The sequence below is a fragment of the Arachis stenosperma genome, chromosome 6 (assembly GCF_014773155.1).
Source record: "Arachis stenosperma cultivar V10309 chromosome 6, arast.V10309.gnm1.PFL2, whole genome shotgun sequence".
Lineage (NCBI taxonomy): Eukaryota > Viridiplantae > Streptophyta > Magnoliopsida > Fabales > Fabaceae > Arachis > Arachis stenosperma.
This window is the reverse complement of record NC_080382.1, coordinates 66,597,573-66,669,661: the sequence shown is the minus strand read 5'-3', so window position 1 is coordinate 66,669,661 and position 72,089 is coordinate 66,597,573. Positions and strand designations below refer to the sequence as shown.

The 72,089-nt window shown below is 37.1% G+C and overlaps 1 protein-coding gene, 1 long non-coding RNA gene and 1 other non-coding gene across 3 annotated transcripts; 1 reads left to right on the top strand and 2 right to left on the bottom strand.

Moving 5' to 3' along the window:
- Window positions 1-27,521: 27,521 nt before the first annotated feature.
- On the bottom strand, window positions 27,522-32,592 carry LOC130936031 (uncharacterized). Its single transcript, XR_009068029.1, has 3 exons — window positions 31,954-32,592; window positions 29,477-31,870; window positions 27,522-28,345 (listed from the first exon to the last, which is right to left on the bottom strand). It is a non-coding gene; the product is annotated as an uncharacterized LOC130936031 (long non-coding RNA).
- A 5,461-nt stretch (window positions 32,593-38,053) lies between these two features.
- On the bottom strand, window positions 38,054-52,027 carry LOC130935327 (suppressor of RPS4-RLD 1-like). The gene is made up of 23 exons (XM_057865025.1): window positions 51,610-52,027; window positions 51,356-51,465; window positions 49,832-50,475; window positions 49,529-49,573; window positions 49,293-49,394; window positions 49,143-49,223; window positions 47,879-47,945; window positions 47,086-47,186; window positions 46,863-46,970; window positions 46,432-46,502; window positions 46,258-46,314; window positions 45,567-45,675; window positions 45,398-45,478; window positions 45,090-45,176; window positions 44,555-44,761; window positions 43,020-43,348; window positions 41,022-41,108; window positions 40,821-40,920; window positions 39,661-39,752; window positions 39,541-39,579; window positions 39,341-39,431; window positions 38,767-38,864; window positions 38,054-38,581 (listed from the first exon to the last, which is right to left on the bottom strand). The coding sequence occupies exons 1-23, from the start codon at window positions 51,729-51,731 to the stop codon at window positions 38,293-38,295; spliced, it is 3,117 nt and encodes a 1,038-aa protein (XP_057721008.1). The 5' UTR covers window positions 51,732-52,027; the 3' UTR covers window positions 38,054-38,292.
- Window positions 52,028-64,266: 12,239 nt separating this feature from the next.
- Window positions 64,267-64,370, top strand: LOC130938635 (small nucleolar RNA R71). The gene has a single exon (XR_009069794.1). It is a non-coding gene; the product is annotated as a small nucleolar RNA R71 (small nucleolar RNA).
- The last annotated feature ends 7,719 nt before the right edge of the window (window positions 64,371-72,089 follow it).

Here is a 72,089-nt window from a genome sequence, read left to right as displayed (position 1 = left end):
GTGGGTCATGTTAATGGCCTTGCATTCTCCTTTTGGATTCTCTTCTGTATTGCTTGGAAGAGTACTAGGAGGGAGTTCAGTAATTTTCTTGCTCAGTTGACCCACTTGTGCCTCCAAATTTCTAATGGAGGACCTTGTTTCATTCATAAAACTTTGAGTGGTTTTGATTAAATCAGAGACCATGGTTGCTAAGTCAGAGTGGTTCTGCTTAGAATTCTCTGTCTGTTGCTGAGAAGATGATGGAAAAGGCTTGCCATTGCTAAACCTGTTTCTTCCACCATTATTGTTGTTGAAACCTTGTTGAGGTCTCTGTTGATCCTTCCATGAGAGATTTGGATGATTTCTCCATGAAGAATTATAGTTGTTTCCATAGGATTCTCCCATGTAATTCACCTCTTCCATTGAAGGGTTCTCAGGATCATAAGCTTCTTCTTCAGATGAAGCATCCTTAGTACTGCCTGGTACAACTTGCATTCCAGACAGACTTTGAGAAATCAAATTGACTTGTTGAGTCAATATTTTATTCTGAGCCAGTATGGCATTCAGAGTATCAATCTCAAGAACTCCTTTCTTCTGATTCGTCCCATTGTTCACAGGATTCCTTTCAGAAGTGTACATGAATTGGTTATTTGCAACCATTTCAATGAGTTCTTGAGCTTCTGTAGGCGTCTTCTTCAGATGAAGAGATCCTCCAGCAGAGCTATCCAATGACATCTTGGACAGTTCAGACAGACCATCATAGAAGATACCTATGACGCTCCATTCAGAAAGCATGTCAGAAGGACACTTTCTGATTAATTGTTTGTATCTTTTCCAAGCTTCATAGAGGGATTCACCTTCCTTCTGTCTGAAGGTTTGGACTTCCACTCTAAGCTTACTCAATTTTTGAGGTGGAAAGAACTTTGCCAAGAAGGCATTAACTAGCTTTTCCCAAGAGTTCAGGCTTTCTTTAGGTTGTGAGTCCAACCAAATCCTAGCTCTGTCTCTTACAGCAAAAGGGAATAGCATAAGTCTGTAGACCTCAGGGTCAACCCCATTAGTCTTGTCAGTGTCACAGATTTGCAAGAATTCAGCTAAAAACTGATGAGGATCTTCCAATGGAAGTCCATGGAACTTGCAATTCTGTTGCATTAGAGAAACTAATTGAGGCTTAAGCTCAAAGTTGTTTGCTCCAATGGCAGGGATAGAGATGCTTCTCTCATAGAAGTCGGGAGTAGGTGCAGTAAAGTCACCCAGCACCTTCCTTGCATTGTTGGCATTGTTGTTATTTTCGGCTGCCATGGGTTCTTCTTCTTTGAAGATTTCTGTTAGGTCCTCTACAGAGAGTTGTGCTTTAGCTTCTCTTAGCTTTCGCTTCAAGGTCCTTTCAGGTTCAGGGTCAGCCTCAACAAGAATGCCTTTGTCTTTGCTCCTGCTCATATGAAAGAGAAGAGAACAAGAAAATATGGAATCCTCTATGTCACAGTATAGAGATCCCTTGAGGTGTCAGAGGAATAGAAAAATAGAAGGAAGAGGTAGAAGAATTCGAACTTATCACGAAAGATGGAGTTCGAATTGTGCATTGAGGATGAGTGTTAGTCCATAAATAGAAGGATGTGAGAAGAGGGGAAGAAATTTTCGAAAATAAATTAAAAATATTTTAAAAACATTTTGAAAAAATACTAATTGATTTTCGAAAACTAAGAGTGGAAAAGAAATCAAGTGATTTTTGAAAAAGATTTTGAAATTAGAAATTTAAAAAGATACGATTGAAAACTATTTTGAAAAAAGAGATGTGATTAAAAAGATATGATTTGAAAAATTATGGTTTTTAAAAAGATGTGATTGAGAAGATATGATTTGAAAAATAATTTAAAAAATATTTGATTTTAAAAATTAATGACCTGCCTAACAAGAAAGATATGATTCACACATTAAACCTTTCTCAACAGAAAAGGCAACATACTTGAAATGTTGAATCAAATCATTAATTGTTAGCAAGTATCTTTGAAAATGGAAAGAAATTGATTTTGAAAACATATGATTGAAAATATATGATTTGAAAAAGATTTGATTTTGAAAAGATTTTGAAAACTTGAAAAAAATTTGAGTTAAAAACAAAATCTTCCCTCTTGTGCCATCCTGGCGTTAAACGCCCAGAATGGTATACATTCTGGCGTTTAACGCCCAAAACACTACCCTTTTGGGCGTTAAACGCCCAGCCAGGCACCTTGGCTGGCGTTTAAATGCCAGTTTTCCTTTCTCACTGGGCGTTTTGAACGCCCAGCTTTTTTTGTGTAATTCCTCTGCTGAATGTTCTGAATCTTCAATTCTCTGTATTATTGACTTGAAAAGACACAAATAAAAATTTTTTTTTGGATTTTTAATAATGCGGAATAATTAAAATGAAACTAAGATCAAATAAACAATGCATGCAAGACACCAAACTTAGAAGTTTGTATACTAATGACACTAACAAAATGAGAATGCATATGAGAAACAACAAAACACTCAAGACAAGAGAGTTTAAAGATCAGAACAAGGAAATCATCAAGAACAACTTGAAGATCAATTAAGACATATGAATGAATTCGAAAAATGCAAGAAGAACAGAAACATGCAATTGACACCAAACTTAAAATGAGACACTAGACTCAACAAGAAACATAAAATTAATTTTTTTTTGGTTTTTAAGATTTTGTAATTTTTTTGGTTTTTTCGAAAATTATGTGGAAAAGAAAATAAGGATATCAAAGTTCTTAATGAGAATTCCAGGAATCATGCAATGTTAGTCTAAAGCTTTAGTCTAAAGGAATTAGACATGGCTAGCCAAGCTTCAACAGGACATTGCACTCAAAAGCTAAATTGATGAGAATCAATCAGCTTTGGTGATGATAAGAACATCACCTTGAAACACTAGAATTCATTCTTAAGAACTCTGAAGAAAAATACCTAATCTAAGCAACAAGATGAACCGTCAGTTGTCCAAACTCAACAATCCCCGGCAACGGCGCCAAAAACTTGGTGCACGAAATTGTGATCATCAATGGCGCCATCAACATGGTACGCTCAATTGCAATCTCAACTCTTTATCACAACTTCGCACAACTAACCAGCAAGTGCACTGGGTCGTCCAAGTAATAAACCTTACGCGAGTAAGGGTCGATTCCACGGAGATTGTTGGTATGAAGCAAGCTATGGTCACCTTGTAAATCTCAGTCAGGCAGATTCAAATGGTTATGGATGATATATGAATAAAGCATAAAATAAAGATAGAGATACTTATGTAATTCATTGGTGAGAATTTCAGATAAGCGTATGGAGATGCTTTGTCCCTTCCGTCTCTCTGGTTTCCTACTATCTTCATCCAATCCTTCTTACTCCTTTCCATGGCAAGCTGTATGATGAGCGGATATTTTATACGCTTTTTGGGGGTAATTTCATGTAGATTTTAGCATGTTTTAATTAGTTTTTAGTAGAATATTATTAGTTTTTAGGAAAAAATCATATTTCTGGACTTTACTATGAGTTTGTGTGTTTTTCTGTGATTTCAGGTATTTTCTGGCTGAAATTGAGGGAGCTGAGCAAAAATCTGAGTTAGGCTGAAAAAGGACTGCTGATGCTGCTGGATTCTGACCTTCCTACACTCGAATTGGATTTTCTGGAGTTACAGAAGTCCAATTGGCGCGCTCTCAACGGTTTTGGAAAGTAGACATCCAGAGCTTTCCAGCAATATATAATAGTCTATACTTTGCGCGAAGATAGACGATGTAAACTGGCGTTCAACGCCAGTATTATGCTGCTGTCTGGCGTCCAGCGCCAGAAACAGGTTACAAGCTGGAGTTCAACGCCAGAAACAGGTTACAACCTGGCGTTGAACGCCCAAAATAGCCCCAGGCACGTGAGAAGCTTAAGTCTCAGCCCCAGCACACACCAAGTGGGCCCCAGAAGTGGATTTCTGCACTATCTATCATAGTTTACTCATTTTCTGTAAACCTAGGTTACTAGTTTACTATTTAAACAACTTTTAGAGATTTACTTTGCATCTCATGACATTTTCAGATCTGAATTTTATACACTTTGACGGCATGAGTCTCTAAACTCCATTGTTGGGGGTGAGGAGCTCTGCAGCGTCTCAATGAATTAATGCAATTGTTTCTATTTCTCCATTCAAACATGTGTGTGTTCCTATCTAAGATGTTCATTCGCGCTTAATTGTGAAGGAGGTGATGATCCGTGACACTCATCACCTTCCTCAATCCATGAACGTGTGCCTGACAAACACCTCCGTTCTACATCAGATTGAATGATCATCTCTTAGCTTCCTTAATCAGAATCTTCGTGGTATAAGCTAGAACTGATGGCGGCCACTCTTGAGGATCCGGAAAGTCTAAACCTTGTCTGTGGTATTCCGAGTAGGATTCAAGGATTGAATGACTGTGACGAGCTTCAAACTCGCGATTGCTGGGCGTGATGACAAACGCAAAAGGATCAATGGATCCTATTCCAACATGATCGAGAACCAACAGCTGATTAGCCGTGCTGTGACAGAGCATCTGGACCGTTTTCACTGAGAGGATAGGAAGTAGCCACTGACAATGGTGACACCCTACATACAGCTTGCCATGGATGGAACTTTACAAACAATTGAGTTGAATATTACATTGCAAGAATTCAGAAGACAAAGCATCTCCAAAACCCCAACATATTCTTCATTAATAAAGTAACAATTACTTATTCCAAACACTTTTACTTCTTACAATTAAATCCAAATAACCTTATTAACATCCTGACTAAGATTAATAAAATAAATGTAGATTGCTTCAAACCAATAATCTCCGTGGGATCGACCCTTACTCACGTAAGGTATTACTTGGACGACCCAGTGCACTTGCTGGTCAGTTGTACGGATTGCAAATTCGTGCACCAAGTTTTTGGCGCCGTTGCCGGGGATTATTTGAGTTTGAACAACTAAAGGTTTATTTTATTTCTTAGATTAGGAATAATTTATTTTTGTTACTATAGAGTCATTAAATTCTGATAGGATAATTTCTTTTCAAAAAAATTTTTTTCAAAAATATTATTTTTCTTTATCAATTTTTAATTTCTTTTCGTGAGTTTAGTGTCTTGTTCAAAGTTTGGTGTTAATTGCATATTTTATATTTTTCTTTAAATTTTCGAACTTGTGTTCTTTGTTCTTCGTTGATCTTCAAGTTGTTCTTGTTTATTTTTCTTGTTTGATCTTGAGTTTTTCTTGTTTTGTGTCTTTTCTTGTTTTTCTTGTGCTTTTTCAAAACATTAACTTTCAAAAATTATACTTTTATCCATAAAAATAATACATCTTTAAAATACGTTACATTTTTAGCTCAGTTGGTTATAACGTTGGCTTATGTTCTTGGCAATTGGGCATCTTCTTTTTAAAATCTTTTTTTTTAAAAATAATTTTTCTTAATTTAATCTTGTGCCAAACTTTAAGTTTGGTGTTTTCTTGTTGATCTTTCTTTAATTTTCGAAAATTTATCTTGGTTTTCTAAAAATTTTAAGTTTGGTGTTCTTTCTTTTGTTCTTGGTGTTCTTGTGAATCTTCAAGGTGTTCTTGAGTCTTTCTTGTGTTTTGATCTTAAAATTTTTAAGTTTGGTGTTCCTTGGTGTTTTCCCTCCAAAATTTTCGAAAATAAGGAGCATTAGATCTAAAAATTTTAAGTCTTGTGTCTTTTGTGTGTTTTTTCTCTTTCATCATAAAATTCAAAATTCAAAAAAAAAATATCTTTTCTAACTAATTTTAAACTATATTTTCAAAATTTTTATATAAAAATTCAGATTTCAATTTCAAAATTTTTCAATTCTTATTTTTTTAATAATATATATTTTATTATCTTTTTCAAAAATTTTATCCTAACCACTTTCTCCTTTTCCTCAAATTTTTTGAAAATCTTCAAAAAATATTTTCATTTTTTATTTATTTTATTTCGTTTTTATTTGTTTTATTTTTGCTTTATTTTATAAAATAAATTTTTATAAAATAAATAATATCAACATCCATACCATCTCCTTTATTCCATCATGGAACTAAGTGGAAATGAACAGTCCAGGAGGACTCTGGGGTCATATGCTAACCCCACTACTGCTTCATATGGGAGTAGTATCTGTATACCCTCCATTGGAGTTAGTAGCTTTGAGTTGAATCCTCAGCTCATTATCATGGTGCAGCAAAGCTGCCAGTATTCCGGTCTTCCACACGAAGAACCTACAGAGTTTCTGGCATAATTTTTACAAATTGCTGACACAGTACATGATAAGGAAGTAGATCAGGATGTCTACAGATTATTACTGTTTCCATTTGCTGTAAAAGATCAAGCTAAGAGGTGGTTAAATAACCAACCTAAGAACAGCATAAAGACATAAAAACAGCTGTCAGAAAAATTCCTGAATCACTATTTTCCTCCAAAATGGATGACACAGCTAAGGCTAAGCATCCAAGGCTTCAAACAAGGAGATAATGAATCCCTTTATGATGCCTGGGAGAGATACAGAGAGATGCTAAGAAAATGCCCCTCTGAGATGTTTTCAGAGTGGGTGCAATTAGACATCTTCTACTATGGGCTTACAGAAAAAGCTCAGATTTCTCTAGATCACTCAGCTGGTGGATCTATACATATGAGAAAAACAATTGAAGAAGCTCAAGAGCTTATTGATACAGTTGCCAGAAATCAGCATCTGTACCTAAGCAGTGAATCTTCCATGAAAGAAGAAGCTAAAACAGTAACTGTTGAACTCAGTCCTGTAGATCAAGCTAATGAATTCAATCAGCAATTAGACTTTCTAACTCAGCAGCTAGCCGAATTCAAGGAAATACTACAGGAAACAAGAATGGCTAACAGGAATATGGAAGTACAGTTAAAGCAAACAGAATAGCAACTGTCAAAACAAATAACAGAAGAATGCCAAGCAGTTCAATTAAGAAGTGGGAAAACATTAAATACCTCACTTCAAAGCAGCAGGAAGCAAAGAAATAAACAAATGGCTACTCAAAATCCCTCTGAAGACAATCAGAGCCCAGAGAGGAATAATGCTGGTGCTGAACGCCCAGACCATGCTCATTCCTGGCGTTCAACGCCAGAAACAAGCATGAATCCGGCGTTGAACGCCCAAAGGGAGCACAGTTCTGGCATTCAGACGCCAGTAACAGATAAGGAGTTGGCGTTTAACGCCACTCCAGCTTCCACCCCTGGCATTCAAACGCCAGTGGGGGATCAGTCACATACAAGTGCTGATAACAACCCTTCTAAAAAGGCTTCCCAACCCACTTCTACAGGTAATAAACCTGCAGCAACTAAGGTTAAGGAATACAAAGCCAAAATACCTTATCCTCAAAAACTCCGCCAAGCGGAACAGGATAAGCAATTTGCTCGCTTTGTAGACTATCTCAGGACTCTTGAAATAAAGATTCCGTTTCCAGAAGCACTTGAGCAAATACCCTCTTATGCCAAGTTCATGAAAGAGATCTTAAGTCATAAGAAGGATTGGAGGGAAACTGAAAAAGTTTACCTCACTGAAGAATGCAGTGCAGTTATCCTGGAAAGCTTACCTGAGAAGCTTAAGGATCCCGGAAGCTTTATGATACCATGCACATTAGAGGGTACTTGTACCAAGCAGGCTCTATGTGATCTTGGGGCAAGTATCAACTTAATACCTGCATCTATTATTACAAAACTTGGTTTGACTGAAGAAGTCAAACCAACCCGGATATGTCTTCAACTTGCTGTTGGCTCCATTAAATACCCATCAGGCATGATTGAAGACATGATTGTCAAGGTTGGGCCATTTGCCTTTCCTACTGACTTTGTGGTGCTAGAAATGGAGGAGCACAAGAGTGCAACTCTCATTCTAGGAAGACCTTTTCTAGCAACTGGCCGAACCCTCATTGACGTCCAAAAAGGGGAAGTAACCCTGAGAGTCAATGAGGAGGAGTTCAAGCTGAATGTTGCCAAAGACATGCAACATCCAGACACCCCAGATGACTGCATGAGTGTTGATATCATCGACTCTCTGGTAAGAGAGGTCAATATGGCTGAGAGTCTCGAATCAGAGCTAGAGGACATCTTTAAAGATGTTCAGCCTGATTTGGAGGAATCAGAGAGAATAATAGAACCTCTGAAAATCCCTCAAGAAGAGGAGAAACCTCCTAAACCTGAGCTCAAACCATTACCACCATCCCTGAAATATGCATTTCTGGGAGAAGGTGATACCTTTCCTGTAATCATAAGCTCTACCTTAGAGCCACAGGAAGAGGAAGCACTAATTCAAGTGCTAAGGACACACAAGACAGCTCTTGGGTGGTCCATCAGTGATCTTAAGGGCATTAGCCCAGCCAGATGCATGCACAAGATCCTATTGGAGGGTGACGCCAAGCCAGTGGTCCAACCACAAAGGCGGCTGAATCCAGCCATGAAGGAAGTTGTGCAGAAAGAGGTCACTAAATTACTAGAGGCTTGGATTATTTATCCTATTTCTGACAGCCCCTGGGTAAGCCCTGTCCAAGTCGTCCCTAAGAAGGGAGGCATGACAGTGGTTCATAATGAAAAAAATGAAATGGTTCCTATAAGAACAGTTACAGGGTGGCGTATGTGTATTGATTATAGAAGGGCTCAATACAGCCACCAGAAAGGATCATTTTTCTTTACCATTCATAGACCAGCTGCTAGAAAGACTAGCAGGTCATGAATACTACTGCTTCCTGGATGGATATTCAGGTTATAATCAAATTGCAGTAGATCCCCAAGATCAAGAGAAAACGGCATTCACATGCCCATCTGGAGTATTTGCATACAGAAGGATGCCATTTGGCTTGTGCAATGCACCTACAACCTTTCAAAGGTGCATGCTCTCTATCTTATCTGATATGGTAGAGAAGTTTCTGGAAGTCTTCATGGATGACTTTTCAGTATTTGGAGACTCATTCAGCTCCTGCCTTAACCATTTAGCACTTGTTCTGAAAAGATGCCAAGAGACCAACCTAGTTTTAAACTGGGAAAAATGTCACTTTATGGTGACTGAAGGGATTGTCCTTGGGCATAAAATTTCAAACAAGGGAATAGAGGTGGATCAAGCTAAAGTTGAAGTAATTGAAAAATTACCACCACCTGCCAATGTTAAGGCAATCAGAAGCTTTCTGGGGCATGCAGGATTCTATAGGAGGTTTATAAAGGATTTTTCAAAAATTGCAAAACCTCTGAGCAATCTGCTAGCTGCTGACACACCATTTGTGTTTGACACAAAGTGTCTGCAGGCGTTTGAGACCCTGAAAGCTAAGCTGGTCACAGCACCAGTTATTTCTGCACCAAACAGGACATTACCCTTTGAACTAATGTGTGATGCCAGTGACCATACCATTGGTGCAGTATTAGGACATAGGCATAACAAGCTTCTGCATGTCATTTATTATGCTAGCAGTGTTTTAAATGATGCCCAAAAAAATTACACAACCACAGAAAAAGAATTACTTGCAGTGGTTTATGCCATTGACAAGTTTAGATCCTACTTAGTAGGATCAAAAGTGATTGTGTACACTGACCATGCTGCTCTTAAATATCTACTCACAAAGCAGGATTCAAAGCCCAGGCTCATAAGATGGGTGTTGCTTCTGCAAGAGTTTGATATAGAAATAAGAGACAGAAAAGGAACAGAGAATCAAGTAGCTGATCACCTGTCCCGGATAGAACCAGTAGCAGGAGCATCCCTCCCTCCTACTGAGATCTCTGAAACCTTTCTGGATGAGCAATTGTTTGCTGTTCAGGAAGCTCTGTGGTTTGCAGACATTGCAAACTATAAGACACAAGGTTCTCCTTTTGTAACCATGGAGAGGAAGCATGAAAAGCTTCTCTCACTGCAGAGTCAACCAAAGCCCCCACAGTCCAACTCTAAGTTTGGTGTTGGGAGGCCACAACCAAACTCTAAGTTTGATGTTGAACCCCCACATTCAAACTCTAAGTTTGATGTTGGGAGGTCCCAACCTTGCTCTGATTATCTGTGAGACTCCATGAGAGCTCACTGTCCAGCTAAGGACAATAAAGAAGCGCTTGCTGGGAGGCAACCCAGCCATTCACAAAATTTAATTTTATTTGTTTTTGCTAATTTTTACAGGTATATGTCAAAGTATCTTCAAAAGGTAAAATAGCAATTGATTGGATTCACAGAGTTACAAGGGAATTTGGAAGCTCACTGGCGTGAAAAAGCCAGTAAGAAACATTTTGGGCGTTGAACGCCCAAAAGAAGCACCCACTGGGCGTTCAACGCCAGTAAGGGTAGCCATCTGGGCGTTAAACGCCAGAAAGGAGCATCTTCTGGGCGTTGAACGCCAGAAAGAAGCACCTTCTGGGCGTTTAACGCCAGATTGACAGCGTCCTGGGCGTTCAGAAAAATGCCCAGTGACAAAGGACTTCCTGGCGTTCAACGCCAGAAAGAAGCAACAGCTGGGCGTTGAACGCCCAGGAGAAGCAGCAATTGGGCGTTAAACGCCCAAAACAAGCAGCATTTGGGCGTTTAACGCCAGAATGGTGGGGAGGAGGTAAAATTCGTTTTTCTTCACAAATTTTCTAATTTTTATGTTTCAATTCATAATTTCTTGCATAAACATGTTTTAAAATATCATCCTTCAATTCCAAAAAAATTTTAATCCTAATTTCTAAAAACACTAATTTCTAAAATCCCTTTTTCAAAAATATCATATGTATCTTAATTCATAAACACAAATCTTTTTCCAATCCAAATCTTTTTCAAATCTTTTTTCAACTCATCATATCTTTTGGATTTCGAAATTGCCTCTCCCTCTATTCCTCTCCTTTCCTTTCTTTTGCTTGAGGACAAGCAAACCTCTAAGTTTGGTGTGATTTTCCATGATCACTGAGCTAAAACTCATCAAGATCATGGCACCTAAGGGAACAGGAAGAGCAAGGATGTGAACTGAAGGAACTAAAGCGTCAGAAGCTATTCCTTGAAGGACCAAGCACCCCACAGACTAGAGGAACATCCACTTCCCAAAATATAGGTTGTTAAGTTCTAATTTTAAGCTTTAACTCTGTGATAGTATTATTATAGAAATTTACCTTAGAAGTTATATAGGAGTAGTAGTAATTAGCATGTCTATTTTGGTTTTATTTCCAATTAAGTTATAATTTATTTTTCTCATCATCATCAAACATGAATAAAATAGTAGATTTGTAGAATAAAGAGGCAATTTAATTTTTTCGAGTTCTTAATAAGGAAAATTATAATTATTTATATGTGGTGGCAATACTTTTTGTCTTCTGAATGAATGCTTGGACAATGCATATTTTTGATATTGAATTTTATGAATGTTAAAATTGTTGGCTCTTGAAAGAATGATGAACAAGAGAAATGTTATTGATGATCTGAAAAATCATGAAATTGATTCTTGAAGCAAGAAAAAGTAGTAAAAAAAAAGAGAAAAAAAGAGAGAAAGAAAAAGTAAGCAGAAAAAGCCAATAGCCCTTAAAACCAAAAGGCAAGGGTAAAAAGGATCCAAGGCTTTGAGCATTAATGGATAGGAGGGCCCAAGGAAGTAAATCCAGGCCTAAGCGGCTAAATCAAGCTGTCCCTAACCATGTGCTTGTGGCATGCAGGTCCAAGTAAAAAGCTTGAGACTGAGTGGTTAAAGTCGTGATCCAAAGCAAAAAGAGTGTGCTTAAGAGCTCTGGACACCTCTAACTGGGGACTTTAGCAAAGTTGAGTCACAATCTGAAAAGGTTCACCCGGTCATGTGTCTTTGGCATTTATGTATCCGGTGGTAATACTGGAAAACAAAGTGCTTAGGGCCACGGCCAAGACTCATAAAGTAACTGTGTTCAAGAATCAACATACTACAATAGGAGAATCAATAATACTATCTGAATTCTGAGTTCCTATGGATGCCAATCATTCTGAATTTCAAAGGATAAAGGGAGATGCCAAAACTATTCAGAAACAAAAAGCTACCAGCCCCGCTCATTTAAATTAGAATCTGAGCTTCACTTAAAACTCGGAGATTTTATTACTCCTTAAATTCTTTTTATCCTATTTTATTCATCTAGTTGCTTGGGGACAAGCAATAGTTTAAGTTTGGTATTGTGATGAGCGGATATTTTATACGTTTTTTGGGGGTAATTTCATGTAGATTTTAGCATGTTTTAATTAGTTTTTAGTAGAATATTATTAGTTTTTAGGCAAAAATCATATTTCTGGACTTTACTATGAGTTTGTGTGTTTTTCTGTGATTTCAGGTATTTTCTGGCTGAAATTGAGGGAGCTGAGCAAAAATCTGAGTTAGGCTGAAAAAGGACTGCTGATGTTGCTGGATTCTGATCTCCCTGCACTCGAAATGGATTTTCTGGAGCTACAGAAGTCTAATTGCCGCGCTTTCAACGGCGTTGGAAAGTAGACATCCAGGGCTTTCCAGCAATATATAATAGTCTATACTTTGCGCGAAGATAGACAACGTAAACTGGCGTTCAACGCCAGTATCATGCTGCTGTCTGGCGTCCAGCGCCAGAAACAGGTTACAAGCTGGAGTTCAACGCCAGAAACAGGTTACAACCTGGCGTTGAACGCCCAAAACAGCCCCAGGCACGTGAGAAGCTTAAGTCTCAGCCCCAGCACACACCAAGTGGGCCCCAGAAGTGGATTTCTGCACTATCTATCATAGTTTACTCATTTTCTGTAAACCTAGGTTACTAGTTTACTATTTAAACAACTTTTAGAGATTTACTTTGCATCTCATGACATTTTCAGATCTGAATTTTATACACTTTGACGGCATGAGTCTCTAAACTCCATTGTTGGGGGTGAGGAGCTCTGCAGCGTCTCAATGAATTAATGCAATTGTTTCTATTTCTCCATTCAAATGTGTGTGTATTCCTATCTAAGATGTTCATTTGCGCTTAATTGTGAAGGAGGTGATGATCCGTGACACTCATCACCTTCCTCAATCCATGAACGTGTGCCTGACAAACACCTCTGTTCTACATCAGATTGAATGATCATCTCTTAGCTTCCTTAATCAGAATCTTCGTGGTATAAGCTAGAACTGATGGCGGCCACTCTTGAGGATCCGAAAAGTCTAAACCTTTTCTGTGGTATTTCAAGTAGGATTCAAGGATTGAATGGCTGTGGCGAGCTTCAAACTCGCGATTGCTGTGACAAACGCAAAAGGATCAATGGATCATATTCCAACATGATCGAGAACCAACAGCTGATTAGCCGTGCTGTGACAGAGCATCTGGACTGTTTTCACTGAGAGGATGGAAAGTAGCCACTGACAATGGTGACACCCTACATACAACTTGCCATGGATGGAACTTTACAAACAATTGAGTTGAATATTACATTACAGGAATTCAGAGGACAAAGCATCTCCAAAACCCCAACATATTCTTCATTAATAAAGTAACAATTACTTATTCCAAACACTTTTACTTCTTACAATTAAATCCAAATAACCTTATTAACATCCTGACTAAGATTAATAAAATAAACGTAGATTGCTTCAAACCAATAATCTCCGTGGGATCGACCCTTACTCACGTAAGGTATTACTTGGACGACCCAGTGCACTTGCTGGTAAGTTGTACGGATTGCAAATTCGTGCACCACTGTACGTTGGGCATCACCGTTGTCAGTGGCTACAGTCTCGTCCTCTCAGTGAAAATGTTCAACGCACTCTATCACAGCACGGCTAATCATCTGTCGGTTCTCAATCAGGTTGGAATAGAATCCATTGATTCTTTTGCGTCTGTCACTAACGCCCAGCCTTCAGGAGTTTGAAGCTCGTCACAGTCATTCAATCATTGAATCCTACTCAGAATACCACAGACAAGGTTTAGACCTTTCGGATTCTCTTGAATGCCGCCATCAATTCTAGCTTATACCACGAAGATTCTGATTAAAGAATCCAAGGGATAAACATTCAAGCCTTGTTTGCTTGTAGAACGGGAGTGGTTGTCAGGCACGCGTTCATAAGTGAGAATGATGATGAGCATCACATAATCATCACATTCATCATGTTCTTGGGTGCGAATGAATATCTTAGAACAAGAATAAGGTGAATTGAATAGAAGAACAATAGTAATGGCATTAATACTCGAGGTACAGCAGAGCTCCACACCTTAATCTATGGTGTGTAGAAACTCCACCGTTGAAAATATATAAGAACAAGGTCTAGGCATGGCCGTGAGGCCAGCCCCCAAAATGTGATCAAAAGATTCAAAGATCTCAAGATGATCAAAGATCCAAAGATGAAAATACAATAGTGAAAGGTCCTATTTGTAGAAAACTAGTAGCCTAGGGTTTACAAAGATGAGTAAATGACATAAAAATCCACTTCCGGGCCCACTTGGTGTGTGCTTGGGCTGAGCATTGAAGCATTTTCGTGCAGAGACTTTTCTTGGAGTTAAACGCCAGCTTTTGTGCCAGTTTGGGCGTTTAACTCCCATTCTTGTGCCAGTTCCGGCGTTTAACGTCGGGCAATTTTGAGCTGATTTGGAACGCCGGTTTGGGCCATCAAATCTCGGACAAGTATGGACTATTATACATTGCTGGAAAGCCCAGGATGTCTAATTTCCAACGCAATTGAGAGCGCGCCAATTGGGCTTCTGTAGCTCTAGAAAATCCACTTCGAGTGCAGGGAGGTCAGAATCCAACAGCATCTGCAGTCCATTTTAGCCTCTGAATCAGATTTTTGCTCAGATCCCTCAATTTCAGCCAGAAAATACCTGAAATCACAGAAAAATACACAAACTCATAGTAAAGTCCAGAAAAGTAAATTTTAACTAAAAACTAATAAAAATATAATAAAAACTAACTAAAACATACTAAAAACATACTAAAAACAATGCCAAAAAGCGTATAAATTATCCGCTCATCACTGGCACTTCAGTCTCATGAGTGCTCGACATTACATAGTTACTCAGAATCTGTTGCCAAAGTCGAGCCTCATCATTCAGATACATCAGCCTGATTTCCTTAGGTACTAGTATGCTTTTTCCCATGACCCATGGAATAGTAGGATCAAGAGCGATAGTCTTTTTCATGGCATCCCAGTCAAATCTCATGAATCTCATATCCTCCTCAGCCCTTTGGTAACAATCTGGTTGATCTGATTTACGTGGGAGCTGGAGGATGTCTTCTATTACATCCTCAGTGATCAGAATCTGTTTGTCTTTGAGCTGTACTGCATCCAGGGATGTTTTAAAGTAGTTACAATAGAATTCTCAGACCCAGAATGAGTTGATCTCAGTCAAGTTTCTCTCCAGGAAGAACCAGCCTCGCTGTTTAATCTGGCCTGAAGTGTATTGCTTGAGTTCTTCTGGAATTTTGAGTGTCCTTTCCAGGTATAGGTTCCTGGATGTGGCAAAAACTGGGTATCGCAGCTCACAGTATTTGTTTGCAAATTTTACTGGGTCAGCTGCAGGTACCAATTGATCAGCCTTTTCCTGCGGGGTAAAGTTCTTCTCCCACCAGAAATCATCATGCAGAATGTCAAGGATGGCCATAGAGGATTCGCCTCTTTTTCTTTTGCCAGTGGTTGCTTAGCCTTTTCCTTTGCTTTGAGTGTCAGCCATCCTGAAAGCAAAAATTCCAAGATATAATTGAAGAATAAAAGCAGAAAAATAAGTAGGCAAATAGAATATTCGCAATATAAGCACAGAGTGGCAAAAGAGCAAGAAAAGCATAAAATGAGTCAAATATATGTGCATTTTGGATTGTATTCAAGTGGAAAAGTCTGAAAATAGAAATCACAATCCAAAATATACGATAAGTGGAATTCAAGTTAATTAGGAAAAACAATGATCATGCCCTAAGTTAGAAAGTTAAAGTAGTCAGGTAAAAAGAGAAGTTGGAAAGTTAAAATGGTTAGTAGGTAAAAAAGAAGGTAGAAAGTGAAAATAGTGAGTTAGTAAAAAGACAGTTAAAGTGAGTGGCATGATGATGGGTTTCCTAGTTAACAATAAATCCACAAAGTTAAAGAACAATGAACTCATATTCAAGCAAAGATATCTGTTTATTGATGACAATTCAGATAGATACAAGAGTTGCAAAATTAAAATGAAATCATCAAAAAAGCAATTTATTAACTAGGGAATCAAAAGGAATAAGAATGCTAACCCGTGCAGTCATGAATCGGTTTGGTTGAAATCAAGTAATGCAAAATATTAAGTGTCCAAACTCAATACATGAAAACAAGTTGCAGAAAATTGGGCAGTATTCCGGATAAAATTGGATGTTCCCAAGTAATAAATAGCAAGAAAAACAGTTCATATGAGATGAAAAAGGTGCTGCAAAGAGTCACAAATAGCCGGAACATTAAAGATCAGTGTAATAGCAGCATGAAACATGAAAAAACGGTATATGAACAGAATTATTATCACAGCCAGATCAAAATTGCAAAATAGATAAAACAGGTAATCAAGAACGGCGCAATTATCATGCCTAAATCCACTAACCACATCCTAGCTACCTAGCCACCTAGAGTCCACTATGATCATGCATCTCTAACTATCCTAATTTGAACAGAATCTGAAAAATATGCAACTATCTAACTAATGATAAAGGAATCGGTGTTCGGCGGAACCTGGTGTGGGTAGGACCAGAATTTGAGATAGAGAGGGGAGTAGTGGTGCTGGTGGCTGTACGGCGGTGGCACGGTGGTGGCACGGCGGTGGTTCGGATAGGGGCAGTGACGGAGGGTTGTGTTTGTGGGGCTGGTGTATGGTGAAGAAGGGGAAGGGGAGGAAGGGGTGAGGGGATGGGGCTGTGGTGGTGGTCGGAGGTGGGAGGCGGTGCTGTGGAGGTGGTTTGGTGGTTGGGGCTCGGGTAGGGTATAATGGTGGAGGGGGTGGGTGAGAAGGAAGGGAGGTGAGGGAAGAGAAGAAGGGAAGAAGGAAGAGAGGGGGGTGTCGCAGGATGGTCTGGGTGGTTGGGGGTGGTAGGCGCGGCGGTGGTGGTGGCTGGTCGGTGGAGGTTGGTAGTGGAGGGGGGTTGCAGAGAAGGAAGGAGATGGGGGGAGTGGGGGGCTCAACGGGTAGGGTTTCGCGTGATTTGGGTTTAGTGGATTCAAATCCACGCGAACGCGTGAAGCACGCGATTGCGTGATTAGGGCAAAAGGGGTATGACGTGGTCGCGTGATTGACGCGATCGCGTAAGTTAGGTAAAAGATGAGTGACGCGGACGCGTGAGGCACGCGAACGCATCGCTGTAAATTGTGCTAGACACACAGTTCCAGCGTTGTTTTGGCACAACTCTCTGTTTCCATGTAGGGGGCCAAAATATCCACGTGACGCAGACGCGTCGCTCACGCTTTTGCGTGGGATGAGTGTTGTGCACGTGACGCGTTCGCGTCAGGGATGCGAACGCGTGGGCCGTTTTGTGCTAAACGCACACCAGCCGCATGATTCCAGCCCAACTTTCTGGGCGTTGGATCTTTACGCCGATTTCCATTTCACGCCCACGCGTGGCCTGCGCGCTCGCGTGGGGTGATTTTTTTTATGCAGTATGCAGAATGCAGAATGCAGAATGCAATGAATGTTATGCACAATTCCAGGTTCAATTAAAATTCAAAAACAGACTAAAATGGAAGAGGAATGATCATACCATGGTGGGTTGTCTCCCACCTAGCACTTTTAGTTAAAGTCCTTAAGTTGGACATTTGATGAGCCTCCTGTTATGGTGGATTGTGCTTGAATTCATCCAGAAATCTCCACCAATGTTTGGAATGCCAACATCCTCCGGGGTCCCAAACAAGGGACGTAAAGCCCTTAGGTGAGTTCAAACAGGCTTCAAGGCTCCCGGGGTGTTGAATGGCAGAATAGATTCCAGGATCCCAAACTTTACTTTTACACCCGTTTTTGTCTTGATCTGCATTTTTCAGCCGGGTGGTGAGCAATATGAATTCTCACTGCAGCGACCAAACAGCTTCGGAGACCCATACAATTGAGCTTGACACCAACCTTTGCACCTCAAATTGAAGTGCGAAACCTCATTGAATCTTGCATACCAGCTCTGAGTGCGAGTCATTTCCCTTTTGCTCTTAAAGTCGCAAAGAGCTCTAAGCTGACCATCTGTTTCAAGTAAACCATATTCAAGTGAAAAAGTAAAGATAAAAGCTAAGGATTTTACCCACTTGAAGTTTGTATTGGGCGGTAATGGCCTTGTGATAGGTGTTTCCAGTGGTTTTGCAAGCTCTACTCCCTTGTGGTCTTCTGTGAATTTCTCCACTTCTTTGCAAACTTCTTCTATTTCAACCATGTCTTGATCAAAGTCTTCGATATCTTTCCCATCACTTGAGTCATAATTGAGAGGTTGAGAGAAGTCTACCTCTGTATCATCTTCGTATTCACTTGGGGAAGATTCTTCTATCTCAAAGAATTCACTTGCGGATGCAAGTTCATTACTAAGAGAACTTGACTTGTGATTATCATCATCAAGGAAACTTGCATCTTGGGTTATTCCATCCAGTTCTCCATAAGATACATGCTTCGGAGGTTGTGCACTATCCTCCTTAGCATCAATTGTAACGTCCTTGACGGAATTCTCCGCAACTTTGGATTCCCATGGAGGTTTAGCGTCTCCTAAGTCTTCAACCAATTCTTATTCTTCTATAATGACAGCTTCCTCTACTTGTTCCAGTACGAAGTCATGCTCTGTACTGTCTACTGGAGTTTCTAGTATCTCCTTTATGCTACGTTCTTCATTAGATTGTCCACATGGAGCTATGGGAGTTCCTTGAGTGTCCGAACATTTGGAAGATAATTGATTTATTGCTTGCTCCAGTTGATGAAGGGTTGCATGAAATTGATCTACTGATTCTTCGAAGCGAGCCTGTGATTCTTGATGTGATGGATATGGACATGGTACATTGGAAAGTGGTGGTTCTTGGGAGTAATTGGATTGGAATTGGGATAGATAAGGATCATACGGTGGTGACTGGTGAAAAGAAGCTTGTGAGTGTGATGGTTCGAAGCTGTGTTGAGAGGATGGTCTATGAGCACAGTGTGGGGCTTGTTGGAAACTACCAGGGGGTCCACCATATCTATCAGCTCGGTATGCATCGTAGAATGGTCCTTGTCCATGATATCTAGGAAGGTGTTATTGCCTAAAGGGTTGATCAAATCCTCTGGGCTCCATCCATCTTTGATTGCTTTGACCATAATGCATAGTCCTATTATAGCTTCCATTCCTTTCAACAAAAGTAGAACCAAACTCAAAGCGAGAGGGGTGAGAACTCATAGTAGTTGAGAGAAATAAAAAGGGGAAACAAAAACAAATAAAAAAGTAAAAGAAAAATATTTACAATAACCAATAATAAGGCACACGTTTGCAATTCCCCGGCAATGGCGCCATTTTGACGATCTGATTTCCTATCGGTAAAGAAATTCACAAATATAATCGCGTTGTAAGTATAGCTTCTAAACTAACAGAAAATCCTTTCGTACAAACGTTTGGTTGTCACAAGTAACAAACCCAATAAAATTTATAAATCGAAGCATTCAAACCTCGAGTCGTCTTCTCAAGGAATTACAGGGAAGTATGATTTATTATTGGTTATGGAAAACATTATTTTTGGGTTTTAAAAAAGGTTTTGAACAAGAAAAATAAATTGCAGAAATTAATAAATTAATAACTAATGAAACTCTTGGCAAGATATGAAAACTGGAAGTCCTATCCTAGTTATCCTTATCAATGGTGATGAGAATTATATTTTTGCTCCCACTCAGTCAACCTCTAATTATGAAGGTAAGTCAAGTGGACAAATCAATTTAACACCTAAAGTCCTAGTAAACTCCTGAGGAAAGAATAGAGTTATGGGAATCTAAATCAATAAGCAAAGATAACAATTATCAATCACAATGAGTTTGATAACTCAAGAGTTACCAATTAATCAACCAGAACCAAGAATATAAAAAGCTAAATAAAAATCATATGTCTGAAATACCTCAAATATTAATAAAGGAAATCAAATCCAACATGGAAAAGTTCATAAGTTAAATTGGAAAAATAAAATGAACATTGAACCTGTAATGAAGATAGTAGTCTGAACATAATAGAGATCCTAAATCCTAATCCTAATTCCTAAGAGAGATGAGAGAACCTCTCTCTCTAAAAACTACATCTAAATCCTAAAACTATGTATGAATGTATGTTGTATCATCCATATTGATGACTGGATAGATTCCCCAATTTATAGCCTTTAATCTGTGTTTTCTGGGTTTGGATCTGGACCAAAAAGGGTCCAGAAGTTGTTGGGGCCGATTTCTGCAATTTCTGCAGATCACGCACGTCACGCATCCGCGTGGGTCACGCGGTCGCGTCATCTGGAGTGTTGCTCTTCCACGCGGTCGTGTCAGTCACTCGTCCGCGTCATCTGTGTTTTGCATGAGCCACGCGTTCGCGCAGATGCCACTTTTCGCAAAGCACGTATTCGCGTCGTCCACGCGGACGCGTCGTTGCCAGTTTCTTCAATAACTCCATTTTGTGCTTTCCTTCCATTTTTGTATGTTTCCTTTCCATCCTTTAAGTCATTCCTACCCTATAAAACCTGAAAGTACTCAACACACAAATCACGGCATCGAATAGTAATAAAGGATAATTAAATTTAATATTTTTAAACCATAGGAAACATGTTTTCTTATATGTCATATCATAAGGAAGGGATTGTAAAACCATGCAAATTCATATGAATAAGTGGGTGAAGAGTTGATAAAATCATTCAATTGAGCACAAGATAAATCATAAAATAGTGGTTTATCAGTCAGGTCACAATTATCTGTGGAGATCGGGCATCCGCTATTAAATGCAACAAAGCTAGCCTAACGCTCAGGTATAAAGCTAAGGTTTCCACTGGGGTGTTCCTTGTTGATTTGGATTTTCGAGTTTAGGAGAAACTAAGGCAAGAACTCAATGGGCACTTGGAGAAATTCCGGATCAGTGACGTTGCAGAAAAGTATACTATGGTCAATAAAGAACTGACTTATCCCTTGAAGTCAGAACTTCAAAATTTTTTAAGAGATAACATAGATTTATTTGCTTGGGAATCCTCCGATATGCTTCGAATTGATCCAACGTTCATGTCCCATTAGCTGGCTATTAATTCCGAATTTAAACTGGTTGCACAACGACGTCAACAGATGTCACCTGACCGAGCTGTCGAGGTGAAAAGGCAAGTTCAGAAATTATTGGGTGCTGGGTTTATTCGGGAATTGTCTAATTCAACATGGTTGTCCAATGTGGTCATGGTGAAAAATTCTAATGGAAAATAGCGAATGTGTGTAGATTACACAAATTTAAACAAAGCCTACCCAAAGGACTGTTTCTCTTTACCTAACATCGCCAACATGATTGATTCATCCTTGAGATATCAGATATTAAGTTTTTTGGATGCCATTAGATGGGTATAACCAAATTTTGATGCATAAAGCTGTTGAAGATAAGATAGCCTTTATCACCCTTAAAGGGATTTATTGCTACATTGTAATGCCTTTTGATTTTAAAAATGTAGGAGCAACATATCAGAGGTTGATGGCTAAAGTCTTCAAGCAGCAGATTGAGAAGAATCTGGAAGTTTATATCGACGATATGTGGATAAAGGCTAAAGATGATTTCGACATGATTGCTGACTTGCAGGAGGTTTTTAGTTGCCTCCAACTTCATTGGATGAGGTTGAACCCAGCAAAATGTGCATTTGGAGTTTGTGGAGATAAATTCTTGGGTTTTATGATGATTCAAAGGGGTATAGATGTAACACCTTAACTTTTAGCACGTCATGATCGTACCAAAAGTAAGATGTTACTAACTCGTTTTCCTTACTAACTATTTAATATTGAGCCTTTATTTCGATGTCGCGTTTCAATTTTTAAGAAAATGCCTGAAAATTTTGTTTTATTATTAATCAATATCATTCATCAAAGAACACCAAGTAAAAATAATCACATAATTATTAATAATAATAAATATTATACAAAAGAATTCAAATGAAACTCAGATACAATACCTATCTTTCTGGATAAAATAAAATCATAATCGATAAAGGCGAGGAACTCTAGGAAAACAACTTAACTTATAAACAATTCCGACGATTTGTTCGCGGCTTCATACGGAGTCTTCGAACCTGTGTCATTGAAAAGGTGAAATATTTTGAGTTGAGAACAAACCACACGTTCTCAGTAGGGGTGAGAATGCCGTAAAAATAATGGATATAATATAAATAGTTAACCTACTCAATAAAACTATTTTGTTAAACCTTTGAAAATACTTTTGAATGTTTACTTTATTAATTAATTACCTTCTTTAAATTTTCGAACTTAAAGCAAATCTCAATCACAACCTCAGTTCTCAGTCATCTCAATACACAAACTAATAGCACAAGAAACAAATTAACACACGAACAACTCGCAATACGACAAACAGCACAGTCACAGAGAAACAAAATAAGCAAACACAATCAAATGCAAATGCACAAATAAGGATGATGCATGCCTTGTTCTAGTGCAGGCCATAAACTCATGTGTCGGTTGCCTACCCGCTCCCGACATTATCCGGGAACAAGTCCCATATATGGCTTTCCAGATGCATACAGTGTGCTTACGGCTAGGCCGCATACAGTGTGACTTTCAAATCAATGAGCTTACATCTAGAAAACAGTTCTCAGTGTGTGGGCGTCCCCACTATACATTTGACACTAAGACCCAAACAAAGTCACATCTACTCTCCTGTGGCAGACATTTCTTTAATTAATATATTCTTTTAATCTTTGTTCTCTGCTCTCCTGTGGCAGAGATTTCTTTAATTATCTCTCTTTCCTTTACTTTTCATTCTTCTTCTTTTCTTTCTTATCAAACCGAACTCAAAACATAACTTAAAGAAAAATTCCTTCTTAAAAGATTGAGTTTAAAACATTATACTTTTCTTAATAAATTGAATTCAAAATAGAATAAATCTTTTCTCAACTAAATAAGTCACAAATAATCTAACGTTCCAAAATCAAATATTTTAAAATAGCATTTCAAATAAAGTCCCAAAATTTTATAAAAATTTCGGCAGCACTTACTCGAACTTAGCCACCTTTACGGGTTCCCTCTTTCTCAACAAATCACTAGCCCTTTTTATTAGCAGTTATCATAATAATAGATTCTCAATAAACAACTTATCATAAACCAGTTTGACGACTATCGTTCTTTTAAAAGTAAACCCGTCCAACTTCAAGAATTTCATAACTACTATTCAAAAATCAGCCTCACATAATTTCAACTATTTTAGAGTTAGTTACTCATTAGCAAAGTTACAATTTTATTTTAATAAAAATCAAAGTTCAAGAAAATCAACCAAACTTCAATTTTTTAACAATCCTCGAAATCAATTCTCGAAATCAATTCTAATTAATCATAAATCAACATTAACAATAATCACAACTTCGTCAAATAAACAATTCAATCACAAGCATTATCTTAACTCAAATCAATCTTAAAACCCAAAATCAGCATTACCAAGCATCCTTAAGCTATCATTCAAACAGATTCCAACAAGAGATACAACCAGTCACACATTTAATCCACATCCAAAATCCATCACATATCAAGCATTCCTATATTTGCAATAATCAAGTAAACTCCTTAGGCATTTAAATTTGAAATATTTAATTTAATAAAATATCCCTTACCTCAAAAAGTCGAACCAACGTGTTAAAGAAAACCTTTTACCCTCGGCCCGGAAACAACGGCGTCAACTGCAACTATGTTCCACAGCGATAACAACAAGAGCACCAACTAACAACGGTAACTCAACCCTGACATAAAATCGTCGTGCAAAACTCAATAATTATAATAGAGCAGCGACAAGGAGAGATTTTCTGAGTAAAAGAGGCTTACTAGACCACTAGGAAGGAAGGACAGGGACAGCAACACCTCTGACGTGCTTCTGGGTGACCACGGCACTGTTCTCTGGCAGCTAGGCGCGGCGGTGCAGCGGCGGGTTTTCCTCCGCACTATTCGCGTTCTACTCGTCCATGACAGCAACGCTCCTCGCGGCTCCCTCTCCTTTGGCGATAACAAAGCAAGGTAACGGCGATTGGGCTTGAACGGCGACGGCTGGAAGCGGCGGCCACATGCAGTGGCATGGAGCGCGGCGACATAGCACGAATGACGATGACGACGGGAGGCACGGCGGCGCTTTCTTCCTCTCGCTCTTGGCTCGCGCTCGTCTCCCTCCTCTAGTTCCTTCCGCGAACGCCGTCCCTCAAGATTCGACAATGACGCGGCACGGCTTCTCTTCCCCTCCTCTCTTTCTTTCTGCTATCGACACGATAGTGACGGCGCAGGAACGGCAGCGGTGCCTTCCTTTGCCGGCTTGCTCATCTTCCCCTCTGCTTCTCTCTCTCTCTCTCTCTCGCCATTTTGTGTGTGTGCTACGTGATGGAAAAAAGAGAATCTGGGGGGTTTGGTGGCTGCTGATACAAGGTTAAAAAAGGAAAGTGTGGCGGTGAATGGCGGTGGCTAGATTAGATTAGGGTTAGTGGGTTCAATTTGGAGAATTTTGGGTAGTTTAGGTAATTTCAATAGAATTAAGGATAATAGAGTAATTAAAAATCAATCTTAATTCAATAATAATAATATCTATAAAAATACTTATTTAATTGTCAACTTAATTTATTTTCAAATAAATACTCTAATTCAATAAATAATTAGAGATAATAAAATTAATTTTTTGTAAAATCATAAAATAAAGTTCAAAATTTAATTATTGAAAGGGGAATTATAGCGTACAGATGATTATTTACAGATATTCCTCACGCGTTCGTAGATGACTGACACGTGGTAATATAAGAAATAACGCTTCAGCTGGCTGTGCGTGTGTCTGGAATACGTAGCTGAAGCCATGTTTTTAAAACGGAATTGTGATTGGTGGGATCCGTTTTACTTAATATAATAGAGTTACGAATGAAATTGTAGAAAATAGTTTTGGGCTTTGCAATGGTGTATGCCTTTGATGCACAAAATTAAAAAGACAAGAGTAAGAAGTCCAAAAAAAAAGGAGACAAGAGTAAAAAATGAATTATGAATGGGTTAAGTTACATGTATGAAAAGCATCTTATTTCTGAAAAAAAAATATACACTTTTGTAAAAAAAAGGTCAACTCCAAGCTTATCAAATTTGTGTTGAAATAAATTGCTTTAATAATGAATAAAATTTTGGAAGTGAATAGAGAATAATAAATAATTAAAACTTATTTAAAAATACATAGAGAATTAAAATATTTAGTTATGCTGAAAATAAAAAGAGAACAATTATAAATTATTTTTTGTTATTTAAGATTAATGTACCTATTTTCTAGATAATTAATTATTAGAAATTTAAATTTAATTTATAAAAAGAGATATTTGTGTGGGTTTAAATTAATAAATTATTTCAAAACTCAAAAACATGCCTATTATAAAGAGAATTGTGTGGGTTGTAAATGTATCTAGCCATTCTAACATATTTGGTGTTTATTTCAGCTGGTTATCTTGTTTTTTAAAAAAAAAATAAAAAACTTAAAGTATTTTTATTGAATTTTAAGGAGTAATATTCAAATTCATCTTTGAAAGATCACTTATTTTTTAAATTGATTCTCAAATAATTTTTTTTAGTCATATTAGTCTCTGAAAGGTAAAACGTAAGTCAACTTAGTACTTCCGTCAGTTAGATGATAATGTGTCACATTAACTTTCGCATATCATAAGATGGTTGGTTGACGTGTTAGATCAGTGACACGTGGCATGCCACATGTTATTTGTTTATGATGGTTATAGTGGCTAAAAGAAGAGGGGTTGAATCTTAGTTATCTTTTTCCAGAAATACCTTTTTGCTTTTTCAAAGAACTTAGGAGATATTTTTGTTTTTGTCTCGTGACGAGTTGAGAGACACTTTATTTTTGTCACCTGAGTAACAGAACCAAAATCGAAGTAGAGAAGAAGAAGTAACACACAGATGTATCCTGATTCAGCTATCTAGTGCAATGTAGCCTACATCCAGTCTCCATCACAATTATGATGAAATTTCACTATATCTTTTACAAGATTACAAACATCAATACTTCCTTAGGATCTACCCAATTCTATTTGGGACGAATCCAGATTCTAATCTAATTTGAATTTGACTATGACTCAACCTAGCTTTCAACAGTCAAGTGCTAACCCAACTTGTAAGGGAATCTCCATAGGATCATGAAAGAAAACAGAAAGATGTATAAAGAAAATCATGAACATATGAGAAAATTTTCTTCAAGTGTAAGTCACTGTCCTTTTTTATTGTCCGGATTTGACTTTGATTTCCCCCTCATTGCTTGATTTGTGCTTGAGACTTGGTAGATTTCTTATTGGATCGTTGGAGCAGTACGAAATGAGGGAAAATAGTTGTTAATGAGCTATGACGCTAGTCTGACTAGGGTCTTTGTATTCGGCCTTTCTTGTTGGATGGACGCGGGAACACGCCTTTTGTGCTACAACCCACGGTAGCTTCTACACTTTCCGTTTCCTTCTTTCTTTGTTGTTGGATGATGTGATCGAAGAGTATGAGTGCTGGGAGAAAAGAGACGGTGTGGCTTTTGGTGGAAGACAAGAAAGGTTAAATGAATCGGCATAGATGTAAGAATCAGTCCGGACTGGAGTATTTGGCTGGGAAGACAGGTGGACCAGACTCGCAAACGGTATGGTGCAATCGTGGAACAGCTTAAGGAATAGAATCGGTCAAAGTCGGTTAGAACCGGTCAAAGTTGGTCAAAGCACGCAAAAACCTGTTAGATTTGGTTCAAATTGGTTCAACCGAACCCTTTGGGAGAAAAGTCCAAAATTAGTGAATTTGCGATGTCTGATTGGTGACTATAACTGTATCTCAGGTTTGGTCATTGAAGAAGATGGATACTAGTTGTAAGGGTGTAATCAGGCCGGTTTGTTATTGTTTTGGACCGTAAAACCATTGAACCGGCATGTACGGTCCTGTAGTTGTGGCAACAGGTTGTGTTGTTGCGATATGGGCAACGAACCGAACAAAACCGACAGGGGATTGGTTCGGTTGGTTACTTCTAGTTTATAATGCCTGATAATCATAACTTAAGTCATTGTAAAATGAAGTTTAAAACCCTAAGTGACTTAAAATAACAATACTATATGTCGTTCGATGAAATGTACAACTTCAAGTTGACCCGACAGTAAAACATACGAAGAAATACAGTTTAAGATTGCTAACCGAAAAAGAACAGTAAGACTATTTGAACCATACTTTCGATTCGGTTCGGTTCAGTTCGGTCTTCAAAGAACCAACCGTAAACCGAACCAAACCAATCGGTCCAAGTCAAATAAATCGATAAAGAGCGATCTTTTCCAGTTTATGCATCACCTGCCACAAAATTCGGTATGATTTATGCATCAACTGCCACAAAATTCTTTTTTATGCTTATTGGTTATTTTGCAAAGATATTATTTTCGATAATTATTTACATAAACCGCTGAATTTATTTTTAACTTATTTTTAATTTTGAAAAGTAATCTGCTATAACTAATTTTTTTTGGTTTTTTTCCCCATAATGTTACTGTTTCTTTGTTTTACAATTTTAAAATAATCAATTAACTATCCATGTTTAGTTTTGTAAAATATAAATAACTATCCATAATACGCGACTTAACTCTCTACTTGTACATCTCCTAATTGCAGTACCTGTTCCTTCTTTTCTTTGCCTCGTCGAACATATATTTTTTTAATTTTACAAATGGATTGCAGATTCAATTACCACAACATCAACAAATTACTTATCTTGTCCACTATATCTTCACACACATACAACCACAGAACAATGAACAAGACAACATTAATGTTCCAGATAATCTTAAACATGAGCCCATTATTTAATTAAAACAATGGAGGATGAATGAGGAAAGGGCCAGGCAACTCCTTACTTACCAGATGACGAATCAGTGGTCCCCCACTCCACAACTCGACGGCGAAATTGGGGCTCCGCGCAGTGGCCCAGCACCTTCACCGCCTCCTACGACTTCGATCACAGGCTTCTCCTGCGCACCACCAACACGACCGGCAGGAATAACACCGGCGATGGGGGTCCTCCGCACTGAACTTAAGGATTTCCTTCCCTGTTTAGCACATTTGGTTCGAAGTGAACAACCAAGTGATAGGTTCCATCTTTTTTTTTCCTGGCCCAAACAAGGTCCATCATGAGAGCCCCAAGCCAACGGAAGGCGTAACTTTTGTAACCCCGTTCAACTTCACCCCACCAAACCGGCTCCGTCTCACCTACCATCACCTCCCATCAGCCCCTCTGAGCCAGCTGCAAACTGTGACATGGGCCCAACACGTGTCGTTACGTGAAACAAATCTTTATATCTGTATGAACTTTGATCTTTACACTAGTGCGACCCTTATTCAAATTAAACCATATATCTAAAACCCTCATTATTTTTCAATTACTCAAATTTTCAAATCAATAATAAGAAAATATCCAATTAATATAAAAATTTCTGAAATTAATATCCTAAATAAATAAAATAAATCATAATTTATTATTTAATTTCTAAAAATTTGGGATCTTACATCCTACCCCACTTATAAAAATTTTTGTTTTAAAAAATTGCTTAGATATAAAAAGTCTCATGGTCTTAATTACTTATAAAATAGGGAAAGAGGGTATAACAGGGTACAAAAATCTCAAAACAAGTTTGATGGGTTCGCTTTATTATAATATGGATGCGCTCACTCGCTCTTATTCTCTTGGCAAATCAAAAACTTTTACTCCAACTCGCTTATCACTTCGTCTCAAATTCTCTTGAACATCCAACGTCATTCTCAACACTTATCTTATATTAAGAATTCTTCAACTTCCATTTCTTTCGAATTCTCATCTCTATCCTCGCTTAACTGTTAACTTTAACTTCCAGCAAACTTAATCAAAGTTTTAAACTCGCTCGTCATCAAGCAACAGTATAATCAATCGATCTTATTATTTAAAAAATCCTAATATTCTGACACATTCATACACGTCAAGGAATTACACAGATCACGAAGAAAAATTCAAGGTTAGGGACTATAATGTCGAGAATGTAAGAGATAATAAAAAATATGGTCAGATCAAGATATACACTAGACATGAAGTAAAAGAATCAAATTATAGTTAGCTTAATTCAAATCGAAACTTTCAAGGTTCAAACTGCTCGAAATTTAAGGATCATGCATTACACCAAAATAAGTTCAAGATCAAATCAACGAGCACAGGATTCATGAAGAAAAGTATAATCAATGATAAAGACGAATATTTTTGAAAGACTTGAGCAAACTCCCAAGAATACAATCAAACAAGATTATGAACGAAAAATAAAATACGATCAGAGAATGGTCAAATTAGGATTTAAGGAAGGAATCTGAGTTAAAGAATTTTAATGAGGGTAATAAAGAAGAAACGATATACCAACCTAAGCGACATAAACGAAAATCATAAGTCGAGATCAAGCACGAAAAGCAAATACTAGCATCTCCGAACCACGTGACTCGCATTATCCATACCTATCAATTCCAATTTGTCTATGATAACCTATTTACTTTCCTGTACACATAAACCATCAACATTAAGTTGGCCAAACTTAATATCAACAGATATGTAACGATAAGCTAACAGCGTTAATCAATAGACAGTCATGTACATAAAGCTCTAATTCTCGTCATTCGGACAAGACTTATAACATGACAGATACTCAGAGTATGCAATAAAGCACGGTCAGTATATTCCCAAGGCTCTACTCAGGATGAACTGCTCTAATACCATAATGTAACACTCTAACTTTTAGCACGTCATGATCGTACCAAAAGTAAGGCGTTACTAAATCGTTTTCCTTAATAACAATTTAATATTGAGCCTTTAGTTCGATGTCGTGTTTCAATTTTTAAGAAAATGCCTAAAAATTTTGTTTTTTTATTAATCAAAATCATTCATCAAAGAACACCAAATAAAATTAATCACATAATTATTAATAATAATAAATATTATACAAAAGAATTCAAATAAAATTCAGATACAATACCTATTCCACTGGATAAAATAAAATCCTAATCGATAAAGACAAGGGAACTCTATGAAAACAACTTAACTTATAAACAATTCCAACTATTCGTTTGCAGCTTCATAATGAGTCTTTGAACCTGTGTCACTTTAAAGATTTTGGGGTGAAAACAAACCACACGTTCTCAGTAGAAAATGAAAATGCCATAAAAGTAATGGAAATAAAACAAATAGTTAACTTGCTCAATAAAACTATTTTGTTAAACCTTTGAAAATACTTTTGAATTTTTACTTTATTAATTAATTACCTTCTTTAAATTTCGGAACTTAAAGCAAATCTCAATCACAACCTCAGTTCTCAGTCATTTCAATACACAAACTAATAGCACAAGAGACAGATTAACACACAAACAAATCGCAATAAGACAAACAACACAGTCACAGAGAAACAAGATAAGTAAACACAATCAAATACAAATGCACAAATAAGGATGATACATGCCTAGTCCTAGTGCAGATCATGAGCTCATGTGCCGGTTGTCTACCCGCTCCCGACATTACCCGAGCACAAGTGCCAGATATGGCGTTCCAGATGCATACAGTGTGCTTATAAGTCTTACGGCTAGGCCGCATACAGTGACTTTCAAATCAATGAGCTTACATCTGGAAAACAGTTCTCAGTGTGTGGGCATACTTACTATACATTTGGCACTAAGGCCTAAATAAAGTCGCATCTGCTCTCCAGTGGCAGACATTCCTTTAATTAATATATTCCTTTAGTCTTTGTTCTCTGCTCTCCTGTGGCAGACATTCTTTTAATTATCTCTCTTCCTTTACTTTTCATTCTTCTTTTTTTCTTTTTTATTAAACCAAACTCAAAACATAACTTAAAGCAAAATCCCTTCTTAAAAGATTGAGTTTAAAACATTATACTTTTCTTAATAAATCGAATTCAAAATAGAATAAATCTTTTTCCAACTAAATAAGTCTCAAATAATCTAACTTTCCAAAACCAAATCTAAATATCATTTCAAATAAAGTCCCAAATTTTATAAAAATTTTCGCAGCACTTTGCCTAAAACTCGGGCTTAGCCACCCTTATGGGTTCCCTCTTTCTCAACAAATCACCAGCCCGTTTCATCAGTTATCATAACAATAGATTCTCAATAAATAACTTATCATAAACCAGTTTAACGACTATCATTCTTTTAAAAGTAAATCCATCCAACTTCAAGAATTTCATAACTACTATTCAAAAATCAGCTTCACATAATTTCAACTATTCTAGAGTTACTTGCTCATTAGCAAAGTTACAATCTTATTTTAATAAAAATCAAAGTTCAAGAAAACCCTTCAATAACCAAACTTCAATCTTTTAACAATCCTCGAAATCAATTCTAATTAATCATAAATCAACATTAACAATAATCACAACCTCGTCAAATAAACAATTCAATCACAAGCATGATCTTAACTCAAAATCAATCTTAAAAACCAAAATCAGCATTGCCAAGCATCCTTAAGCTATCATTCAAACATATTCCAACAAGAGATACAACCAGTCACATTTAATCCACATCCAAAATCCATCACATATCAAGCATTCCTATATTTGCAATAATCCAGTCAACTCCTTAGGCATTCAAATTTAAAATATTTAATTTAATAAAATATTCCCTACCTCAAAAAGTCGAACCAACGTATTAAAGAAAACCTTTTACCCTCGGCCGATAAACAACGGCGTCAACTCCAACTATGTTCTGCAGCGATAACAACCACAAGAGCACCAGCTAACAACAGTAACTCAACCCTGACATAAAATCGTCGCGCAAAACTCAATAATTTATAACAGAACAGAGACTAGGAGAGGTTTTCTGAGCAAAAGAGACTTACTGGACCACTAGGAAGGAAGGAAGGACACGGACAGCAACACCTCTAGCGTGCTTCCCCGTGACCACGGCGCCGTTCTCCGGCAGCTAGGCGTGGCGGTGCAGCGGCAGGTTTCCCTCCTCATTATTCGCATTCTGCTCGTCCATGACAGCAACGCTCCTCGCGGCTCCCTCTCCTTTGGCGACAACGAAGCAAGGTAATGGCGACTGGGCTTGAACAGCAACGGCTGGAAGCAGCGGTGGCGACGACATGCAGTGGCGTGGAGCGTGGCGACGGAGCACGAATGACGATGACGACGGGAGGCACGGCGGTGCCTTTTTCCTCCCGCTCTTGGTTCGCGCTCGTCTCCCTCCTCTGGTTCCTTCCACGAACGCCGTCCCTCAATATTCGACGATGACGCGGTGCGGCTTCTCTTCCTCTACTATCGGATCTCTCTTTCTTTCTGCTCGCGACACGACGGTGACGGCGCAGGAACGGCGGCGGTGCCTTCCTTTGCTGGCGTGCTCATCTTCCCCTCTGCTTCTCTCTCTCTCCGTTTTGTGTGTGTGCTACGTGAAGGGAAAAAGGGGAATGTGAGGGGTTTTGGTGGCTACTGAGACAAGGTTTAAAAAGGGAAGTGTGGCGGTGAAAGGCGGTGCCAGATTAGGTTAGGTTAGTGGGTTGAATTTGGAAATTTTTGGGTAGTTTAAATAATTTCAATAGAATTAAGAATAATAGAGTAATTAAAAATCAATCTTAATTTAATAATAATAATAATATCTATAAAAATATTTATTTAATGATCAACTTAATTTATTTTTAAATAAATACTCTAATTCAATAATTAGAGATATTAAATTAATTTTTTGTAAAATTATAAAATAAAGTTTAAAATCTAATTATTCAAATTAACTTATACATCTAAAATTTTCATTATTTTTCAATTACTCAAGTTTTTAAATCAATAATAAAAAAAATCCAATCAATATAAAAATTTTTGAAATTAATAAATAAAATAAATCATAATTAATTTATTATTTAATTTCTAAAAATCTAGATTCTTATAATAGAAGCTAATTTAGAGAAATGCTAAGTTGTCCTAGACATGTCGAGTCTTCGGAATCTCAAAGAGGTTCAAAGACTCACAAGTCGGTTGGCAGCATTATCAAGGTTCCTATGAACTTCTGCGGTAAAAGCCAAACTATTTTTTAAATTAATGAGAAAAGATATGAAATTTGCATGGACAAAAAAGTGTAAAGCAGCTTTCCAATATTTCAAAAATTTGCTCTCATTTTCTCCTATCTTAACAAAACCGAAACATGGGCAACCCTTATACCTATACTTATCTGTAACCGAAGAACCTTTGGCTTCAGCTTTAGTTTTAGAGGATAGGACTAAAGATAAACATCAATACTCTGTGTATTTTGTTAGTAAGATTCTTTAAGAACCTAAAGTCCGGTATTCAAAAATTGAAAAATTAGCGTTAGCCTTACTTACATCGCCTTGTCAGTTACGCCAATATTTTCAAAGTTATTCAGTTATAGTGCGAACTGACCAACCAATTAAAAAAGTGTTACAGAAACCTGACCTAGCAGGGCGGATGATAAGTTGTTCCATAGAACTATCTCAATTTGATATACGATATGAACCACGCTCCGCCATTAAGGCTTAGGTGATGATAGATTTTTTGGCCGAGATGACTCACCCGACCACCGATATACCGACGTGGGAGTTTCATGTAGATGAAGCTTCCAACGTTAGGTATGGAGGTGTTGGTCGCATCCTCACGAGGAAAAAGGACATGGTGACTGAGGCCTCCATCAAGTTCGATTTTTCCATATCAAATAATCAAGTTGAGTATGAAGCTTTACTTGCATGTTTAACATTATCTCGGGATGTCGAAGCTATAGAGGTAATTGCATTTAGTGATTCGCAGATCATGATATCCTAAGTTAATGAGAAATATCAGGCATGGGACTCGTTGCTGTAGTAGTACTTGAAAAAAGTATAACAAGAAGTACAATCTTTCGATTCCTTTTTAATTAAACACGTACCTAGTGAACAAAATACATGAGCTGATGTGTTATCCAAATTAGCAAGAACTAAGCCCCAATTTGAAAATCGTAGTCTAATACATGAGGTATTCACAGAGCTTATTGTAGTAAAATCCATATCACAATTTCACATTCTTTCGGTATTAGTACTTGGATGGACCCAATACGTTTGTACTTAGAACATGGGACTTTGCCTAGTAATGGCAAAGAGGCAAGGAAGTTCCGACTCAAAGCAGTTAAATATACCATGATAAATAGGCAGTTATACAAGAGAGGAATATCCCAACCATTGTTAAAGTGTTTAGGTCCTCAACAAAATAATATACGTATTGTAGGAAGTTCATGAGAGGAGTTGTGGACATTACGTGGAAGTAAATCACTAGCTCAGAAGGTCATCCGAGTAGGATATTACTGGTCCACCCTTACCAAGGATGCCATGGAGTATGTGAAAAAATGTGACAAATTTCAGGTACACAAAAACCTCCATCAGGCACCACCTCAGGAACTTGTGTCCATTATTCTGACGAGGCCATTTGCCAAGTGGGGTTTGGATTTGTTAGGACTCTTCCTACAAGGATCAAGTCAAATAAAATATATCATAGTGAGTATAGATTATTTCATAAAATGAATTGAACTTATGTCACTGTCAACTTAGTGTCGGAAGTTTGTTTGGCGGAGGTTATAACAAGATTTGGGATCTCAAAAATCATAATCATGGATAATGGTGAACTCAATTCATGAACTCTAAATTTTGGGAATTGTTAAATGGGTTAGAAATTTGATAGGTATTCGTCTCAATTGAACATTTACGGACAAAAAGACAAATTAAAACTGCTAACAAAATAAAATTTTTAATTTAGATAATTTATAAAATATTTTTTATTTTTTATATATATTAAACTAAATTTATAACTTATTTTGTTCACATTATTTAAATTTTTCATTGTGTTTCTAGCAAAATTAATCAATTAATTGGTGGATATATATATTACGTTTATTAGATATAATAGAACCTAGTCCGATGTCAAGCGGCCACTCAAGATACAACTAAATATATAAATATAAATTCAGGGTAGAATAGGGCTGTAAAATATTACACTGGAAATGATTTCAGATATTTTTGAAAGATCATTGAGAAGAAAATTTTAATCAACATGAAAGGGAAAGGATACTTTCATATTCATCTAAGGATTAATGATGCCAAAATTCTATGATGTATTCTCAAACATAAAAAATGCTTCGTTCTCATATTCATTAATTCAAAAATTGTATATATAATTACAATATAATTAGATGATAATGTAAAATAATTTTGTCCTAGTAGCTTGCGAAAATCTTTTTTTCTAATTAGTATTATTCAATCATATTTTTCTTTTTGGTGACTTTCTTATTTTTTGCTGACTATTATTCAATCATATTTGTAACTTCATTTTGGATTTTATATTAGAGATGCAAACAGTCACTGAACGAGAGACAATTACGAGTTAGCCAAATGAGAATTGAACTATAAACATCATTACTACATCTAATAAACAATTTACAACTTCATTTTCATACTAATTAATTAGTTTTAGATTACACCTTTTAATTGACTGATTTTACTTTTAAGTGTACAGGTATAAATAAACTTAATCAAAGGAATATAGATGTAAATCAACTAAATCAAAATGAAGTTATGAAAGAAAAAAAAATCCTGATTGGTTCAAATGGTTTTCGGCTTAGATTGATATTACATAGAATTATGCTCATGGTATCTTAAACTTTTATACTGCTTACCTATTTTTCCTCTTTTAAGTGAACTTTTACCGCAATCCATAAATGCTACTTTAAGAAATTTAACATATTTTAGATTAAAACACAAAAATTGTCTAAAAAATTTAGTTGCTCATAAAAATATTGTCAAGATTTAAAAAATAAAAGTACTCTCAAAATAATTAGAGAAAATTCTACTCCTCATTTTTGAGAGACGTTAAAATGAGACTTTCTTCCTCTCTATTTGTAAAATGTACATTCCCCTTCCTTATGACTTTTAAAAAATTTCTTCTTTAATCCATTTTAAATTTTTTATGTTAACTAATGTTAAATTTATCCATGTTTTAAAAAAAATAAATTATTTTTTACAAAATATCCTTTAACAAAAATTTTATTTTTTTATCATTAAATTTTGCTTATCAAAATACTCTTTAATAAGTTATTTTTTATTGATTAAATTATATTTTTATCAAAATATTTTTAAAAAAATTAATAATTAATTTTTTTAAGATAACCTTCAATAATTTTTTAATTATTAAATTGTGATTTTACCAAAATTTTTGTTAACAATTATTTTAAGATACAAATATTTTCTTGACAATTATTGGCTAGATTATTTTTTTTCATGTATAACATAACTGTATGCTAATTCTAACTTATTCATATTAATTATATTGTTAAATAAAATGGTTACACATACATAAATATTACAATGATTAATCACTTAATAATCTCTTAACTTTCTATAAAGATTGTCCAGAAAATCATTAAACGGCATTTAACTGAATTATTTAATAATGTTTTTTTTTTATAAAGCACGGGCCAAAGGCCCAAAGAAACAAACAAATTAACTAAAATATCTTGGGAACTTTATCCCTCTGCAATGCAATCAGCCTCCAGCGAAAGAAATAGGAAAGGATGGGCTTCTTCAAAGCAACTCAAATCATGGGGGAAGCGATGTGCATGTTTTGCAAGGACATCAGCTGCAAAATTTGCTTTCCGAAATATGTGGTTCACCTGTAAAATTCCAGGCTTCGCTAGAAGGCGTTTGATTTCCCTTACCAAAGAGGTACTTGAATGTTAGAAGGTAGAAGCACTGTAGATAAGGTTGAAAGCACACAGGAATCTGTCTCTATAACAAGCTTTCTTAGCCCCAGATCAATTGCGAGCTTTAATATAATATACATTTACATTTTAACTATTATTTTAACATAAAAAAACTTTTATGACTATTCACATGACATATTGTTTTAATATAAAAATAATATATAATTTATTCTTTATGAAATATTATTAATTTTATGACTTTTATGACTTTATAATATAAATTAATAGTAAAATATAAAATTATATAATTGTATTGTATAATTTGGTAAAAGTCATAATTTAATTAATTTATTAATCAATTGTAATATATTAATTTATTCTTTATTGAAAATTAATAATAAAATATAAAAATAATTATTAACGAAAATTTTGGTAAAATCAAAATTTAATAATTAAAAAATTAATGAAAAGTATCTTAAAAGGAAATTAATTATTAATTTTTTTTTAAAATTAATTTAGTAAAAATATAATTTAATCAATAAAAAATAATTTATTAAAGAGTATTTTGGTAAGCAAAATTTAATAACAAATTGTTAAAAGATAATTTATTTTTTCTTGAAAAATGAATAAAGTTAACACAAAATTTAAAATGAATTAAAGATGAGATTTCTTAAAAATTAGAAAAGAGAGAAATGTTATTTTAACATCTCTCAGACGAATAGAGTAAAATTATCTCAAATAATTAAAAACGGCACAAAAATACTACAAAATAAACTCGTCTCTGTATTTATTTCTAGTTAAGACACTTTTGTCTCGATTTTAAATCTTTCAAAAATGTCATTTTTATTTTTTGAAAGCATTTTGTCGGCAATCAAATTTCAAAGGGCATTTTTAGTAGTTTAATCTATTTAACAAATATTATTTAGAGCACGATACAAATTTTGGAAAAGAACAGCAGGACGATGGTGCGTTTTGGCGCAAATACTTCACTCAAAATTATTTTATGACCTCTAGAATAATCGGCATAGATCTTTCGCTACAAAGTTGAATTTATGCTACCTTCCATACCAAACTATTTTGGTGTTTTCTGCGCACCGAACTATACAATAATCATAAAATTCATAAAACAAATGCTGAACATCTCAATCGTGGATGTCGACCGATTCTGAACCATTTAGGAAACCATTAACAGTTAAAAAGGAAATAAAAGGAAGGAGAAAAGTAAAGAATTACGAAGGAACTTCCCTCTTTCAGGAATTTAACAAATAAAATACAAACAGAAAGCAATAATATATTAACTCCTATTGCATTATTGTACAACAGCTAAACACGGGTATGATGTGACCAGTCTTCACTTATTGATAAATCGGAAAAATAAAAATTCTAACTTTATAATCCGATGCCATGAAGTTACATTATTATACAACAGCTAACATAGTTATAATGTGACGGATTATTTATTTCACAATAATACAGGCAGTTAACTCACTTGGGCATTTCTTAAAGGAGCTCAATCATCAGAAAAGCTTAAAGCAGCAACAACGGACCCTGTTGATGGAAAAGTTGATGAAACATCAGGGTAGTCTTTCCACGAGGTTGTCACCTCCAAAGATGGGTATAGCCATGATTTAACCGAATCCACAAACGAGTTTGGATCTAAGTTCAAAATGGCCTCCCAATCAACTTGTAAGCCCTGAGGGATGCTTCCTGTGAACTCCATATTGGCAGCGAGGAACAAACCAAGCATACCTATGAACCCCACTGCAGCTGATCCTCTGGACAATGGCATAAAGTTATACCTGAAAAACGCTTCCGTTAGGTTTTACAGAAATGACACGGTGTGATCAGTACAAGGTTTGGGTGGTCTACATGAGGTCCGAAATTCATACTTTGGTGTCGTCAATGTACCAAAGAAAAAACTTTATAGAACATTCAAATGCTTAAAAAGAAAGAAAATTGGCAAAGTTTGATCAGGAAGTTATACCAGAAATATGTCATCTTTAAAATTGCATCTCTGATGTTTTCAAGCATGTCGAAATCAGTAGACCCATAGTTTTCACCACAGTAAGCATTGCATAGATTCTGACAGATACCAGTTCCAACATGCATACAAGGCAAGCGTTAAGACTGACCAAGAAATTTTAACTATAAATCAAAGTTAAAAGAAAAACATATTTTCATACAAATTCAACGAGAATAAATATACTGCCAGCAAATAAAAAATGCTGAAATGGCCAAGGAAGAAGACCATGTTAATTATACATGTAGGTGACTATAGATAAACTCTCATTTGTAGTTGATTCTTGGGGTGTCTAACTCTTCCTTAGATCAGTGTAATCCTTTTTAGGGTTCTATGCACTTCCCCAATAATCCTACAACAATAATACATATTTTTTCTCTTCCGATTCCAGATCTAATAGTGTGTTAACTTATTATGAGATGACAGATATGGTATGAGGTCAATGGTCAAGATACTAAAGAAACATAAACAGAAGCCACACATAAAGTGGCCATACGTATAAGGTAAACTGATGAGATGTTTAGTTTAAGCCACATACATCCCATGCCATTGCCATTTCTGCATCAAAATCTTCCCATCTCGCAGGAGTGCAAGGTGTTCTTATTGCAAAGTCATAACCACGTTCCCCCCTGAAAAAAAAATCCATCAGTTATTCAATTAAAAAAAAAAAGGAAGAGAAGCAGCAGGAAATGAGGAAGAAAATAACATGAATTTTTGTAAGGCATGTATCTAGCTTACATTTTTACAAGGCTTATCCTTGTCCCTTCAAGCTGCTTCCTGAAGAACAATAACATACAGAGAAAGTAAGCATTCGGAGAAATTCTGTTGCCAGTCACATCTTGCACTATGCACACTTACCCTTCAAATGCAGCACTCTGGCACCAAGTAGACAACCAGAAATCCTCACCAACAATTCTGTAGAGATCAGAGCATGATTTTGCATGCATGATCTGCACATCAAGCATTCAAGTTTCAATTTTCAGAGAAACATAGACAAAGGAATCTTTGCTATTTTATTATATCATAAGAATCAGAACAATACAATGGTACATAACAGCCAGCACGGACCATTATAAAAAGTGTGAAGACATTTGATACCAAGTAATCTATATGGAAGCATTTCTTTATCAGAAGTTCATTGCCCAAAATGAAATCCTTAAGATTCAATTATATTTATGAAGAATGTCAAGTTAATTCAAAACAACTAAAACGTCAACAAAAATTTAAAGATTATTCATTTCAGTCTATCTAACTTGACAAATAAGAAACATCAATATCATGCACCTTGCAGATTTCAATCATCTATTGTAGGCACACAATAAACCTATCTATTGATATGGCTGGCTGAGGAGCGACATAACACTTGATTCTCCTGACATGTTGTGTCTCCTAGGTAGCGTTTATTTTGAGATACTGAGACAAAGACTGAGAGACTGAGACTCAATATCATGTTTGTTGGTTCAGAGACTAGTACTAAAATTTTTGTCTCTATTTCCAAAATTTCAGTATTTCAGTACCTCTAAAAAGTGGAGACATAGGGGACTAAAATTTTTAGAGATGGAGACTGAAACTTTAATAACATTTTATACCTAAAATACCTTCATTTCAATTAATTAATTCCAATTTTACCTTTTGTACAAATTAAATTAGAGTTTCATTCTTGTTTCAATTTCTGTCTCCCATTTTGCGCCAAACAGAATACTGGAATTTATTTCAATCTCTGTCTCTCTCTGTCTCTTAGTCTCAGTCTTTCTGTTTCTGTCTCTCCACCAAACGCTACCTTATAAACTGGTCTATTGAAAACTTAAATGATATAGAAGACCAAATAGTGTATGAGATACAAGCGCAGATTTAGAGTATCACCCAGCAAACAATGGCATAAGAGGTGCATTAACACATTAAAATTAGCAGTAATACACTAACATTATAACTTTCCAAAGCTGTACCTTTTTGAGGTTAAAAGTCATGTAGTTGCTTTCTGCATGGTAAACCAAGTAATTTTAAAGCTACAAACTCACCTCTTCCAGTTTCCCATCTTTGGCAAGATGGATGATCTTATCTTTTTCGCTGTAGACATATGATCTCTCTTTCATGACAGTCTTTGCAATATCCAATGTCCTGCAGGATCTAGATATAATAAGTACTTGCAAGCTAGTTTACTAATTAACTGAGAATAACTAAAAAGAATGAAAAAGTTAAAATAAAATCAGCAACTTTACCTTTCATAATTAGGGAAGTAACGGACAACTTTGGCTTGTCCAAGAATCAAAGGTGTGTGAGAGCCAAACCCAGAATTAAACTCCTCACTGAAATGCAAAAAATTCAATTCAAAGTCCATATAAAATCTGAATTTCATACAATTCTGAAATAGTAATCTGAAGAACTGCAAGAAATAGAAGCAAAAATAAATCAGATCTAGAGAATAACAGAACTATGATCCTACTTTGAATAATGGAAAGCTATCCTAGTAAACCAATCAATGAAAAATTTAACTTTGACCATCTTTCAATTGCAATAATTGGTCACCCCAATTTCTGCACAACTGCAATTATATCCACCTTTTCTGGTCCTAAAATAAGATCATAATAAGTGTGTGTGTGTGAAAGATTAATTTGTTGGTAAATGTGGATAAAAGATAAAAAGACGGTTCCAAAAGCAGAATTTTTTTTCAACATTTTCCTTTTAGTCTACTTGTTTATTTTGTAATGTGACAGTACTTTTACCATTTTATCCGTTATATATTACAAAATCAAACATCACTTTTTCTTTCATACAATTCAAACAAAATATATTACCAGTTAACTGAAATGTGATTTTAGTTGACATATTGAAACATAAAATTTATTTCATTACAATCAATCATAAATAAAATCAACTATATTTATTGTTGATTATTGAAACTCTCTTACTTTCAAACAAAAGGCAATCCATCATCTCTCATGGATATCTAAGACTCACACGAAAGAAGTAGAAGTGTTCAAATAAGGATAAAAGTTATGTGTGTACAACATTATACATACAATATTGAAGAGAAGCGAGAAATAATACAAAGAAAAGAGAGGAATTATACATACAAAATTGAAGAAAGTAAATAGATAGTCAAAACAAGAACAAGAGAAAAACTAGTGTGTATTAACGCGGGATGCTTGTACACCGGGCTGTGCTTTTCTTTTTTTTAAAGAAATTATGAATCTAAATTTATTTATTGTTCAAAACAAGAGAAAAACTAGTGTGTATGTCTCATTATTTATAGTGCCTCTGACCCACATATAACCTAAACAGATCAAGGAAGAAAGTAGGAATTGGACTTCAAGCCAACAAGCCAATAAAGGGGCCAGTGAAGGTTTACAAGAGAAGGCAGAGACAAAGATTAAAGGTAGAAATGAAAATGAACTGAAAGAAGGTTGCAGAGAATAGTCTGGGAAACTGCAAGAAAGAGGTGAGGGAGGAATTCAGTAGCCTGGGCAGTGTGCCATGGCTTATGCCATTAGGCAAAGATAGGATCCTGTTTCTTTGATTATTTCCTATTAAACATGTCTAAATAGAGCCTGTTGTTGAGATTGGGGGCTTTGCCTCTGGATTATCTATCCAATTTCCAGTACTAATACTAGAATATATCATTATTTAAATAACTCCTTAGAATATCAAAGAAGGTTTCTCACTAATGGAATTTATATTTCCTTATATTTTGTGATTTGCTTCCTTATTCAATTAGGTTTTGGAATCTAGCATTATTGTAAAAAGGGCTTAATGCAGTTTGTATTGCATCACGATAACATTGTTCTATTGTTCAGAGTCTATTCTATTTTTTCTTCCTTCCTTGCCTAGAATCCATATATCATTAACAATTTCAGAGTGTATGCTTGTGTGCAGTGTGTGTGTGTGTGTGAGAGAGAGAGAGAGAGAAGACTAACAAACAATGGAATACTTAGAACTTTTAATTAAGAAGCAGCACACCTCTAAATTCAGACTCAAAAAGACAAAAAAATGAGTTGGTGGCGGGCAAAGTATCAAGGGGAAAAAAGGATGTGTTTTTCTAATAATGAAAAGAGTTCACAAATTCACATCAACAACATAGCATGCGACAATAGTTTCTCAACTTATCTTTGAGAACAATTTAGATATGCTCCGTTGCAGCATAAAATTGTTGGAGAAAACATAAGTGGCACTGAAACATAAATTACTCTATACTGATACTTAGCGCAAAGATGGGATACCTTAGCTTGTTCACCCACACAACAGGGTCACAAGGCTCAGAAATCTGTCTCCATCTAACAGCCAGTGAGTAAACATCTTGCCATGACATGGTACGACTGGATGATCTTTCTTCTATAGTGCCGTGTGAATATGATTCCAAGGCACTGCTCGTAGTACAACCAGCCCCTCCTCTGTTTTGACTGGGCATATTAACTCTTTCCCTTCTCCTAGCCCTTTTCCCAGACTTTGAGTTGTTTTTATTAGAAGATTTCCATTCCACATGCATGGAACGCCAGGCCTTTGAGACCTTTTGTGCAATTTCAATGGCAGCAAATCCTGCCATACGATGCTGATAAATAAGGAAATATTAGACAGGCTAAAAAGATGATTGTATCAACAATAATGGCAACCAGAGGTGCTGATTGAATGTAATCATATTACAGTGAATGAGTGAAAGCATAAAAATTAGATAAGGGGTAAAAACCATGATTGGCAAATATGTAGAATGAAGTGTCCCGAAAATAATCTTAGATAAAAAATAAACAACAATATCATCAACAACAATGCTTTATCCCACTAGTTGGGGTTAGGTACATGAATCAAATGCCATAATTGTGCTCTATCATGTATCATATTTATAGTGAGACCGTTTACCCATAGAACTCCTTTGACCACCTCGTGTATGGTCTTCTTGGGTCTTCGTCTAAATTTTGCCATCTGTCTAGCTTCCATCTGATCCACTCATCAAACCGGATGCTCTATCGATGTTTAGTATTCTACCCACATGTCCAAATCACATGAGACGAGATTCTAGCATCTTTTTCAACAATAGGACCTATTCCAATTTTTCCTCTTATAACATCATTCCTTATTCTGTCCATACTTAAATCTTCCTTTGATTCTCCCATAGGATGATGTCATTGGCAAATAGCCTGCACCAAGGTACAGGTTCTTGGATATGTTCGGTAAACACTTCCAAAACCAATGTGAAAAGATATAGATTTAGAGATGACCCTTGGTATAGTCCTATACTAATAAGAAATTCTTCTGTCATACTACTTTGAGTTTCTACACTACTTATAACCTCATCATACATGTCCTTAATTGCACAAATATACACAATCCTTACTCTCTAGTTTCCTAAAGCCTTCCATAAGATCTCTCTTGATATCCTATCATAGATATGCTACATGTGTACTTACATAGGAAGCTCATCCATGAATTTTTACTCTCCAATTTCGTGGACAAGAAATTTATCATGTGATTTAGTTTGAGAAGTTTAAGTTAGTTATTGCTTCAAAATCTGGAAACTGACCTGCTTAATCTGAACTAGTTTTATCTATTATTGAACCATTACAGATCATTATTTATTTGCCAAAACAAAATATCCTAACACCATCAACTAAATGGAAATACTATATACCACATTTCCTTCTTTTGCAGTTTGATCATTATTTTTAGGTGCAATAAAATAAAGAATACAAGCCTAATATTGACACCAAAAGGCTCAAAAGCTGGAACTTAAGAGGGACATCAATATATTGAATATCTTTACCTGACGCCTATTAGGAAGAAAACCGGGACAATCATATTGGATTTTATTGCCAGTTGAGTCCGCAGCCTGTATAAGAGTAGCCTTCTGCTTTGTAAGAGTAAAATCATGCCGTTTAAATTTTCCCTTTCTTAAAGACTCACGCAAAGGGGGTTGCCGGAACACCTTTTCACATACATTCTTTGGATGCAATCTCTTGCACCAGTGCTCCTAAATACAATGAAGATACAATCAAATATCATAGAAATTGGAACCTCAGGCAATACAAAACATGATCTTTTAGAGATCATATTACAAAAACTAATTTTTAAAGATCTTTTGGAGCTAATTTAAATTCTGAGTAGGCATAATCATGAATCATATTTATCATTTTCTTCCCCCTCCTATTTTTTATAGTAAATAGGCTAATTTACACCACAGTAACACACATGACAACATAGTTATCGAGATAGAAGTCATCTAAGCAGAATTTTCAAGCCCTTGAAGTAAAAGAGATGAGCAAGTTCCAAGGAAAGGAAGTTATTTCCATAACTTTTACCTTAAAAAGTGCATCAATATCCCCATCAACATCAAACCAGCAAAAATCACCATTAAACTTTGAGGCTGTGTAAAGAGCAATCTCTTTCTACAAAGGAAGAAAGTGTAAAAGAACATATTAGAACAAGGCTGCACATAATGAGTGAAATTTAACAGAGCAACAGTGACATGCTGGTCTATCGACAGAATTTCTATTTGAAACATGCTGACAAAAAACTGCATGATAATATTATCATGCTCTAAGTGTGTACATTGTTATGCTTGTAATCTCTCTGCAAGTACAAGTATATATTTCACAATAAAACAAACCTGATAGAATGCAAGGCACTGGAGGATGAACTTGTCCATTGAATCTAATTCCAAATCTAGTGCGGCATCATAATCCTTGACCTGTGACCATTAAATAAAGCTCTAGCTTGGCATATGTAAACCAGCATGGCAATATTTCACACAAGAGTTAGAAATTGAGCAATCATACCGCCTCTTTGTATTGTCCGACAGCATGGTAGCAGGAAGCTCGTAAATATAAACACTCAATGTTGGTTCCGTCGATGCTCAGTCCCGTTGTTAAATCCTTGATAGCCTTTCTGAAATATTCAAACCCACATTAAACACTAGAACATAGAGTACCACACCGAAGCATTTAACAATGGCCACAATGGCCATTAGGGTGAAATATTTGAAACAATATATGATGACCTTTCCCTTTTTCAAAAAATTCTTCAACTTATCTCCATAACATTTTAAATTTCAAACCAAAAGAGCATTGCTCCTTGCTATCTGAAATAAATAAAGATGCTTTGCATTTGAGCAAATACACATCACATAAATGTCCCTTGAAGTGCTTGTTATCTAAATACAAGACATAAGTCCCAATGAAACTCCTAACAAGATTCTATTCAAATAAATCATTTTGTCAAAGAACGAAACAACTTAAGACAGGGAATTTCTCCATATAGTCCCCCCCTAAGTCCCTAAAACAGTATTATCAACTACTTTCTTGTAGTTACAGGAACTATTTCACCATGTTCTACGATCCAAATTTTATCACATTTAATGCTTGTAGGTGTGCCTCTGTATAAGTTGTTTTCAAGACTCATTAAAATTAAGAACCAGTCACTCCAAAAGATATTCAACCTATCAGTCAGTAGATATGGTTGTATAAATACCTGTGCTCACCCATTGCATGGAACAGAAGGCCACGCATATGATATGCTCTGACAAACCTAACATCCATAGATAAAAGCAATCAGCCTCAGTGCCTCAGATAAAGTGAACAGCCACAAATCACAAAAAGAGCACCATGCTAACATAAGTAATTTGGTTTCATTCATGACAATTACCTCCCATCAATTTGCAGCACCTCATTTAGACATTCATGAGTTTTCATTGGCTTTCCTAAATCTTGATAGAACTGCCCAAAATACACATTCAGACCAAAGCTAATAACAAAATCATATAAGATAATAGCTTTAAGAATACAAAAAAAAGGATATAATAATTGCAGCAAACTCAACAGAAATAAGCCCAATTTATTAAAGAAATGTAGAAATGTGAATCAATCTAGTACAAAATGGATAATCAAGTCAAACTAGAATACGTGAATTTAGATAGATAACAGACAGACAGAAATGCATGGATGAAAGCAGTGAACCAAGATATGAGTAGAGATAGCAGGAAGATTACAATAATATAGCTAAATATTTTTCATGAAGACATTCATCTCTTTAATTTGATGTGCTATCAATACAGCATGACTATGCATGATACATACCTGAGCCAGGTGTGCCCATGCTTCAAGGAAATTTCTATCAAGTTGAAGTGATTTTCGATGTGCTTCCTCAGCTTTGTTATATTCACCAACAGAAGATAATGCCAAACCCTGTAAACCCATTTTTCTCAATGAAAGAACAAAAATATCTTCTATGTAAAAATTCAGAAAACCACCATAAATGACCTGAATCAGTCAAGAATAAGATAAAAGACATAAGCCTCACCAAATATGAGTAAGCAGACTTATTATCCTTTTCAAGCTTCACACAAGATGACAGGTCTCTAACAGCTGCATCAAAATCTTTAAATTTGAAATTGACAATTCCTGCATTAAGAAGACTAGATTAATTGGTAGTGAGACCTAGACAGAGAATTCATTATTTCAATTTTCACCATAGGTATTTTGTTGGACCAAACTCCCTAAACTTAAATTGACAAATAATACCAATATAGAAATCTATGTCCTTAGGGTCTGAAGGAATTTTCTAAATACCTCAAAACCGCATTCTTCTGTATCATAATTAATCAATTAGCACAGGAAAATAGCATACAATTTTCGCTGATGATTATCAACAAACCTAGATGACTTACCTTCATGGGTTCATCACACTATGAATCCCATGCAGAAAGGAAAAGTTCTTATATATAATTTCATCCAGCAATTCCAGATCTAATAATTCCCCATCTGCTTCTAACAAAAGGAAATATATGTTCACACAAAAAATATATCAACAGTAAAAAATGCAATCATGCCAGATGGCTTTTCCCTTTTTTTTTTTTTTTACTTTTCTAATAAAATTTCTTGTTATATCAAAGTAAAAGATAGTAACCATGCCACATAAAAATAATCCAATTTCTCCTTCTGAACTACCATAGGTACATGTATCAGACCCATCATAGCAGGAAAATAAAGAGAAAGAGAGGCATAACATTTTTCATTTCAGGATACACTTGCTGTTAATTTGTAATTTTTATCCTAATAACAAAACAAAAACCAAAAACAGTGTGAGAAGTTACCTCTCTCGTGTAAAATATCAGCTGACTCAGGTTCAAACTCTAGTGCCTTAGTCAAATCTTCAATAGCCTGACATCCAGCAAAAAAGGGGCAGGAAACATCAATTGTCATATTTATCAATTGATATTTGCACAAGAAAACTATATACCAATATGTTATGAAAAATTGCATACACAAACTCAAGATTTCAATCTACTCAAATTTCAATCTTCTTATAATATAAGATGCAACTAATGCTATTTTAGGTCATTGTTAGAGACCACAATAAACTCCACCTATGTTACTAGTTGGCCTCAAACCTAGATAAAATAGGAGGGTTGTATTAGGCCTTTGACTATTAACATAAAACTTTGTTGAATCTTAATGACATGGTCAAAAACACAATATTGCAAGTCTAAGCAGAGGCCAGTTACGTGGATATAGTTATGGTTTTAGTAGAGTCAGTAACTTCCCCAATGGTTTCATTCAGGGATTTAATGCAAGTGTAGTTGGAAGGAATGGACTTAATATAGATGGAAGATCGAACGTTGTTACTGTTGGTCGTAGTGAATATCCTCTTTTCAGTCATAGTTATGGGATAGGACTTGACTTTGGGCCACCATTGACCCAAAATGGAACTTCAAACTTTACTTCTACCTTCATAGGGCGAAAGTTTAACTCTTCATTTGGTGGTAGTCCAAGAGGAACAACAATGCCACTAAGGCTAAAGATTTTTGCATTTTTGATTGTGTCTACAACGATGTTTGAAATTGAAATGAAGGTTGAAAAGCATTGTAGGTTGTAGATTTTATCTGTAACTATTGAATACCTTTTGTGCAAGTTTTAGTTTATCATAATTTTTGGAACATAATGTATCTACGTGTAATATATTTGCATATCCATGTTAATATTTATATTTGAATTAGTACTAATTAGGTTATATATAAGATGCGCACGGTGGGTTTTTCTAAAAGTTATATTTACCTTTTATTTTCAATAGCAATATCAATTACCTTCAGATGATATGATTTTCGGAAGTGCATTATATAACTGTGCTGATGATTATATTGCACTATATTATGGATCTCATCAATCAAATTTCATCATTATTTGTAAGTAAATAGCATAACAAACATTTGGTGTTATATTAAGGCAGTTTGTTCATTAAGGTTCTAATCTTATAGTTAAAATTCTTATTATCTATTCATGCATTTAAGCATCTTTTCATTCCCATCGCACGTGTTCATTCACTAGTAAGATACAAGAATTACGCTTAGTCATGCTTACCTCAACAAACTCTCCCAAGGCTGCCCGGGCTTGACCTCTCCTTTTCCATGCTTCACTAGCCGATGGATTAAATTGTATAGCCTAAGATATTCAACATGTGAACTAAAAGCATATAGAAGAAATAGTATAAGATAATGTTCATTCAGGTACCTTTGTAAAATCAGCTATAGCAGAATTAAGCTCTTTCTTGAAAGCATATGCCGTCCCCCTTCCTATCAATGCCTCAGGATATGCAGTATCTTCTTTCAGTATCTGAGAACAACATGGCGACATGATTACAGTATTTTATTTGGTATTATTGGGAAAACATAGAAAAAAGAGTGTGAAAAGATAACAAATGCATGGACAGGAGAAATCAATTATATCAGTAGTGAGGAAAATTTCACCTTGTCAAAAATTGATATGGCTTGAGCATAGTTTCCGTCATTGACCTTGAAAAAAAGAAATGATGCCAAATGTACTCTTAGAGATTTAGACACATTGATGCAGCAACAAGTTGACATGTAGTATAAATCAGGAAATTGATATTGTCACTCCTATTTTTAATAATGTCACTCCACGCAACACACATGATTTTTTTTACATTGTATGTTTGCATAAATTTATAAGAAAATGAGTGACATTATCAAAATAAGAGTGGCAATTTCCATTCCCTATAAATTATTATAAGTGAAAACTATAAAACTAACCGCTTGTATTCCCCTTGAGAGTCGAAAATCTACGCTTATGGAATTTTTGTTAGAAACTTTAGCAACACAAAATTTCTTATATTTCCTGGCTTCTTCTTTTCCCTCATGGGGAAAAACAAACTTACTAACTGGAGTCCTAAGAATCTCAGAGATATTAATTGAGTCACTACTATTCCTAGGCACTTTATCACCGGAATCTGAAGCGTCACTTGAGTCATTACATGATTCAGAATTGTAACTTAGATTCTCAATAACATCAGGGCTTTCATTCACTTGGCCATCAAATTTTTTTGGCTCTTCATTTTCATCACGCAAGTCAGTTTTTGACTCAAAGTCCACATTAGACTTTAGGCATATCTCAGATTTATTGCTGCCATTTCCAGGTGATTCAGCCTGAGCAGTCAACCTATCCTGATTCATATCTGCCCCTGAGTTCCCCTTATTTGAAGACTTCAATATTGATTGTGGCATGGACAACTCATTAGTTTCACAAGATGCATCATTGCCTTGTTTTGCCGTTTTCAAGAGCTCTTCAAGTTCTAGCAGCTGTTTCAAATCTGTGGCCTGATGCAAAGCATGTTCATGTCCTTGCTCCCATACCAAAATAGCATCTGTTTTCCTTCCCAATGCAGAAAGTGCACTACCTACATGACAAAATAGAACAGTATTGAGTTCAAAATTAAAATGTTTGTGAATGAGAAATACACTTGAACCCCTAGCCCTCTACTGTATCACGTAACACCAATCTATCCTATAACCAGAGCATGAACAAATCCATTATAGCATAATTCCCCCATGAACATTATTCATCAAAGTTAAATCGCCTCTTCCCTTGGCCGCATTGGTTTCAGAGTACAATCATTTGCCCTATAAACTAATCAGCTTCTGATTTAAGTAATCACAACGAGCACTCATCAATTTAACTAATCACAAGAAATACCACCCGTCCACCCCCAGGGGATAGAAAAATTGAATCAGTCTGCATAGTCAGACTAAGTCAACAGTGACAGAGTACCAAATTTCTACGGCATAGCGCATAACTAGCTCAATTGCAAAATCCGGTAAAAAAAACTTAACCGAAATAAGAGCTTGTTTGGGTGAACTTCTAAAAGAAGATCTTTTTTCGAGTTATCTTTTTTTAAAAGATCTTATGAAAAAATAAAAATAATTTAATATTTGGGTATCTCATGAAAAAAAATATTTTTATTTATCAATTATGTTTGGGTATAACAATATAAAAATACTCTTTTGTTTATTTATTACATGAAAAACATCTTCTTTTTTTACCGAAAAAAACCTTTTAAAAAAAGATATAAATTATAACTTCTCAACAATATATTTTTTATTTTTCTAATATTTTTACTTTTATTATTAGAAATTTGTCAAAACACACTAAAAAATAAAAAAAATTTTCTTTTTTCATTTGAAAAAGAATATTTCTTTTATCAAAATAATGGAACACAAACAAACATTAACCGAAACTCTTAGAAAATTAAAGATGTAAAATAAAAGTAAATGAAAGACCTTTGAGAATATAACCCTGAAGAAGCGTAGGATCAACCTGCAGAGCTTTATCGCAATCCTTAATCGCGTGCTTATTCAGCTCCAATTTGCTGTAACAAAAGGCTCGGTTGCTGAAACCACAACACAACCATCACCATAACAAAAATTGACCATCAAATTAGCAAGAAGAATAGCATTTCTACAGAGAATCAAAATCAATCACCACAAAAAGGAAAAAGAAACGAAATTTGGGGATCGGAGATGCGATTATGCACCATATGTCTTGAATTGTAGGGGAACAAGAAATAAGGGAGTCAAGTATCCGAATGGCCTTGGACCATTCCTTGGAGGCGCAGAACCTTGCAAGCTCAACTCGCTCGGAGAGCGCAGGAGCCATGGCAGTGCACCGAACCGAACCCGGGTGAACCGGATCAGAAATGAATGTGCTAGTTTGTAACGGTTTCTTGGGATTTGGGAACGAAATTTGGGTGGGTGTTGTAAGTCGTGAATTGGAGAATTGGCGAAGGGTTTAAGAGTTTTTAGATCGAAGGTTGAGAAAAGAGACGGAGAAAGGAGGAAGGAGGAGGCGGAGGCAAGAGAGTAACAGCGCCTTGGGGATGACGCGTGAAGTGCACGGATTTCTCTTTCTCTTTTCCCGTAAGTGAAAAACTGGAATTTCCTTTTTCTTTTTTTTTTTCAAACAAACCGAAAATGTTATAAGAAGAAATTTTAGTTAGCAGTCAGATTTTTTTTTAAAAAAATGATTGGAGAGTGGAGACTAATGTGTTATCTACCATCTAGAGTAAACTAGTAAAAGAAAGATATTAACCTACTATTAAAATTTATTAACTTTAGTTATCAATTAGTTGTTCATATTTAAAAATATGATTAAAATATTATTAGATAATTAGATTAAAAAAATTAAATTAATGACTAAAAATAATAGTTAAAAATAATAAATTCTAATGATCATCTAACATTTTTTTACTAAAATAATATTCGAAAACGGAAAGTTTATAAAAAAATAATTTTAAAATATACTACCGACAAATAAATTTTTAAAAAACTAAAAAATATGACAAAAAAATTAGATATTAAATATATTCTAAAAAAATTTTCAGAGATCATTGATGTAATTTTTTATAAGTAATATTAAAAAAATAAAATATTTTTATCTTTAAAATTTGATAATTTTATGTCGAATAAATTTTAAAAAAAATTATTGAAAATGACCAAATGTTTTTAAAAAATAAAAAAATTAGAGAGCAAATTTTATTCCGATTTTTTTGACATTTTCTAAATATTTATTCAAATATCACAAAAATTTAGATCAAATGAATAAGTTGTTTGTTAAATTCAAAATTTTTTTGTCACTTATAAAAATATAATATTTATTGGTTATTTTTATTGCATTCTCAAATCATTCCAAAATTATTTTGTTGATAATATTTTTTAAAAAAAATTTATTAGCACTTAAATTCTTCGGATAAATAGTTAATTCATTATCTTAAAAAAGAAATATCTTTGTTTTCAAAAGCCATCCGTCATTAAACAAAAAGAGATCCTATATTAACTTATCAAGTAAATAATAGTTGAGTTGCATGTAAATAAATAATAAAATAAAATTATGTAATTTTTTCTATATCTTATGTATAAAATTAGAAATTTTTCTTTCTATATTAAGTCATTAGAAGTGAATCTTCCCAAAAAAAACTCCGAACATTAGTAACATTTTGTCTTATATAATTAAAAAGTATTTTATTACAAAATGTCAATAATATTTTGTTTTTTTATCTAATTAAAAAAATATTTTTTTATAAAACATTAATGATATTTTATTTTTACATAATTAAAATAATATTTTTACAAACGTCGATGATAAATTTTATTGCCATTATAAAAGAGTAAAATACCAAAATAACTAAATATTTTTGTATTTCACAAAAAATTATAAATATATAAAAAAAATTAGCCCATATAATTATGTCAAATATTTTATTTATATTTGTTAATAACATTGATAATAGTCTTTGCATCAATAAAATTATTTAAGAATGAGATAACTACAAGGCACCGATATGTCACGGTAAATTTTAGAAGGTTAGATTTAACATTGTTTGTATAGTTTTTTGGAGTGTTTGAGAATACTCTAGATGGTTTCGAACGTTCTAGAATGTCCTAGAAGGTCCCGGAATATCCTAGAAGGTTCTAGAAGACTCTGGAATGTCATAGAGTATTCTAGAAGAGTGTAGATGAATATAGAAGTATAAAGAGTTGTATGGAATAATCTAGAAGCATTTGGAAAGTTGTGATAGGATATATATTTGTAAAGAAGGTTCTGGATGATTAATCTGGACCGTTGATTAGATTTAATCTTAACCATCCATTGAGGAGGTGGATGGCTATAAATAGGAGGTGAGAGTTAGTGTAAGGTGTGTGAATCATTTGTAACCAACACTTGAGTAATAAAGTGTTCTTTCCACCAAGCTTCCTTTCTCTTGTGTTTTCTTGTGTTCCTAGCTTTCTTGCTAAGTATTGAGGGTTAGGCTGACTTGGTCTTAGCTCAAAAGGTTGAGTAAGTCCGAGTGCCGGCACGGTAGCGTTGGAGTGTGTCCAAGGCCGTAACAAATTTGGTATCCGAGCAAAGTTCGAGAGGGAGCACAAGTGGTTTGTGGGTATGGCTTCTAATATCACCATGGAGTATGTTGAGTCTCAAAGGGGAAGGGATGCTATTCCTTCTCAATGGGGAGGCAAGAAGGTTCGTTCTTTAAGTAAGCCTAGAGGTAAGGACTCTAACTTCTTAAAAGAGAGAGTTTCTGTGTTGGAAAATGTTCTATCCTCTATGGATGAGCGTTTCCAAAGGATAGAACATGACAAGGAGACCCTCGAGGCTCACGTGTTGGGAGAACTAGATGCTTTCAAAGAAAGCATGCTCCAAATCAAAGAGAAGCTTGAGAATTCCTTGAAGCTATTTGAGGAAGTTTGAGTTTGGTTCGAGGAGGCAAAATCTCGACCAACCATTATAAGGGAGACGACAAAGATTGATCTCCCCAAGCCAAAGGAGTTCAAGGGCGTAAGGGACGCTCGCGAGGTGGAAAACTTCCTATGGCAAATGGAGAGGTACTTCGAAGGTCCAGGGGTGGTCGAAGAAGCAATAAAGGTACGCACTGCAGCTCTCTACCTTTCTGATAATGCTACTTTGTGATGGAGGAGAAAGTGCGTAGATATGGAAAGGGGTACTTGCAACATATCCACATGGGAAGATTTCAAAAGGGAGTTAAAAAGACAATTCTTCCCTGAGAATGTGGTTTATGAAGCAAGGAAGAAGTTGAGGGAGTTGACGCACAAGAGTACGATTAGCAACTACGTAAAGGAGTTCATTACTCTCACACTTCAAATCCCCAACTTAGCATCAGAGGATGCATTGTTCTTCTTCATTGATGGACTCCAACCTTGGGCAAAGCAAGAACTACAAAGAAGGAATGTTAAGGATGTCGATGAGGCCATCGTGCACTGAGTATCATAGGGGAGCCTCTAAACCCAAATCTTCCTCCAAGCCTAGTTCTGCTAAAGGTGGGGGAGACAAGGGAAAGATTTTCTCAACTAAGAAGGAAGGAAAATACTCTTCAAAGAAAGAGTACGAAGAAAAGAAGAAGGCTTTCGTGCCCAAAGGAGGATGCTTCGTGTTCAAGGGACCACACCAAATGAAGGACTGCCCCAAGCTAGGGACTCTGGCATCTATCGCCAAGGAACGAGAGGCCCAAACTCAAGTAACTGAGTGTGTTGGATGCATCCAACACATAAATGTTGTGAAGGGGAAAGAGGCAAGCACTACAGAAAAGAAAGGCTTGATGTATGTCAAAGCCTTTATCAATGAAAAATCTGTCATGGCTATGATCGACATTGGTGCTACACACAACTTCATCACGCCTGATGAAGCAAAGAGGCTTGGGTTGAAGATCACCGAAAAGAATGACTGGTTCAAACCCGTGAATACCAAGGGTGAACCCCTTAAGGGAATAGCAAAAGGGGTTGAGATGACTCTTGGTTCTTGGAAGAGCCTTGTGGATTTCTCTGTAGCACCCATGGATGATTTTAAAATAGTCATCGGACTTGATTTGCAAAGAAAGGCAAATATAATACATATGCCATACTATAATATAGTATGCGTCATGGAGAAAGGGTCTCCATGCATGGTCCCTACAATCTCAAAGGCTGGAGAAATTCCAATGCTATCTGCCATGCAACTCAAGAAAGGGTTCAAGAAGGGAGAGAATACATATTTGGCTCTATTACAAGAGGAGTCAACATCCGAAAGAGAAGACGTTTCTCCCAAAATCAAGGAAGTCCTTGAAGAAAATAAGGATGTGATGCCTCTCGAGTTGCCAAAACAACTACCACCTAGGAGGAAGGTGGACCACAAGATTGAATTGGAGACAGGAGCAAAGTCGCCCGCCTCAACACCTTATAGGATGGCACCGTCAGAACTCGAGAAGTTGAAGAAGCAACTCAAGGATTTGCTAGATGCTGGGTTCATCCGTCCATCAAAGGCACCTTATGGCGCAACAGTCTTGTTTCAAAAGAAGCATGATGGTTCATTGAGACTATGCATCGACTATCGAGTACTGAACAAGGTAACCATTAAGAACAAATACCCCATTCCTTTGATAGCCGATTTGTTTGATCAACTTGGTAGAGCCAAGTGGTTTTCAAAGCTAGATTTGAGGTCAGGATATCACCAAGTGAGAATTGCTGATGGTGATGAGCCTAAGACCACGTGTGTCACGAGGTATGGATTGTATGAGTGGTTGGTGATGCCTTTTGGCTTGCCAAATGCTCTTGCGACCTTCTGTACCTTGATGAATGAGATCTTTCGAACTTACCTTGATCGGTTTGTAGTGGTCTACTTGGATGACATTGTTGTCTATAGCAATACTTTGGAGGAACATGTAGAACACTTACGAACCGTGTTCAAGATCTTGCGAGAGAATAACCTATATGTGAAGAAGGAAAAGTGTTTCTTTGTAAGGGATGAAGTCCACTTCTTGGGACACATCATTAAAGGTGGAACTCTCTGCATGGATCAAGGAAAGGTGAAGGCTATCAAAGAGTGGGAGCCACCAAACAAGGTATCTGAATTGAGGTCATTCCTTGGGTTGGCTAATTACTATCGGAGGTTTATTAAGGGATACTCCACCAAGGTTGCACCATTAACTGATATTCTCAAGAAGAATCACACTTGGGAATGGTCAAAGGAGTGTCAAAAGGCCTTTGATGAGTTGAAGGCTGCTATCATAGAAGGTCTAGTACTAGCACTACCCGACTACTCAAAGGTGTTTGAAGTCCACACTGATGCTTCTGACTACGCTATTGAAGAAGTTCTGATGCAAGAAGGACATCCTATTGCCTTTGAGAGTCGCAAATTGAATGATACAGAGAGGCGATACACTGTCCAAGAGAAAGAGATGACCGCGGTGGTGTATTGTCTTAGAACTTGGCATCACTACTTGCTTGGTTCACACTTTATCGTCAAGACAGACAATGTGGCTACAAGCTACTTCCAAACTCAAAAGAAGTTAAGCCCCAAACAAGCTAGGTGGCAAGACTTCTTAGCTGAGTTTGATTTCGAATTCGAATACAGGTCAGGCAAGACTAATGTGGTAGCAGATGCGCTGAGTCGCAAGGCTGAGTTGGCGACCATTTCTATGGTTGAAGGAGATATTATGCATACCATCAAGGAAGGGTTGCATCATGATCCATTAGCCAAGAAGTTGGTGGAGTTGGCTAGAGAAGGTAAGACCAAAAGATTTTGGTTAGAAAACGACTTTCTCTACACCAAAGGGAGAAGATTATACGTTTCTAAATGGGAAAATCTGAGAAGAAAGTTGGTAAGAGAATGCCACGACACCAAGTGAGCTGGTCACCAAGGTCAGCGAAGGACCTTAGCACTCATTGAATCTTCTTATTATTGGCCTCAAATGAGAGATAAAGTGGAGAGCTATGTGAAGACTTGTCTTGTGTGCCAACAAGATAAGATTGAAAACAAGACACCAAGTGGGTTGTTGGAACCTCTGCCTCCATCAGGGCGATCGTGGGAAAGTGTTTCTCTAGATTTCATCTCTGTCTTACCGAAGTCCGAGGGGTTTGGATCTATTCTCGTGGTAGTGGATCAATTTTCGAAGTATGCTACCTTTATACCCGCCCCTACTGACTGCACTGCAGAGGAGGCAGCACGACTATTCTTCAAGAATGTGGTGAAATACTGGGGATTGCCTAAGAACATCATTAGTGATCGAGATCCACGCTTCACAGGACGACTATGGACAGAGCTGTTTAAACTCCTTGGGTCAGAGCTTCATTTCTCAACAAGCTTCCATCCTCAAACCGATGGGCAGACTGAGAGAGTGAATGCCTTACTTGAGTGTTACTTGAGGCATTTTGTAAGCACCAATCAGAAGGATTGGAAAAAACTCCTAGACATTGCTCAGTTTTCATACAATCTGCAAAGGAGTGAGTCTACAGGGAAGAGCCCATTCGAGATTGTGACTGGACAACAACCGCTTACACCTCACTCTCTTTCTTCCTCTTACTCAGCGAAGAGCCCTGGAGCTTATCATATGATTAAGTCATGGGAAGAACAAGCAGATGTTACTCGTTCTTATCTCGACAAAGTGGTGCGCGAAATTGTGATCACTACACAACTTTGCACAACTAACCAGCAAGTGCACTGGGTCGTCCAAGTAATAAACCTTACGCGAGTAAGGGTCGATCCCACGGAGATTGTTGGTATGAAGCAAGCTATGGTCACCTTGTAGATCTTAGTCAGGCAGATTCAAATGGGTATAGATGATGAATAAAACATAAAGATAAAGATAGAGATACTTATGTATATCATTGGTGAGAGCTTCGGATAAGTGTATGAAGATGCTTTTCCTTCCGTCTCTCTGCTTTCCTACTATCTTCATCCAATCCTTCTTACTCCTTTCCATGGCAAGCTTATGCAAGGGTTTCACCGTTGTCAGTGGCTACCTCCCATCCTCTCAGTGGAAATGTTCAACGTACCCTGTCACAGCACGGCTATCCATTTGTCGGTTCTCGATCAGGCCGGAATAGAATCCAGTGATTCTTTTGCGTCTGTCACTAACGCCCCGCCTTCAGGAGTTTGAAGCACGTCACAGTCATTCAATCATTGAATCCTACTCAGAATACCACAGACAAGGTTAGATCTTCTGGATTCTCTTGAATGCCACCATCAGTTCTTGCCTATACCACGAAGACTCTGATCTCACGGAATGGCTGGCTCGTTTGTCAGGCGAGCACTCAGTTGTCAGGCGATCAACCATGCATCGTGTATCAGGAATCCAAGAGATAAACATTAGAGCCTCGTTTGCTTGTAGAACAAGAGTGGTTGTCAGTCACTTTGTTCATGAGTGAGAATGATTATGAGCGTCACATAATCATCACATTCATCAAGTTCTTGGGTGCAAATGAATATCTTGGAATAAGAACAAGCGGAATTGAATAGAAGAACAATAGTAATTGCATTAATACTCGAGGTACAGCAGAGCTCCACACCTTAATCTATGGTGTGTAGAAACTCCACCGTTGAAAATACATAAGAACAAGGTCTAGGCATGGCCGTGAGACCAGCCTCCCAAAGAGGGTTCAATCATAAAAACATGATCAAAAGGCTCCAAATACAATAGTAAAAGGTCCTATTTATAGAGAACTAGTAGCCTAGGGTGTACAGAGATGAGTAAATGACATAAAAATCCACTTCCGGGCCCACTTGGTGTGTGCTTGGGCTGAGCAATGAAGCATTTTCGTGCAGAGACTCTTCTTGGAGTTAAACGCCAGCTTTTATGCCAGTTTGGGCGTTTAACTCCCATTTAGGTGCCAGTTCCGGCGTTTAACGCTGGGAATTCTGAGGGTGACTTTGAACGCCGGTTTGGGCCATCAAATCTTGGGCAAAGTATGGACTATCATATATTGCTGAAAAGCCCAGGATGTCTACTTTCTAACGACGTTGAGAACGCGCCAATTGGGCTTCTGTAGCTCCAGAAAATCCACTTCGAGTGCAGGGAGGTCAGAATCCAACAGCATCTGCAGTCCTTTTCAGTCTCTGAATCAGATTTTTGCTCAGGTCCCTCAATTTCAGCCAGAAAATACCTGAAATCACAGAAAAACAGACAAACTCATAGTAAAGTCCAGAAAAGTGAATTTTAACTAAAAACTAATAAAAATATACTAAAAACTAACTAAATCATACTGAAAACATACTAAAAACAAAGCCAAAAAGCGTACAAATTATCCGCTCATCACAACACCAAACTTAAATTGTTACTTGTCCCCAAGCAACTAAAAATCAAATAAGATAAAAAGAAGAGAATATGCAATGAACTCCAAAAACATCTATGAAGATCAGTATTAATTAGATGAGCGGGACTTTAGCTTTTTGCCTCTGAACAGTTTTGGCATCTCACTTTATCCTTTGAAATTCAGAATGATTGGCTTCTTTAGGAACTCAGAATCCAGATAGTGTTATTGATTCTCCTAGTTAAGTATGATGATTCTTGAACACAGCTACTTATTGAGTCTTGGCCGTGGCCCAAAGCACTCTGTCTTCCAGTATTACCACCGGATACATACATGCCACAGACACATAATTGGGTGAACCTTTTCAGATTGTGACTCAGCTTTGCTAGAGTCCCCAATTAGAGGTGTCCAGGGTTCTTAAGCACACTCTTTTTGCCTTGGATCACAACTTTATTTCTTTCTTTTTTTCTGTCTTCTTTTTTTCCTTTTTTTCGTTTTTTTTTCGTTTCTTTTCTCTTCTTTTTTTTTTTTTGTATTCACTGCTTTTTCTTGCTTCAAGAATCATTTTTATGATTTTTCAGATCCTCAGTAACATATCTCCTTTTTAATCATTCTTTCAAGAGCCAACATTCATGAACCACAAATTCAAAAGACATATGCACTGTTTAAGCATACATTCAGAAAACAAAAGTGTTGCCACCACACCAAAATAATTAAACTGTTATAAAATTCAAAATTCATGCAATTCTTTTCTTTTTCAATTAAGAACATTTGTTTATTTAAGAAAGGTGATGGATTCATAGGACATTCATAACTTTAAGGCATAGACACTAATGATCATAAGACACAAACATGGACAAACATAAAGCATAAATTTTCGAAAAACAAGAAAATAAAGAACAAGGAGATTAAAGAACGGGTCCACCTTAGTGATGGCGGCTTGTTCTTCCTCTTGAAGGTCTTATGGAGTGCTTGAGCTCAATATCTCTTCCTTGTCTTTTTGCTCCTCTCTCATGATTCTTTGATCTTCTCTAATTTCATGGAGGAGGATGGAATGTTCTTGGTGCTCCACCCTTAGTTGTCCCATGTTGGAACTCAATTCTCCTAGGGAGGTGTTAATTTGCTCCCAATAGTCTTGTGGAGGAAAGTGCATCCCTTGAGGTATCTCAGGGATCTCATGATGAGAGGGGTCTCTTGTTTGCTCCATCCTTTTCTTAGTGATGGGCTTGTCCTCATCAATGGGGATGTCTCCCTCTATGTCAACTCCAACTGAATAACAGAGGTGACAAATGAGATGAGGGAAGGCTAACCTTGCTAAGGTAGAGGACTTGTCCGCCACCTTATAAAGTTCTTGGGCTATAACCTCATGAACTTCCACTTCTTCTCCTATCATGATGCTATGGATCATGATGGCTCGGTCTAGAGTAACTTCGGACCGGTTGCTAGTGGGAATGATTGAGCGTTGGATAAACTCCAACCATCCTCTAGCCACGGGCTTGAGGTCATGCCTTCTCAATTGAACCGGCTTTCTTCTTGAATCTCTCTTCCATTGGGCGCCTTCTTCACAAATGTCAGTGAGGATTTGGTCCAACCTTTGATCAAAGTTGACCCTTCTAGTGTAAGGATGTTCATCTCCTTGCATCATAGGCAAGTTGAATGCCAACCTTACATTTTCCGGACTAAAATCCAAGTATTTCTCCCGAACCATAGTAAGCCAATTCTTTGGATCCGGGTTCACACTTTGATCATGGCTCTTGGTGATCCATGCATTGGCATAGAACTCTTGAACCATTAAGATTCCGACTTGTTGAATGGGGTTGGTAAGAACTTCCCAACCTCTTCTTCGAATCTCATGTCGGATCTCCGGATATTCACTCTTTTTGAGTGAAAAAGGGACCTCGGGGATCACCTTCTTCAAGGCCACAACTTCATAGAAGTGGTCTTGATGCACCCTTGAGATGAATCTCTCCATCTCCCATGACTCGGAGGTGGAAGCTTTTGCCTTCCCTTTCCTCTTTCTAGAGGTTTCTCCGGCCTTAGATGCCATAAATGGTTATGGAAAAACAAAAAGCAATGCTTTTACCACACCAAACTTAAAAGGTTTGCTCGTCCTCGAGCAAAAGAAGAAAGAAGAGAGTAGAAGAAGAAGAAATGAGGAAGAAGGGAATGGCTTTGTGTTCGGCCAAAGAGGGGGAAAAGTGGTATTTAGGTTGTGTGAAAATGAAGGGGTGAAGAAGGGTTTATAGAGGAGAGGGGGGGCTAATGGTTCGGTCATGTATGGGTGGGTTTGGGAGGGAAAGTGGTTTGAATTTGAAAGGTGAGGTAGGTGGGGTTTTATGAAGGATGGATGTGAGTGGTGAAGAGAAAGATGGGATTTGATAGGTGAAGGGTTTTTGGGGAAGAGGTGTTGAGGTGATTGGTGAGTGGGTGAAGAAGAAAGAGGGTGGTGGGGTTGGTGGGGATCCTGTGGGGTCCACAGATCCTGTGGTGTCAAGGAAAAGTCATCCCTGCACCAAGTGGTAAGAAAATTTGCGTTTTGTGCCAAATCTGGCGTTAAACGCCGGGCTGGTGCCCATTTCTGGCGTTTAACGCCAGGTTCTTGCCCTTTCCTGGCGTTTAACGCCAGTCTGGTGCCCCTTTCTGGCGTTAAACGCCCAGAATGGTGCCAGACTGGGCGTTAAACGCCCATCTGCTAGCCTCACTGGCGTTTAAACGCCAGTAGGTTCTTCCTCCAGGGTGTGCTGTTTTTCTTTCTGTTTTTCATTCTGTTTTTGCTTTTTCAATTGATTTTGTGACTTCTTATGATCATCAACCTACAGAAAACATGAAATAACAAAAGAAAATAGATAAAATATAACATTGGGTTGCCTCCCAACAAGCGCTTCTTTAATGTCAGTAGCTTGACAGAGGGCTCTCATGGAGCTTCACAGATACTCAGAGCAATGTTGGAACCTCCCAACACCAAACTTAGAGTTTGAGTGTGGGGGTTCAACACCAAACTTAGAGTTTGGTTGTGGCCTCCCAACACCAAACTTAGAGTTTGACTGTGGGGGCTCTGCTTGACTCTGATTTGAGAGAAGCTCTTCATGCTTCCTCTCCATGGTGACAGAGGGGTATCCTTGAGCTTAAAACACAAAGGATTCTTCATTCACTTGAATGATCAGTTCACCTCCATCAACATCAATCACAGCCTTTGCTGTGGCTAGGAAGGGTCTGCCAAGGATGATAGATTCATCCATGCATTTCCCAGTCTCTAGGACTATGAAATCAGTAGGGATGTAATGGTCTTCAACTTTTACCAGAACATCCTCTACAAGTCCATAAGCTTGTTTTCTTGAGTTGTCTGCCATCTCTAGTGAGATTCTTGCAGCTTGTACCTCAAAGATCCCTAGCTTCTCCATTACAGAGAGAGGCATGAGGTTTACACTTGACCCTAAGTCACACAGAGCCTTCTTGAAGGTCATGGTGCCTATGGTACAAGGTACGGAAAACTTCCCAGGATCTTGTCTCTTTTGAGGTAATTTCTGCCTAGACAAGTCATCCAGTTCTTTGGTGAGCAAAGGGGGTTCATCCTCCCAAATCTCATTACCAAATAACTTGTCATTTAGCTTCATGATTGCTCCAAGATATTTAGCAACTTGCTCTTCAGTGACATACTCATCCTCTTCAGAGGAAGAATACTCATCAGAGCTCATGAAAGGCAGAAGTAAGTCCAATGGAATCTCTATGGTCTCATTTTGAGCCTCAGATTCCCATGGTTCCTCATTGGGAAACTCATTGGAGGCCAGTGGACGTCCATTGAGGTCTTCCTCAGTGGCGTTCACTGCCTCTCCTTCCTCTCCAAATTCGGCCATGTTGATGGCCTTGCACTCTCCTTTTGGATTTTCTTCTGTATTGCTTGGAAGAGTACTAGGAGGGAGTTCAGTAACTTTCTTGCTCAGCTGTCCCACTTGTGCCTCCAAATTCCTAATGGAGGATCTTGTTTCAGTCATGAAACTTTGAGTGGTTTTGATTAGATCAGAGACCATGGTTGCTAAGTCAGATGGGTTCTGCTTAGAATCTCTGTCTGTTGCTGAGAAGATGATGGAAAAGGCTTGCCATTGCTAAACCTGTTTCTTCCACCATTATTGTTGTTGAAACCTTGTTGAGGTCTCTCTTGATTCTTCCATGAGAAATTTGGGTGATTTCTCCATGAAGAATTATAAGTGTTTCCATAGGGTTCTCCTAGGTAATTCACCTCTTCCATTGAAGGGTTCTCAGGATCATAAGCTTCTTCTTCAGATGAAGCATCCTTAGTACTGCCAGGTACATTTTGCATTCCAGACAGACTTTGAGAAATCAAATTGACTTGCTGAGTCAATATTTTATTCTGAGCCAGAATGGCATTCAGAGTATCAATCTCAAGAACTCCTTTCTTCTGATTAGTCCCATTGTTCACAGGATTCCTTTTAGAAGTGTACATGAATTGGTTATTTGCAACCATTTCAATTAGCTCTTGAGCTTCTGTAGGCGTCTTCTTCAGATGAAGAGATCCTCCAGCAGAGCTATCCAAAGACATCTTGGATAGTTCAGAGAGACCATCATAGAAAATACCTATGATGCTCCATTCAGAAAGCATGTCAGATGGACATTTTCTGATCAATTGTTTGTATCTTTCCCAAGCTTCATAGAGGGATTCTCCTTCCTTCTGTCTGAAGGTTTGGACTTCCACTCTAAGCTTACTCAATTTTTGAGGTGGAAAGAACTTTGCCAAGAAGGCATTGACTAGCTTTTCCCATGAGTCCAGGCTTTCTTTAGGTTTTGAGTCTAACCATGTCCTAGCTCTGTCTCTTACAGCAAAAGGGAATAGCATAAGTCTGTAGACCTCAGGGTCAACCCCATTAGTCTTGACAGTGTCACAGATTTGCAAGAATTCAGCTAAGAACTGATGAGGATCTTCCAATGGAAGTCCATGGAACTTGCAATTCTGTTGCATTAGAGAAACTAATTGAGGCTTAAGCTCAAAGTTGTTTGCTCCAATGGCAGGGATAGAGATGCTTCTCCCATAGAAGTCGGGAGTAGGTGCAGTAAAGTCACCCAGCACCTTCCTTGCATTGTTGTTGTTTTTGGCTGCCATGTGTTCTTCTTCTTTGAAGAATTCGGTTAGGTCCTCTACAGAGAATTGTGCCTTAGCTTTTCTTAGCTTTCGCTTCAAGGTCCTTTCAGGTTCAGGGTCAGCTTCAACAAGAATGCTTTTGTCTTTGCTTCTGCTCATATGAAATAGAAGAGAACAAGAAAGTGTGGAATCCTCTATGTCACAGTATAGAGATTCCTTGAAGTGTCAGAGGAACAGAAAAATAGAAAGAAGAGGTAGAAGATTCGAACTTAATTAGATAGAGTTCGAATTGTGCATTGAGAAGGAGTGGTACTCCATAAATAGAAGGATGTGGGAAGAGAGGAAGAAATTTTCAAAAATCAAGTGAAATATTTTGAAAACATTTTTGAAAAACTTTAATTGATTTTCGAAAATCAAGAGTGGGAAAGAAATCAAGTAATTTTTGAAAAAGATTTTGAAATTAGAAATTAAAAAGATATGATTAAAAACTGTTTTGAAAAAGATGTGATTAAAAAGATATGATAAAAAATTATGCTTTTTAAAGAGATATGATTGAAAAGATATGATTTGAAAACAATTTTAAAAAGATTTGATTTTAAAAATTAATGACTTGCCTAACAAGAAAAGATATGATTCAAACATTAAACCTTTCTCAACAGAAAAGGCAACATATTTAAAATGTTCAATCAAATCATTAATTGTTAGTAAGTATCTTTGAAAAAGGAAAGAAATTGATTTTGAAAACATTTGATTGAAAAGATATGATTTGAAAAAGATTTGATTTTGAAAAACTTTGAAACTTAAAAAAAATTGATTTTGAAAACAAATCCTCCCCCTTGTGCCATCCTGGCGTTAAACGCCCAGAATGGTGCACATTCTGGCGTTTAACGCCCAATGCACTACCTTTTTGGGCGTTAAACACCCAACCAGGCACCCTGGCTGGCGTTTAAACGCCAGTCTGTCCTTCTTCACTGGGCATTTTGAACGCCCAGCTTTTTCTGTGTAATTCCTCTGCTGCATGTTCTGAATCTTCAGTTCCCTGTACTATTGACTTGAAAATAGAACCAAGATCAAATAAACAATGCATGCAAGACACCAAACTTAAAATTAGACACTAGACTCAAACAAGAAACATAAAATATTTTTGGTTTTTATGATTTTTATAATTTTTTTTGTGCTTTTTCGAAAATTATATGAAACTAGAAAATAAAAGTTTCAGAATTCTCAATTTGGATTCCAGGAATCATTGCAATGTTAGTCTAAGACTCCGGTCCAGGAATTAGACATGGCTTCACAGCCAGCCAAGCTTTCAAAGAAAGCTTCGGTCCAAAACACTAGACATGGCCAATGGCCAGCCAAGCCTTAGCAAATCATTGCTCCAACAGCAAGATTGATAGAAATCAACAAGCTCTTGTGATGATAAGTTGAAACCTCGGTCCAATAAGATTAGACATGGCTTCTCAGCCAGCCAGATTTCAACAGATCATCATGAAACTCTAGAATTCATTCTTAAGAACTCTGAAAAAAAATACCTAATCTAAGCAACAGGATGAACCGTCAGTTGTCCATACACGAAACAATCCCCGGCAACGGCGCCAAAAACTTGGTGCGTGGTGCGCGAAATTGTGAACAATACTTTTCACAACTCTCATAATCCCCGGTCATGAACTCCAAGAACTTGGTGGTTCAATTTCATGGCATTACACAACTTCGCACAACTAACCAGCAAGTGCACTGGGTCGTCCAAGTAATACCTTACGTGAGTAAGGGTCGATCCCACGGAGATTGTTGCTATGAAGCAAGCTATGGTCATCTTGTAAATCTTAGTCAGGCAAACTCAAATGTATGATGGTGATGAACGAAAATAACATAAAAGATAAAGATAGAGATACTTATGTAATTCACTGGTAGGAACTTCAGATAAGCGCATGGAGATGCCTTCCCTTCCGTCTCTCTGCTTTCCTACTGTCTTCATCCAATCCTTCTTACTCCTTTCCATGGCAAGCTTATGCAAGGGTTTCACCGTTGTCAGTGGCTACCTCCCATCCTCTCATTGGAAATGTTCAACGCACCCTGTCACGGCACGGCTATCCATCTGTCGGTTCTCAATCAGGCCGGAATAGAATCCAGTGATTCTTTTGCGTCTGTCACTAATGCCCCGCCCTCAGGAGTTTGAAGCACGTCACAGTCATTCAATCATTGAATCCTACTCAGAATACCACAGACAAGGTTAGACCTTCCGGATTCTCTTGAATGCCGCCATCAGTTCTCGCCTATACCACGAAGACTCTGATCTCACGGAATGGCTGGCTCGTTTGTCAGGCGAGCACTCGGTTGTCAGGCGATCAACCATGCATCGTGTTATCAGGAATCCAAGAGATATTCACTAGAGCCTTGATTGCTTGTAGAACAAGAATGGTTGTCAGTCACCTTGTTCATGAGTGAGAATGATGATGAGTGTCACGGATCATCATATTCATCAAGTTGAAGAACAAGTGATATCTTGGATAAAGAACAAGCGGAATTGAATAGAAGAACAATAGTAATTGCATTAATACTCGAGGTACAGCAGAGCTCCACACCTTAATCTATGGTGTGTAGAAACTCCACCGTTGAAAATACATAAGAACAAGGTCTAGGCATGGCCGTGAGGCCAGCCTCCCAAATGATCTAAGATAGCATAAAACTCAAAGATAGCTACGAAGATGTCAAATACAATAGTACAAGGTCCTATTTATAGAAAACTAGTAGCCTAAGGTGTACAAAGATGAGTAAATGACATAAAGATCCACTTCCGGGCCCACTTGGTGTGTGCTTGGGCTGAGCAATGAAGCATTTTCGTGTAGAGACTCTTCTTGGAGTTAAACGCCAGTTTTTATGCCAGTTTGGGCGTTTAACTCCCATTTGGGTGCCAGTTCCAGCGTTTAACGCTGGGATTTCTTGAGGTGACTTTGAACGCCGGTTTGGGCCATCAAATCTTGGGCAAAGTATGGACTATCATATATTGCTGGAAAGCCCAGGATGTCTACTTTCCAACGCCGTTGAGAGCGCGCCAATTGGGCTTCTGTAGCTCCAGAAAATCCACTTCGAGTGCAGGGAGGTCAGAATCCAACAGCATCTGCAGTCCTTTTCAGTCTCTGAATCAGATTTTTGCTCAGAACCTTCAATTTCAGCCAGAAAATACCTGAAATCACAGAAAAACACACAAACTCATAGTAAAGTCCAGAAAAGTGAATTTTAACTAAAAACAAATAAAAATATACTAAAAACTCAACTAAAACTACCAAAAACATACTAAAAACAATGCCAAAAAGTGTATAAATTATCCGCTCATCACAACACCAAACTTAAATTGTTGCTTGTCCTCAAGCAACTGAAAATCAAATAAGATAAAAAGAAGAGAATGTGCAATGAATTCCAAAAACATCTATGAAGATCAGTATTAATTAGATGAGCGGGGCTTTTAGCTTTTTGCCTCTGAACAGTTTTGGCATCTCACTCTATCCTTTGAAATTCAGAATGGTTGGCTTCTTTAGGAACTCAGAATCCAGATAGTGTTATTGATTCTCCTAGTTAAGTATGATGATTCTTGAACACAGCTATTTCATGAGTCTTGGCCGTGGCCCAAAGCACTCTGTCTTCCAGTATTACCACCGGATACATACATGCCACAGACACATAATTGGGTGAACCTTTTCAGATTGTGACTCAGCTTTGCTAAAGTCCCCAATTAGAGGTGTCCAGGGTTCTTAGGCACACTCTTTTTGCCTTGGATTACAACTTTATTTCTTTCTTTTTCTTTCTTTTCTTTCTTTTCTTTTTTTTCTTTTCGGTTTTTTTTTTGTATTCACTTCTTTTTCTTGCTTCAAGAATCATTTTTATGATTTTTCAGATCCTCAGTAACATGTCTCCTTTTTCATCATTCTTTCAAGAGCCAACCTTCATGAACCACAAATTCAAGATACATATGCACTGTTAAAGCATACATTCAGAGAACAAGAGTATTGCCACCACATCAAAATAATTAAACTATTATAAAATTCAGAATTCATGCAATTCTTTCCTTTTTTCTCAATTAAGCACGTTTTTTTTTCAAGAAAGGTGATGGATTCATAGGACATTCATAACTTTAAGGCATAGACACTAAAGACACTAATGATCACAAGACACAAACATGGATAAACATAAGCATAAAATTCGAAAAACAGAAGAATAAAGAACAAAGAAATTAAAGAACGGGTCCACCTTAGTGATGGCGGCTCTTTCTTCCTCTTGAAGATCCTATGGAGTGCTTGAGCTCCTCAATGTCTCTTCCTTGTCTTTGTTGCTCCTCCCTCATGATTCTTTGGTCTTCTCTAATTTCATGGAGGATGATGGAGTGTTCTTGATGCTCCACCCTTAGTTGTCCCATGTTGGAACTCAATTCTCCTAGGGAGGTGTTTACTTGCTCCCAATAGTCTTGTGGAGGAAAGTGCATCCCTTGAGGTATCTCAGGGATCTCATGATGAGAGGGGTCTCTTGTGTGCTCCATCCTTTTCTTGGTGATGGGCTTGTCCTCATCAATGGGGGTGTCTCCTTCTATGTCAACTCCAACTGAATAACAGAGGTGACAAATGAGATGAGGAAAGGCTAGCCTTGCCAAGGTGGAAGACTTGTCCGCCACTTTATAGAGTTCTTGGGCTATAACCTCATGAACTTCCACTTCTTCTCCAATCATGATGCTATGAATCATGATGGCCCGGTCTAGAGTAACTTCGGACCGGTTGCTAGTGGGAATGATTGAGCGTTGAATGAACTCCAACCATCCTCTAGCCATGGGCTTGAGGTCATGCCTTCTCAATTGAACCGGCTTGCCTCTTGAATCTCTCTTCCATTGTGCGCCCTCTTCACATATAACTGTGAGGACTTGGTCCAACCTTTGATCAAAGTTGACCCTTCTTGTGTAATGTTCATCTCCTTGCATCATAGGCAAGTTGAACGCTACCCTCACACTTTCCGGACTAAAATCCAAGTATTTCCCCCGAACCATAGTAAGATAATTCTTTGGATCCGGGTTCACACTTTGATCATGGTTCTTGGTGATCCATGCATTGGCATAGAACTCTTGAACCATCAAGATTCCGACTTGTTGAATGGGGTTGGTAAGTACTTCCCAACCTCTTCTTCGGATCTCATGGCGGATCTCCGGATATTCACCCTTTTTGAGTGAAAAGGGGACCTCGGGGATCACCTTCTTCAAGGCCACAATTTCATAGAAGTGGTCTTGATGCACCCTTGAGATGAATCTATCCATCTCCCATGACTCAGAGGTGGAAGCTTTTGCCTTCCCTTTCCTCTTTCTAGAGGTTTCTCCGGCCTTGGATGCCATAAATGGTTATGGAAAACGAAAAAGCAACGCTTTTACCACACCAAACTTAAAATGTTTGCTCGTCCTCGAGCAAAAAAAGAAAGAAGAGAGTAGAAGAAGAAGAAATGAGGGAGAAAGGATGGCTATGTATTCGGCCAAAGAAGGGGAGAAGTGGTGTTTAGGTTGTGTGAAAATGAAGGAATGAAGAAGGGTATTTATAGGAGAGAGGGGAGATGGAGTTCGGCCATTATGGGTGGGTTTGGGAGGGAAAGTGGTTTGAATTTGAATGGAAGGTTAGGTAAGGATTTATGAAGGATGGATGTGAGTGGTGAAGAAAAAGATGGGATTTGATAGGTGAAGGGTTTTTGGGGAAGAGGTATTGAGGTGATTGGTGAATGGGGGAAGAAGAGAGAGGGTGGTGGTGGGGTAGGTGGGGGTCCTGTGGTGTCCACAGATCCTGTGGTGTCAAGGAAAAGTCATCCCTGCACCAAATGTTGCTCAAAATCACGTTTTGAGCCATTTCTGGCGTTAGACGCTGGTGCCCATTCCTGGCGTTTAACGCCAGGTTCTTGCCCTTTTCTGGCGTTTAACGCCAGTCTGGTGCCCCTTTCTGGCGTTAAACGCCCAGAATGGTGCCAGACTGGGCGTTAAACGCCCAATTGCTAGCCTCACTGGCGTTTAAACGCCAGTGAATTCTTCCTCCAGGGTGTGCTGTTTTTCTTCCTGTTTTTCATTTTGTTTTTGCTTTTTTCATTGATTTTGTGACTTCTTATGATCATCAACCTACAAAAAGGATAAAATAACAAAAGGAAATAGTTAATTATAAAACATTGGGTTGCCTCCCAACAAGCGCTTCTTTAATGTCATTAGCTTGACAGAGGACTCTCATGGAGCCTCACAGATGCTCAGAGCAATGTGGGAACCTCCCAACACCAAACTTAGAGTTTGAATGTGGGGGTTCAACACCAAACTTAGAGTTTGGTTGTGGCCTCCCAACACCAAACTTAGAGTTTGACTGTGGGGGCTCTGTTTGTCTCTGATTTGAGAGAAGCTCTTCAAGTTTCTTCTCCATGGTGATAGAGGGATATTGGTGGACGAAATTGTGATCACATGTTCTTTTGTTTATAAAGGATGTATACTCTTAGGGCACTGTTTATTTTCTTAACTTGAATTCACAACTCCGTTCAACTAACCAGCAAGTGTACTGGGTCGTCCAAGTAATAACCTTACGTGAGTAAGGGTCGAATCCACAGAGATTGTTGGTATGAAGCAAGCTATGGTCACCTTGCAAATCTCAGTTAGGCAGATTAAAATTGTTTATGGTTTTCGAAAAATAAATAATTAAATAAATAATAAAAGGGATAGAATACTTATGCAGATTCATTAGTAGAGGTATCAGTTAAGTATATGCAGATGCTGTATGGCTCAAGGACGTCTGCCTTCCCATTGCTTCTACTCAATCCTTCTTACTCCTTTCCATGGCAAGCTTTGTATAGGGGTTCACCATCAGCTGTGGCTACTTTCTTCCTCTCGGGGAAATATCTTATGCGGCTGTCACTCGCACAGCTAACCAGTCTGGAGGCATCACCCATGGTTGATGGCTACATCCCATCCTCGCAGTGAAAGCTAATGCTCACGCACTCTGTCACAGTACGGCCAATCACCGGTTGGTTCCCGCTCCTACTGGAATAGAATCCATTGATTCTTTTGCATCTGTCACTAACGCCCAGCAGGTTACAAGTTTGAAGCACGTCACAGTCATTCATTACCGGAATCCTACTCGGAACACCACAGACAAGGTTGGACTTTCCGGATTCCCAGGATCCTACTCGGAACACCACAGACAAGGTTGGACTTTCCGGATCCTCATAAATGCCGCCATCTATCTAGCTTATACCACGAAGATTCTGTTGGGGAATCTAAGAGATACACATTCAAGCTCTGTTGCATGTAGAACGGAAGTGGTTGTCAATCACGCGCGTTCATAAGTGAGAATG

What these genes read in the sequence shown, in the direction of transcription:
- LOC130935327 (XM_057865025.1), bottom strand. Translation starts at nt 51,731, where the DNA reads ATGGCTCCTGCGCTCTCCGAGCGAGTTGAGCTTGCAAGGTTCTGCGCC. An exon ending in AGTCTGCTTACTCATATTTG is followed by an intron (nt 46,971 to 47,085) that starts GTGAGGCTTATG and finishes ATGGGTTTACAG; the next exon opens with GGTTTGGCATTATCTTCTGT. An exon ending in GTGTGGGTGAACAAGCTAAG is followed by an intron (nt 41,109 to 43,019) that starts GTATCCCATCTT and finishes TTTGCATTTCAG; the next exon opens with TGAGGAGTTTAATTCTGGGT.